The sequence below is a fragment of the Caloenas nicobarica genome, chromosome Z (assembly GCF_036013445.1).
Source record: "Caloenas nicobarica isolate bCalNic1 chromosome Z, bCalNic1.hap1, whole genome shotgun sequence".
Taxonomy (NCBI): domain Eukaryota; kingdom Metazoa; phylum Chordata; class Aves; order Columbiformes; family Columbidae; genus Caloenas; species Caloenas nicobarica.
Genome location: NC_088284.1, coordinates 71169717 through 71241805, shown reverse-complemented (window position 1 = coordinate 71241805; position 72089 = coordinate 71169717). Strand labels below are relative to the sequence as shown.

The following is a 72089-nucleotide window of genomic DNA, read 5'->3' as shown; positions in this document are numbered from 1 at the left end:
TTGCTTGTTTAAAACTATCCTAATTTATAATCAGATTAAACAATATGTATCCAACCAGAAGTGCTGTTTTTATTTATGAGAAACAGGTAACTGCCTAGTGCAGAAAGCTGAGAAAGTGGTTTCTCTTTTCAGCCACAAAACTGTAAGCACTGAACCTTAAGGTATGCACATGCATAACGTTAAAGACCAAGGTACTATCCTAAACTGATAAAGATGTGAAGTGCCACTTCTGGCTATAGATCTGTGTACTGCAATAGGATAGTGCTGGGCAATGAGAGGAGAAACCAGTAATGAGTGAACCTCATAAGGGCTCTTCAAGTAATACAGGTGGTCTTACATTGATTCAATCATAATCCTGTAAAAAACAGCCTTTCTTGGATTTTTTTTTCTGTTAGTATCTGGATGCATGGAAAAATGACAGGATGATTTGAGGGCTTTTTTTCCCTTATCCAATCCTTCCTAAAATCTGCCTGGAATTTATTCCGAATGACTCAAGTGTACAGGAACCAAATCATTCCAGTAGCAAGAATGGGATCAAGATTTCTTGACTGGGTGCTACACACAGTTAAAGCTTTAGCAAGATTTTCAAATGAAATTCTGTGCAACCCTCTTTATGAGACCCATATATGCAAATTCTGTTCCCAGATCCAATTTATAGCACTCACAGTTTTCATAAGTAGTTGAATTTAATTTCAAAATTTGGTATTGTCTGTTAACATTTAAATTTCTGTGCACAAACTTGAGTTCTAGCCAGCAACTAAACCTCACAGTTACAATTATAGTCAAGCCTTGTACACTGTATGTACTTACATTTGACATTCCTTCAATTGAATTTCTTGCTGACTGGAGATGAGTGAACTTTTTCTTACAGTCAACGGTGTCATAAAGTCCCAAAGAGAGGCTTGTGGAGTTCTGGTCTGTGTTCCCTATGCTAATTATGCATTCATGGCTCAACATGAACAGGCTTCAAAGGCATATGTGATGAATACGTAATAACAATTTTATTAAATTTACTAATGCTTGCCACAACCAGTTCTTACTAATGCAAGAGAGCGAGTGGGAGTTTTGTGTGCTATGTGCTCATTATTTAATAAGAAGGTTGTGCAGTACACAGAATCTGAATATTAATGAATTTCTAAATATAAAGTCACATTCATTTGAAACTCAACATAGACACAATAATGCCAACGATAAAACTGCAAAAAGTTGCAGAAAAGGATCAGCATGATGGGAAGTGAGGCTGGTATTGGCAAAGGGTGATTTGCCCTTGGTGATGGGAGTGTATCAAAGTACCAGCAGGAAACATAAAGCAAGAGTTTGGCTTGGACAAATGAATTCTATAGGAGGGAGTGTTTGGGGTGGAGGAGGGATAGTGATGGGAGCCATGGCAATGACATAGATTAACACTGCGGATGAAACTCATGTAATACTGAGAAGTGGTGCATAGCTGCTTCTCCCCTAAATCATATAGAGAGGGTGAGTGAGGTACAGTCACTGTGAATTGCTTTGCCACATGTTACAGTATCCTCAGAAGGGCTAAAGTATCCTTTTCTGTATGCACCAGTTAAGATGATGGATTCAGGGTGCAATGTAATGCTCTTCTCATCAAAAGTGAGTACCTTATTAAAAAAACCAACCAACCAACACACAAAACTAGCGATCTTTCAAAGTCTTTCCTGATTCTGAGCTGCCAAATTACAAGCTGTCGTGGTTTGATTGCGGGGTGACAATAAAACGTGGCAGATGTATTGTTAACCTACTCTCCCCCACTTTTCCCCTTCAGCCCCTCCCTCTCCCCGCCTCCCACTAAGGACAGGTGATTGGGAGGGAAAGAAGGACAGAGAGAAGAGAGCTGGAAAAAATTAAAAATGTTTTACTACTGCTACTAATAAAAATAGAGAAGATAATACAAAATATACAAAACCAATCTTGAAAGTCTGAGCAGCTGCTCCGGCAGATGTAGGGCCAGCACCTGAAGTCCTGGACTGGACCCTGCAGCCAACCGGAACTGGATTCAGCCTGTCACTGGGCCTCAGTTCGCAGGGACAACTCGCAAGGTCCTCTCCCAATGTCGGCCATACGGAAAAGGGGCGAGATCCTCGTGATCCCCCACTTTTATATGAAGTATGATGTGAATGGGATGGAATACTTTAGTTGGTCAATTTTCAGTTCACCTCCTGCTTGCACATCTCGCGGGATGCATCACTATCAATGACCTGCCTATCAATGTCTACCAAAACATGTACCTAACTTTCAGGAAAACTGCAGTTAGTAAGAAGACTTTAGCTGACAGGGAAATTCACTAAAAGAGAACTTGTTTTTAACAAAACCAGGACACAAGCATTTCCCCGAAGCCAAAGAAGTATAAAAATTTAAGGCGAGTCCTGGATAAAAGCAATATCAGTGGGCTTGAGTAGTTTCAGTAGGATCTTTCTGGAAGAGGAGTTTCACATGACCTGTCATGAGGAAAGCCAGGCACACATCTAGGAGAAACAAGAATTCTGTTAAGAGGTCAAAGGGACTATAAAGACTGTTAGCACCTTCATTTGATGTACAGTATGTTTATACCTAAAAATGTAGAAACAAGAGGAGTATTGCCTCATAATTTTCCTGTAAAGCTCATTTGAGGAGGACACAGCAACAATGAAACATATCAAACACAGAAAAAGATGTGAATTATGAAACAAAGCACCAACAAAGAACTTCCTGCATAATTCTATTTCAGTTCTGTATAAGACCTAGCTGAGTTTTGAGAGGTCCCCACCAGGATGCAAGCTGACAATAGAAGTGACAGGAATGAAATCCAATGTACTGCTCCCTTAACACGGATTTAAGCTGAAACAGGTAACTGTTGTAGTAGCACTTATTTAATTTAGCTGGCATAAAACTCCACCCAGCTTTCAAGAGATTTGTGATGCACATAGACCAAAGATGAATGCAGTTACTTGGCAACCTTGAGCACACTCATAGCAGCAACAGGATATATTCTTTACAGTCCCTGAAAAGTCAAGGCCTTGTTCTGGGGCACAGAACACCTTGCTTTGGTTGTTCTCACTCTAGTTGGTCTTTGTGTTCCAACCTGGTCTGGGCCTCTGTGCTGTAAAATTGTTTCTTTGACAGGCTTGTGTGGCACACTTTTGAGAATAACATCTTTATTCTTTACCTTCATGGAAATGCAGAGCCATAATTCCTTTTTCTTGGTCCAAAAGTGTCACTTCTCAGAAGTCCATCCCTACAGGGATTATTGAGCCAGTAATTCTCTCTTCAGTGCCTGCAGAAATTTTACAAGAGTTCTTTAGAAAGCATTACCCTTAACTGTCTGGCATAAGAAATACACAGATCCCAGATACCAAAGGTGGACTCTTACTTGGCTTTGTAGACCTCCTAGAGCTTCTGTTGCATCACCAGCTTAAGTATATGAGAGTGGCCTTGGAAAGGGCTGCCCAGAAGTTGCATTGGAGGTTAGCACTGGAGCCCTGGACACCCTCCCTGCAGTCCCCTCCTCAGCTGGCAATGGTATGTGCTGTGGAGAGGATGTCAGAGATGCCATTGAGTGATGAGGGCTGCAGGTGCCTGGGTGTTTGGGAGCTCTTCCTGACTGCCTGCCAGCAGCTGATGGCTCTGTGGCAGGCATTCTATTTTACTCTAAGCCATCTTCTGCTTGTGCTGAGAATTTGATAGGTTGGACAGGGCACCTACAGAGGCAACAGTCTGGTTTCCTACTGGTCCACCATATCAAGCATGATCTGAGTTGTCCGTATGCCAGAACCAGGCAGGGCCAGGGAAGAGAGGTGACAGCTCCAGGCATGGGCACTAAGATCTGCCACCAGCAACCCTCAAAGCAGGACCCAGTACCACCCAAAGCCTCACTTGAGTCTCTAGGCCTTATGCACACGCTCAGCAGGAGTCCAGGCATGAACCAGTCTGGGCCAGACTCTGCTGCTGCCTGTGGTTGAGTATGGAGTGTAGTCTGGTCATGGTTCGTTGCTCAGGTCTGTTGTGACGGGCCATGACAGTGGTGCTTGCCCTTGCAGCACTCTGGCTGCACCAGCACTTGTGCCTCTGCATGCTCCTCTGGGGCCTGTTGCAATGCCCCTTTCTACTCTCTTCCCTAATTTTTTGTCTTCTGCTCAGTATTGGTCTTTTACGCTTGTCACCAAAGGACTTGGTTGTGTTGTCCCAGAGCCCCATTAGGTCAATCTGGCCTCTTCTTCCTCTTGGTAAGGGATTTTGCTGTTAGAAATCACTCTGTAGCTGCCAAATGCAGTTATCCCAAGGCTTCCCTGTGCTTCAGGTGCTTCTGCCTGCTGTTCATGCACTCCCAGCCTCCCTGCTCATGGTCAAAGCCACACCTCAGGGAAAAAACAAAGCAGAGCAGGAGTGTCAGTACCTGGGCAGAAAGATACTGGCTGCCGCCTGAGGGAATGTCCATTTCCAAAGCAGAGAAAAGTTGTTTCCCTCTGTGGGGGTGGATGTGTCTCCTCTATGCAATGATGACCAGGAAAGGAAGGGGTGGACAGCAGGGAAAGGGCTGGCAGCATGGCGGGGACCAGTTAAAGGTCCATCAGCAGCTACTTAGGACCCAGGTCCTATCTCCCCAGGCAAGTGTGGGGACAAGGTAGTGGAACAAATCCTTACACTTGGTGGTCCTGGGACTGGATGGGGACACCAAAGGCTCAACTTACCAGTGAAACCTGTTTGGAAAGTGTGGGAAAATGGCAGTATGGAAGATGACACTGACTTGACAAATGCTGTCCTAGTTTGGGGACACTAGACTTATATATGCAGGAAATGCAACATCAGTAGATTTTTTGGTTTTGGTAATAATAATAGATATACTCACTGGAATGCTATGCATATTTCTGAAACAGAGGACTGGAATGACGGTCTCATGGAGGTACTCCAAAAGTCAAGCAGATAACAAAATCTGAACAGACTTTATTACAACCAGAGCTGTTGAACTTCCGTTCAACTACAAACTGGGTTTATCCACACTTATTCAGCACTCCAATAACATCATATAACACAGCTTTGGATACCAGTTATGAGTTCAATGACTACACAAATGACTTAAATCTCAAAGGGGATTAGATCCCAAAACTCTAGAGTGATGATTCAAACTGCGCATTTTCCCAGTCTGTGTCAAAGCAAGGACTCTCAAGGGTACCCAGATCACTTACCAGTTTGGTAGGATGTCTTAGTTGCTGGGGAATGTTCCTTAGATGGCCAGTATAAGGATGAGAATCTTCAACTCCAAACCCACTGCTCCAAGGAAGACCAATTCAAAGGGGGTTTCCCGCAGGCTCCATTTATACCCTTGTTGAATCTGAGATGTGGTTGCTTATGGTACTTGTCCAGAAACTTCTCTAAGCCAAGATGTCTCATTGGTCAAAGGCCTTGTCTGTCAACAGATGGGCATATGCATGACCATAGCTGTTCATCAGCCCGGAAGTTTCTTGTGGTCTGGGGAGGGGCAGAGAGTGTAGCTGCCACACACAGCTTCGAACTTTTGCCTTAAAAAATACAAGTGAAACGGTAGTGGGTTTTTATCTTTATTTATTTATTTTTTAAGGAAAGTATTTTATTTTTATGCCTCAACAGATGAAATTCATAAACTTGTTTCTGATAAGACAGTTGAAACATAGAAGTCAATTACAACAATGTTCTTTCGAGCTTTTATTTCTTCATTTAAGTAACTGACAGTTTGGAAGGACACAGACAATAGGGCTGTAGCAGAACAGTGTTACAATTAAAATCAATTTCTATGAAAACAATTACAATAGCTGTTGAAAATCCAGGAAGGGTTGATCTTTTTATCGGAACAGACTGGATTTTAAGAAAGTATTTCTAACGAAATAAGGTGGTTTATAACTTTCCCTTTTGAACAAGGAGAGAGAAAAATTCTTGTGTTAAGATAGGATCTGGAGGAAGCATTTTATCACACTGAGAAAACAATTTTCCCATCAACAAGTACAACTCTTACCCATCTTTCTGCCTTTTCCTTCTTACACCATAAAGCCCACCAGAGCAAAATGCTTGTGTTTTTTTTTTTTTTAATGCATACCCTCCTCCCGTTTGCAGTCGTTTGGGTTTCTCCTTCAGTATGTTAAGCCTTAAAGGACAAATTGATCTCTCACTTGTCTTTTTGTGTGCAGTTGTCTAAGATGGCATACACATCCAGCAAGTACTCCCTTCAGTCCTCATTGACTGGAATACACACCTTCTAGTATCTGGAGCTGATGGTAATCTTGAATGGCAAAATGGATGTACGCTGGTTAATCTTGTTCCCAAGGACCAGTCGCTATTTTTAATCATGCCAGATAGGCCTGGATCTCTGAAATAGTTCCCAACGACTGCTGGTTGTGTGGCAATAACTAACCATTAACTATCAAATGTGCTTCACTGACATTCACAGCAAATTCTTCTGGCTGCAGTGCTAAAGCAGAAGCTGAGAATGGGGAGGTTCCAAGTGTTTGGCTCATGTATAAACAAAACAGTCTTGATTAAAAGATGAAGATGAGTTTGGCCATGATTTAGTATTGCAGCAATTAGAGTAAACAGAGTGTCAGGACAAATTCCCTATGATAAACATTGGCAGCAGAAATTTGAGAAGTGGATAGTTGTTTTATCTGTTAAAGAGTTGCAGAAGCTGTGGGAATGCTAGCTTTCTTTCAATAAACTTTGATTAGAGAGTAGAGAAACCATGGGATTTATTTTTGGCAGTCTTGTAGAAGGACCAAATGGAAATGTTTTTTGTAGTAGTAGTTTGAGTGCTTGGTGTGACACTTGACAACCTGATAATTGATGTATGGCTTGCATTCATTTCAGCATCTCTCATCTATAATCAAAGGCAAAGAGACAAATCTTCATAGATTCTTTAGGAGATGAATCATGTTTTTCAAGCATTGCAAAACCACTAATTAAACAAGGCATTAAGAGATCCTTTCATGCAATATACCACTGAACTGCAAAAAAGACAGAGTCTAGTTGGTGTGCATCTTTCATGACAGTTTTCTTTCATATACTGCCACTGCTCTGCAAGAGCAACTATTCTACAGCTGTTGGAAATGCTGACTACAAGGTAGACCACTGCTGTCACCACATTGCCATCATCTTTTGGAGCACTTTGGGCAGTAGGGGTTACATTTCTTAAAAAAAAGGTTTTTTTTATCTAATAACAATGCCTATTACTGCACACCAAACTACATACAAAGTTATCATTCTTCATGCAGGGATGGCTGAACCATAACTCCTTTGCTTTATAATCATTAGGAAAATGGCAGAATCTTCCTTTTGAAAGGTAAATATTGTTATTGTATTCTCCAGAGAGTTAGAGGCCCAGGGGGTTTGATTACAGCTCAGGAATCCTGAGTTCCAGCCCTCTGCTTGTGTTACTAGCCAACAGCTATGCCTTCCTCAGGTCAGGAAATGCTGATTGATCTCCCTTAGCACAATGTGACAGCCTGCCAAAATCACAAAAGCCAACACAAAATTCCATAAGGTCCATTAAAATGCAAGCTTTTGTATAAGTCAGAGTGCTATATTTTGTCTAAGTCCATTGCATGGCATGCTTTTTCTATGTAAAAGCAAAGTATTATCTGCAGTGCATTAGAACTGATGCACTGCACAGACACACCAAAGGCTGATAGCTTTTTAAGACAAGATATTGTTTGGTTTCAGTCATAAGTATACTTTACATAATGGATGTAATCTATTAGTCTTTGTACATACAGCAAAGAGCTCTCGTAGTAAAAGTAACAGATTAAATTTATTATCATTGTCTTCCTATAATAAAATAGGTGTGCTCTCCATCACTTGTGCTTTTGAGTAATATAAATAACAAAGTTATTGGAAAATAGCTCAGAAAAATATAACTTCCACTTAGGGACTGATGAGGTAAATAAGATCTTCCAGCTGGTGATTACAGCTTTAGCTAGCTGAATGTATTCCCTAGGTATTAATTACTAAACCAGCTCCTGCAAACTCAAATAATTTCAAAGTTACTTAGACAAGGTGCTATGTTTCAGTGTCATGTAATCTTTTATGCAAGTTTTAATTTATTTTCTGCTCTACTATCCAATCCCGTATTTTACCAAGTTATTGTATTACATTTTCCCTCAGTTACTAAGGTTGAAACTTACTCTTCCAAGAATGGAGGCAAAATAAGGCTTTTCATGGGGAATCTGCTATATCTAGGAAAGAAGGAATTTAGACTAGATATCCCAGACTGCTGCTGAGTCTGTAGACAGCAAGGTTAGGTCCTTTGCAATAACTCTGTGTTTCATAATCCAGTAGTTTCAGATTTATCCATGCTTTCCCAGCATGAATTACCAGCCTCTCCCCCAGTCCATGTAGTACAGGAGATGAATAAAGCCCTTTTTATAGTGTGTCATCTACAGCTGTGTGTGGGAAGGTTTTATGATGCAGAAAATTCACCGTGAGCATTTCCCCATGTGAGGATAAGTCAGTCTCTGTGAATAGATTTTATTAATTGATAAATAGTGTAATATCCCGTTTCCCATTACCTTTGTCAAACATAAAAATACCAAACCTGGGCATTTCTTAAAATAAACTTTGGATGCCAAGATTTACTTATTTAAAAGTTACCATGATATCAAACATAGGGCTACTAACTGTGAGAAAAATCTTCTATAGTGGATCTGTAAAAGTATAAATAGTCTTATAAATTTACAAATGTGGCTATGCTCTAGAAAATTGTGGATGCTTTTTAAAAGCTGATGTATTGTTTGTTAAGAGTTATCCGTAGATATTACAAAATTTTTATGAAAAGAGTATCTGGAGCATACAAGTTCTTTTCTGTTTAGACCCTGGCCTTAAGTGGATTATTTTAATGAATTTGTCAGTGACTGCCTGATGTGATGGTGTTTTTTACTACTCTGTTATCATGGAGAAAACTAGTACTTCTACTGTAAGAAATGGAAATTACACATTAGATCCTATGTTATTGGAAGAGGTTCCACCTCTTGAAATAGTGCTAGGTAGTTCAGAAAAGTGAGTTAAATTGCGTAAAAGAAATCTAAAGTTTAGGGTAGAGGAACCTTTTGAAGAAGCATACTCAATGTTTTTTGCAAACTTAATGCAGTGGTAGGAGCAATGGCTCTCTTTTCATGTCATATTGAAGGCAGTACTGCAGTACACTGCAGACTGTCAGATTAACAGATTAAAAAAAATAAAAGAACATGAAAATAAAGCAAATTCTCAACACAATCTATAGTTAAGTTTAGCCCACGGTTTCATTGCATTTGATGTTCTGCTACAGAGGAAGGTACAGTGGTGCAAGTCAGCCAAAAACTTTTGGAGGTGTCAAATGCAAATGCAGAGAGATAAAACAGATTTCAGGAGGCACAGGAGAGCTCAGATTCAGCCCCTGTGTGTCTCTTCTCCCAGCAATCCAGCAGGATTTCAACCTTCTTCTTCCTTTCCTGAGGTAGCAATAACAACTTTATTTTCCCCTTCTAGCAAATAGGAGCCTGGTTTAGAGGATAATGGGTTCATGGTTGATAAATCTTTTTTCAGATGATCCCAGTAAGCATAAGCAAAATTATCTGTTGGTGAAAGTAACCAGCTGTGGAAGAATGGGAGTAGAAATACTCTAGGTTATGGCCAGTGTCCTTCTTCAAAGCTGATTTGGTAGGTTGGGGCAAGCCTGAGGGGTTTGGAACAGCTTTCAAGCTCAACAGAATCTACTTTCCACCACTTTTTTTTTTTTTTTTTTTTGGTGCAGTTACAGTGAAGTTTGAATACTGGTGATTTCCTTTGAAATCATGTTTCAGATGCAGATTCTCAGTCTTGGTTGCCTTCCAAGTGACACACAGCTGCTGAAATCTAGTTTCCTGCTGTGCTCTCCACAGTGCTGGTACGTGGCAAGCTTTTTTCTTCCACCATTAGGCTGATTGGTATCCCCATCGATTACCTATACACACTGTGCAAGTTAAAGTGAGGGAACAGGCTGAATGACACTTTTCATGTAGAATAAGTCTCAAAACTCATCTGTGTCTGAGGGCTCTGTACACTGAAGGAGGAGTGAAAGTGAATAGATGAAAAATACCTGCGAGAGTCCTCTCTTTCTGCCTGCAATGGTTTATATTCTCAGTTCAAGAGAGGTGGGTCTGAGCAGATTACCTGTTGTGAGGACTTGGCACTAAGGAACTCGGGTCTGGTGCTAAGAAAACAGTATTTTGATTTTGCTCATCTTATTTTCTTCCACTAAACCTTGAAAAAAAAGTGATTAGCTACAACAGGAGAAGCAACGTAAATTTTCTTCACTTTTCCCAGTAAATTTTACCACTCCATGGAATGATTTATTTGGGTTTCATTTTGGATAAGTATGATACATATCATGACATAAGCCCTAAAGTAACTTTAAATTGACATTCAGGACAACTGTCTTGACAAACAAAGCTTTTTTTTTTTTTTTTTTCATTATATTAGCGTACTTTGCTCAAACATGAAGTGAACTTATGGATAAACCCGACTTGTCATGTGCTTCATGGATCATAACAGCAAGGCTGTTTCATTTCCCATCCATATTCATGATCGTATATATTAAAATAAACTACAACACATTTTTTTCTGGTTAACCTTGTCACCTTTTAAAAACAATATACATTTAATACTTGAAGTAAGAAAAAGTCAGAACAAATATAACTCTTTTTTTGCACACACAAACATATACATATGAACTACATGTGCTTGCAAATAGATTTCAGTAAGTGTGATGATATTTCAATATATATGCATTATGGCATTCCTTCCCCAAACAATGAGAGACTTTCTATCATATGTACTTGCCCAGAAGCCAACTTCCTACTATATGGCTGTAAGCTCACCAGATCAGGGTCATTTACTTCCTACTTACACAGTGCCCAGTGTAATGAAGCCGAAGTGTCATTTGCTTTTAGGTATCAAAATGACATAAATTAATTCTTTAAGAAGTAATAATATTTTGTCTTCTGAAAGATCAAAATTATTAATGTGTGTGCAAGCCGACAACCATCTTCATAGCTGCCTTGAAATTTCAAGCCACTGCTCTTGACTTATGTGTGAGGAGATAATGACTTGCAAATACCAGACATAGAAATAGGCAGACTTCTTTAAGGTTACAGATTTTCTTTTTCTTTTCCATTTTTTTCCTTTTCTTCCCAGAATCTACATTTCATATTCCCCAGCTCAGTTAGCAGTGGTAAGTATTAAAAGAATCCAGAACAGAAGGTATGTCACAAGGTGAGAAAATAATTACAACATAAGTTCTGCTTATTTTCCAGTGTAGCCGACTTAGTAGAAAGCAAAAAACCTAGATGACTTTATCAAATTTCTAGTGTAACTAAGGAGTAACAGAATGGTATAAAGAGGATTTATCCTGATTTACATTGCCTGACTAGAGCAGAAAAACTGTTTTCAGTCTCTTGCTTCAAAACTTCTGCTTCATGACAATTTTGGTACCAGTTTGAATAAATAAAAATAATCAAATTATGAGGTGAAAGTCTGCTCTTTTGTGCTCTTTTATGAGTTATTTGAATATGAAGGATTAAGTACCCCTAAACTTAGGTTGAAATAACATAGAACATTTTCTTGAATGTGCCAGCTCTTTCCTTATTCTGCTGAGGCTATAAATACAGATTTTTATTTCCAGCTGGCCTTAAATCAAACCACCTGCATTTAGTAAAAAAAAAGACTCAGACATTCAACCTGCAGATTGCTTTTGGCATTCAGTAGCAAGAACCTCACAGAAGTTGGTTTATTTAATTTGCAGGAGGAAGTTAATTCAGCTTCATCGTGCTTTTTTATTTTTGGCTTGAAGACGGTTTAAGATCCTGCTTTGAGATCTAGATTCCAAAAGCCATGAGAAAATGCAGTGAAACTAAACCAAATCCAGAGATCTTCATTTGGCATCACCGTAATTTGCAACTGAGAAGGGAAGAGGGCAGAGCTGGGAGACAGACAAAGGGAGCATGTGTCACTGAACCAACTGGCTTTCATTCATATAAGCTGCCAGGGGAAACTGAGTTAGTAATTCTTATTACAAGTATAGGCACAGGGCATCCAAGTTGCTTACCTAACTTGGAAAATCTCATTCTTTTTTTCAGTGATTCTCCAGCAATCAGGCCCCTTTCCTTTTCCAAAGATATTCCTTTATTTCCTTCAGGCACTATTAACTTTTAAATTACTGTATGATAGGTTTTTTAGATTTTCTTTCTTAGTTCATTTAGCACAAAGAGAAATCTCCTAGGGTACTGAAATTAGGTCAAAAATCCTGTATCCAGTGTTTTCCCATATGTTATCCAATGGCAAAACTACAGATCAGCTGCAACAGACTGCAATTTCTAAGACACTGCTGCTACACTGCTTCTTTTATTTGAGAAAACCAGAGCTACCGTTCAGGGAGGAGGCACAGCTTGACCATGTGCTCCTTTCCCTGCTACTGCATGTCAAGCCAGATTGTGAGCTGAGAGGATGTGAAGGGACAGAGCTGTCATCATGCTAGCCCCAGGCAGACTAGAATCATTCAGGGGAAAATGCTAATTAGCAAACTGGCCAGAATAGTCTTCCCTTTCCTTGTTTCTTGCTGGATGTTTCACTGCTGCGGATGGAGGTAGAAGAGACTCTAGTTTATTTACACGAATGTTGCCCTCTTTGAGGAAAAACGAGTAAGGGTTGTCCATGTTATTACTGGCTAATGGACCCTTTTTTTTTCACAGGATGCAGTAGCAGATGAGGAAAAATAACTATATGACTGCAGTTTCTTGGCTGTCTTTTCTAGAAGATGCTGTTGTCCTTGGGCAGCCAGAACCTGCTTGTGCTACTGGATTTTCAGCCAATACTTTGACTTTTTATGGGTTAAATGTGGGCTTCTGGCATCCACACATCCTGAAAGTTTTTTGGGAAAATTCTAGTATCTAAACCAGACTTCTATGCATGGTGTAGGAAAGTCTATTTCTATGTATCTCAGATGTGATTCAGTTGCAAAATGGCCTACATTTCAAAGTTCCTCCACACCAGTGTTTTCCTGTATTGCAAGGTTAAGATAAAACTTTCTATTAAATATTAACACTGGCTTCTTACTGTGTCTCAGTAAAATTTGTGGTGTTGAGGGTGTAATGTGGCTTTCTTTCTTAATTTTCTTTATGGTGGTTTAATTGTTACCATCACAGGTAATGCAACACCATGATGCAAGTAATAAGGAAGATACCTACCATTCACATAAATAAAGGAAACCTTTAATGGCAGTATGAGAACGGCATAAACAGAATTAAAAAAAAAAGTTTAGTTAAAAAAAAATACCTAGTGACATCAGCTTGTGTCAACAGTTCTCTAGGGGCTCAGAGTCTCTTGGCTGATTTTGTTTGTATCTGTAGCTGTTGGCCCTGTTGGCACTGGGAACACATGTGAATGGTGAGGAAGCAGGGAACAGAGGGTAAAAGTATTCTCCCAGTCTGAATGTAACTGAGCTGATGGTGAGAATAAAGCCTTTCTGAAAAGAAGGCTGCCAAGTTAATAAGAAAGGAAGAAGGGGAAAACAACCAACCAAACAAAAACAACCGACCAACCAAAATGCAAATCAGAGAAAAACAAAACCAAAACCAAAATCCAACAAAAATCCCCCAAGAAACAAAAAGAGAACCAGCTCAAAACCTGAAAACAAAGCTGAGGTAGGGTGCTGCTTAGCTTTAGTCCATCCTTAAATCATTGCAAACTCTTTTCTTAATACATTGCTGCAGTCATGGGAAGTCTAAGCACTTGTACATCCATCCATTATGAAAGAGGAGTACTGCTCTATGGAACTGGACTTCAAAATGTATTTGTGGGAGGCTCAGCGCTGCTCTTATAGGAATTATTGACAAGGGTACTGTGGTACCTGCTTTCTCAAGTGGCTCTGCTGGTTTTACCATTTTCAGTTTTCTCCTTTTCCGCAGGACTATTGCTGCTCCTCAGAGTTTTGTTGCACTGACCACCAGGTAAGTTCAGACTTGGCCTTGAGCCAGTGGAGGGGGCAGCCAGTACACAAGTTGGAGGCAGGGGAAAACCATCATTCTCTCTTTTGGTGGCAGGTATGCATTGTCCACTGGTTTCTGAATATACAGTAAGAGAGCCATGTGGGTCAGATGCCTCCTCACAGCCCAGTCCTTTTTCTCCCCTGCAGTAAGATAAACTGTGGTATCTCCTTGACCTCTAGCAGAGAAGAAGAAGTGATTACTTTAAAAGACAGGGTAGGCATTCAGCCAATCTTTTCTTAAAAGTATTGACAAAAAGATGCTTGTCTCGGTCTGACCCTAACACTGTGTTCCTTATATACCCCAAACAGCCACAGTGAGCGTGTGTCCCATGAATATATACAAAGAAGACTATGTCTCTGAGTCAAGATGTCCTCACTCCTCACAAGAGATGCCATATGCCTTGCCAAGTCTATGGTGAAATAAGTAGGCTGCAAAAAAGTAGAACACTGCTAGAGGCAGGGAGCAAACACTGATTCTTAAAAACTGAATACTGACTGAACTCAAGGTGATACACACAACACTGACAGCTCTGCAAGGTGGTGCTCAGCAAGAGTAAGCAGTGATATTCATCACCAGCACACATTTCACATAGGTAACTAAGCACATTAATGCTCAGAAATCCTTGCAGTGCACTAACAATGCAATCACTTTTTGGAGTCATTCTAAGGGAATAGGAGAATTCAGCAACTCATAATTAATTCTAAAAGCACTTTTTTTTTTTTTTTTTTTTGTCATTTAATATGAAGTGGTCAGCTGCAACTGTCTAGAATTTAGGATAATTTTTGCTTCTAACATTGATTTTAACATTAAACATGAAATGACTGCAGGGGCAATAGATTACTCATTGAAAAAATGACAATTACAAGGGAAAGGCACATGCAAATGTCTTCAATAGGCAGTTCAGAAACACTTGTTTTATCCCCATTTGTTTCTGTAACTGCCCACATTAAGGTACAGTAGAGTTTTGGACTTCAGTGCTGTGGTTATTATATCAGCAAAAATAATTTCCCTGGTGCTAGAATTTATTCAGGGTTTATCCCATCTTATTAATATTCTACAAACTGTCATAAAACAAAGAGGATCACCCTCAAGCATCTCCATAAATCTCCAGCTCTCTAGCTCAGTGCATAAAAAAGGAAGCAAGAAAACCCAAATCTAAACTTAAAACCAACTGAAGTGAAGAAAATTCTAACAACCCTTGCATTCTCCTCAGCTTCGTGACTTAAAATGGAGCAATGATGCAACTAAAGATCAACCACAAAGAAAAGAGATTATCAAAACTGCTTAGCCTTGGGTCTTATAGCAATGTTAGGGATACACCTGGGCAGTGCAGCTGGATTTTACAACTTTTGCCACATTTCTGTTGACAGGAGCAAGAGATTTTTAACTTAGTAAACCTCTGCCAAAGAATGTGGATACTAATTTTAGAAGCCCCTGCATCCCATTAGAGGGGATTGAGAGTGGTTGCACAACTCTGTATCTTCCCATTGCTGAGAATTCCAAAATAAGAACAGTGGTATCAACGATAAAGAATAAAGTTTCAGTTCTGAGCCTTTTGACAATTTGTTCAGGGGCATAAAATAAACAAAAAGTTAATTGCACTGAACTAACATTCCTCTTCTGTTTTCTTTCCCATAAAACAACTTCCTAAAAACTGGAATAACTTGCCCCTCTTGCTCTAAGATAATGCCCCTGAAAGAAACATAACCACATTGTTATTAAAATGGCATCAAGATTAGCTAAGTAATCTGTTATTGGAAATAAGCTTTGTGTTTATGTGGTATCTACAAATATACAAGATGAGAATGATGGTGGCTAGAGGTTCATTATATCTGGCAGTTTGTTAGCCTTTTTGAGGCTATCGTGTTTTAAATATGATTTTAGTTTTATAATCCCCATATTACACATGGACAACCGTAGTTTACTTGGCATTGGAGAAGAGTTCATTCCTAGTAGCAGAGCTTTTGTGTGTTTTAATTCATTCATATAAATAGTAATATGACCATATTTACCAAGGAGCATGTAGAATGTATTATGTTCTTCCTTTTTGCCAGGACACATTAACATTTTCACAGTAGCTTTGAAATTAAAATCAGGGCTAATAAAACCAGCTCTCTCTATTCAAGACAGAACTCAAGTCCCCTGTGCCAGCAGTGTCTAGTGGGTTGCCTTCCCTGGGTGAGGTCCAGGGCTAAGTTACAGTAAACTGGTCCAGTGTGATATCACAGATATAAAAAATATTCCATTCTGTATCAAAACTAGGCACATGCCTTTTATTTATATGAAGAGAAGATCAACAGAGCTGAGCATTTTTGCTCTCAATTATTCATCTCTGGCCATCTATGTGTGGAGAAAAATATCTTATGTTATGTCTAATTGGTAACTACAGAAGTCTAATTTGGGTAGGATGGTGGTTAAAAGGAGGGTGACATCACACTTGGGTCAGTATTGGTGGATATCTAAAAGCACAACCTCTCATTTGTATTGCTTTAAAATGTACACAGTATAGATGTAGATTAAAAAAAACTACCAATTTTTTGTGGTGTTGAACCAACTAGAAGGGATGATGCAAGGTTTTACCAAATGAGATCTATAGATACAAATTTCACTGTAGAGTATGTTTTAGACAAATGTGTCTTTTTCTTTAAGTACGTAAATCCTACACTGTAGGTGTTGTTTGTTTTTTTTTTCTTTTTGTAGTGGTAGAAAATGTTGAACAATTGTCCATGAGCATGAGCCAGCGGTTCATTGCTGATATCCCCAGAATGCCAATATTTGCAATGCAAACAGTTAGTACAATTTACCAGTTCTATGAAAGGCCCTGACATATCTGCCTCAAGGTCTGGAGGCTCTGCTGTATAACCACAAATAGTCTTTCCATTTTCATGTAACCTTTTGATACAGTGACAGCTGCATTAAGCTGCTTCTGCCTAGCAAGTCCACATGCCAGGCTGGTTTAATTGGTTTTAATGCCACAGAAAAAGCACTGCTAGCAGAATACCATCAAATCATTTTCATATTGAACCTTCGTGGCCCAGCAACCTCCCCTTCAACCACAGCACCATTGTTTTTGCGAGGGACATATTCAAGGTCAATGCTGGTTTTGTGTTTGCCTTTCCCTCGGCTCCACACAAAAAGAAGGAGGAAACAAAATAAAACCACTCCAAGGAATGTGAAACAGCCCATAGCTGTGGACACCAATATCGTCTTAAGGTCCAGAGAGAAGGTGTTCGCATTAGTTCCATTGGAACTGGTGTCGTTGGAGTCTGTCATATACATAGGGGTCCTGTTGGCATAAAGGAAACGGTCTGAAGTAAATCCCTTTACCGTAAGAGAGGCTGAATAGGTGTCGTTCCCAGCTGCGTTACTTGCAATACAAACATAGATCCCAGTGTCCTGGTCTTGAGCAAATCGGATCTCCAGGGTTCCATCTCCCAGCACGGTGGCTCTTCCATTTGATTTAGTTGTGATCAGCCTCCGACGTGGAGTAACCCAGGAAATAGTGGGCTGTGGATCGCCATCAGCATTGCAAATCAGCTGCACCGTCTGCCCTTCCTCCACTACCAGGTATTGCAACTTCTTGTCTTGTATCTTGGGCTTCTTACAGGTGAAGTAAAAGGAAAGAGCTGTGCTGTGAAAGTCTTTGAATGACCTCTCTTTGACACTGTCTGGGCCAGCACACATTGGTGGCTGGCCTCCAAACTGCAAAGTGGGTTGTCTCTGTAAAATCCAAAGAAGACGGCAGTCACAGGCCAGAGGATTGTTGTTAATGCAGAGGACCTCAAGGCTTTTGGGGGAATGGAATACATTCTCTTCTAGGGTTTCTAGCAGGTTTTGGGACACATTAAGCACACGTAAAAATCGGAGCCCTTGGAAAGCATGTGATTCAATGGTACGTAGCTGGGCCCCCACCATGTGGAGTTCCTGCAGGCGCACTAAATCTGAAAGCATGCCTGCTTCAATGGTGCTGATAGGGTTGTACGAGAGGTTTAGATGTGTCAGGTAAACCAGATGTTTAAAAGCAGAATAAGGTACTGCAGACAGGTTGGTGTTGGTGATGGAGAGAGAAGTAAGGTTGAGACCATACAGACTGTTTGCAGGTAGCATGTCCAGAAGGGGCCAGGCATCTATCTCTAGGTCTTTCAGGCGAAACAGTCTTTTAAAGGCATAAGCAGGCAAAACATTAATATTGAGCTGTTTCAGATGCAGACTGATGAGGTTGTGGAGGTGAGAAAGAGCTTCTGTTGGTACAGCTGTGAGGTTGCATCTCTCCAGGGTAAGGTGCTCCAGGCTAAGCAGTCCACTAAAGGCCCTGTGTGATATATAAACCAAATCATTGTCCCCAACCTCCAGGGATTTTAGGTTATGCAGATCTTGGAACATGTAGTCCAGTAAAATGACAATCTTGTTTTCACTTATATCGAGCTTTGTTAAGTTTGACAACCCAGTGAACACCCCAAGGGGGACCAACTTCAGACGGTTTCCTTTCAGCCTCAGGGAGCGCAAGTTGAAGAGATTGTTAAAGGCTCCAGGCTCCACATTGGCAACTATATTGTCACTGAGGTCAATCTCCTCCAGCAAAGGATATGACGTGAATTCCTCAGGGTTGACGCTCTTCAGTCGGTTCTTGCTGAGGTCCAAGATTTTGGTCTCAATGGGAATGCCCTCTGGGATGGACATCAGACGTCTTCGGTGACAGCTGACGGACTTGTTCTGTGCTGAGCATTCACAGCGGGCCGGGCAGCCTATGGTGGGGCCCGTGAAGACCAGCAGTACAGCCAGACCCAGGAATGACTGCCAGCATGATACAGCTGTGTGATGCATGACTCCACTGATCCGGTCTAACCCTCCGTCACGGGCCTGTGGGGGTGAAGATGGGAAAAGAGTTAAGACTGCCACAAAAGGAGATCTCTGTGAATTTTTGCAGTACCATTGCAAAGCAGGCACGTGTGCTGTCATTTGAAACAAAACAATAAAACTTATTGTGAATGGCAACAGCAATAAATTCAGAATTTCCTTCACTATTATGGGGCTTGTAGATGCATCTATTTATGCAGTATTTCCCCTCCAGACATCAGAGGAGAAAAAACAGCTTTTCCTACCATGAACAGTAAAGGAGGTTAGGTATTATTCTTCTCCTGCTCTCAGTAGGTCTCCTTGAGACAGTGGTATAACTAATGCAGAGATAAATACCATACACTCTGCAAATAGGGCTAATTACATTTGTGATAAGTTTACAGCATTGGGCCTCTGTGAGGTGTTACAAAACTAGGCTTTTGCCCTTCGTATTCACATCAGTGTTTTAAGACAAACCTTAATGATGTATTATCTTCAAAAAAAGCAGCTCCTTGACAATAAAAACATTCCTTTAATATTTATTGTATACATTACAGCCATAAATAGACGGAGCTTTTTTGCACATACACATACCTAATGGCTCAGATGAGGAACGAAGAACTGGTGCATCTCTGATTAGAATTTGTATTAAGGAAAGATTGATTCTTTGGTTACACTACACAGAGAGATTTTATGAGAATTTTAGAACCAAAGACCTGAGAAGGGTTTACAGAATATATCTTTATACTTCCAAGACATGTAAACAAGCTCTGAGGTTTTTCTGAGAAAAACAAGATAATATGAGCTGTCTGTGTTTAAGCAGCACTATGTCCAAAGAAGCACAACAGATTCTGTGGAAATCACAGTTAGTAAGAGGTTTATTAATTTCTGTCTTCAGGTTAAAACTAAGGGTAGTAGAAGACAAGATAACCTTTGTTAAATTAACTACCCTTCTCCAAAGGCTGTACTTTACAGGTTTAGTCACCAAAGGCAAGAGACTTTTTCAAGGTTAGCTACTAAATGAAGACACCCAATAACTCAAAAGAAGAAGAAGAAGAAGAAGAAAAAAAAGAGTAATGTGGGTTCTCTTCAAAGGAAGGTGTGCCTGAGACACTTACAGAGTAAGGCGCACTGCAAGCAAGGACTACGGAAGTTCCTTAACTCCTGCGGTACAGTCAACTTGATGAGACCAAGTGGTTGTACTGGCAGTCAGTCTTCATAACAGAATCACAGAATGGTTAAGGTTGGAAGGGACCTCATCAATAAAACAAGGTGCCTCCGGCATATTGAGGCCTTTTCCAGACTGGTTAATTTGAGCTTCATTTTAGCTGTACTTGTAAAATTATTTACATAAGTCCTGCCTGTAACTTCCTCTCAGGTCTGGACAGATGACTATTGCCCAGTTGGTCCTACGTATACTGACAAAATTACCGAATGAGCATCCATTCACTGCCTGACCTTCTTTGGACTTTGAGAACCATCTGGCTAGTGCTTAAGAAGTTTTTAACTCAAATTTGTGTCAAGTTTTGTTCATGTGTGTGCAGTCATGTGTATTGTATTGTAAAAGAAAGGAGGAAGAGAAGGAGTCATAGATTTAAACAAATATAGCATAACTAAATTTATGATGCAGACAGTTGTTTTAGCGAATAAGATGTCTGAAGCACATAAAAATAATATTGAGTAAACCCCAGACTGATGAAGAAGAATCTCCCATCAGTAACTCTGTTGCAACAACATCATACTCCCCTGGCAAATGACTTGGAATATAACTCACCAAGTCATCCTGCCTGAGAGAAGAGGGCTGCCCTCTCAGACTGTGAATGATCAGAAGGGTGAGGAATCAACTTGCGAAAAAAAGAACAGATACTTGGATCTACTGATCTTATCATATCATGAACAATTTTCAACAGAAACTGGTTCGGATTGTAAGCGTTACCCTTATTGTAACTGGACTCAGTAATAAACAGCTGTTGTACTTTGACTGTTAAAATCATAATTTGGTGAGCAGTAAATTCTCTTGGAGCTGCATATAAATTGTGTTCTTTGACCATAAATGAATACTGCACATATTATTCCTCTTGTAACGCTGTGGAAGAATCTCACTCTTTACTGATGTGGCTTCTCTTTCCACTCTGACACTTCTATGCAGAGACTAATAATATGAGACAAATTGCATGCTGGTTTTGCGATGTACTCTGGAGATCTGGATGAAGACTATTCTTTATTATACTACCTATAAAAGCACATTTCAACTTTGTCCTAGAAGGACAACCTGCTGAGATTCGTTTCGTTTCCCCCTTAAGTTGTAGTCTTGCAAGTAACTATTGCTAGTTATGTCCAGCTGTGACAAAGGTTTTCAGAGATAAACTTCACTTCATTAGGCACTAAGTTAAAACTGAAAATCTATAGGGGTCTGTGAGTTAGGTGTTTGTAATGAATTCAGATCAAATGGGCTTTTGGGTTCTCTGATCATTGCTTTCAAAGCTCAGTCTGTGAGGTTAGCGCTTTCATACCGATACTTCTAGCATGCAGGGAATTCATTTCCTATCTTATTCACCCAATGTATGAAGCACAAAGTAAACAGGTTCAGTGGAAGACTATCATCTCTGGAGTGTTTATTTTAGATAACGAAAATATGAAATGCTTTTTGTAGCTATCCAATCCACCTGGTAACTAAAACTTCTGAGGAGTACAAAATATAAGATGGACAGTACAAAATATGATAAAACAACTTTTTTACTTTCGACTAGTGGTTGGAATAAAGAAATATAGTGTTAATAAAGCACTTCAAACATTAACAGTTGCCTTCTGCAAGGGCCTGTGCACATAGATGAAGATGGGTATGCATTTATCCATAAGGATGCGTGCACGTACCTGTGTGCACTTGCAGGCAAGCAAGATTCAGAACTGAGACATAGCTGGAGTACTTTACACATTAATAAGGAAAAATAATAAATTATATTAAATCACAAGTCAGAAAAACAAAGATTACTTGGTTCAATAATACAGGCTAGAATTAAACATAAATGAAATACATTATTTCAATTTACATTGACCCAGATGATACTACTATGCTTCCTGCTAACCTCATCTGTGACTACAACCTTAGCTTTGAATGGCTTTGTGCAAAAATGACTTTCTTTTCAATATGAAAAAAATGTAACCTTACCTCTTGTATAAATAATGAAAAAAAGGTAAAAAGGTCTAGCAAAGGAAATACGAGCAACTTCAAGATTTCTGTTTCTAGGACAAGGTGAATGTTAGGAGAAGCCTACAGTAAACTTTGACCAGTTATTGCATATGGCCATTTTGAATTTAATGAATGTGAAGCAGTGTTTTCAGGACATGCCTTTAGCAACGCCTCCCTTGGGCCCTCAGTCTGAGAACATTTTGAAAAGCTACATCTTCATCTCTAAAGTATGTTTTGTGTCAATGTGATTCACCACTGGTTATTATACATCCATTAAACAATGTTACTCTTTAAGAATCTGAAAGAAATTACACCATTAAAAATATTTTTCACTGCAAAACGATTTCTTGCAGTGAAAAGTGATTTTCCACAGTTCTTTAGACTTGTGGGATGTTAAGTAACTGGCAACCTCACTGGCACCATGATGAACTGTTACTATTCAAAAAGAGACCTTTCATTCCTGCTTGAACAACCAGCACTGCATACTTTATTCTTTGCCAGTACAGGAATTTCCTCTAAACATCTGCAGGATTGCCTCATTATCCTTTTCATCTCCCTGTGCAACTTTTCTTCACTGTGATACATACAAGGAAGTAACATCCATGCATACAAGTATACATATATACATACACATAAGCTAAAAGCATCTATGATTGGACTATGCATGCACTGTGAAGTTCTTTTCTAAAATTATAGCTTGGTAGCACAAAAATTCTAATGAAGTAATAAACAATTATGAACCAGCAGTATTTAAATGCTTGAGTGTGAATGAGAACATGTAAAATTGTTTTCCTGACCTTTCGGGGGTATTTATCACATTTTTATACACTCTGAAAAATGAAATATATCACAGAATTCCTGGTTAAAAAATAAAAATTAACTAACTACCTCTTGTCTTTCTCTGGCTCTGTTTAAGTCCAAAGCCAAGAGTCAAGTTACTGCTGGCTGATACGGTTTTTCAACACAGGACCTGAGTCAAAGTTCACCTATGCAATTAAGAAAGCTCATTAAAGTTATTAGTTAATAGTTCTGTGTGATCTCACCCAGAACAGCCATCTCTACTGCTTTGAAATGCAAATAATTTTTCACAAAATTCTGCAGCTTTTAATCTACTCATAAATACTTTACAAGGATGTGTATGTATCAGTACCCTGTAGCTTTTACATTGAAGAACTGTAATAAAAAATAAATAGAAAGCAACTTGATGCTCCCTCAAAATGCTGTGCAATTCTGAATATCATAGATAGGAACGTGTCAAGCCATGCAAATATGCTATATATTATATCACTGCTCCCATTTCCTTAGACTAATTTTGAAGCTTTTGTAGATGAAAGCCAGAGTGCATTTGACAAGGCTCCTTTTCTTGTCCAATCTGATGCTCCAGTGCTGTGTGGGACCAGGCTTTAGCCAGAAAAGATGAGAGTCAGAAGATCTGTTTCTGTCATTAGCTGCATGTTTGATGCTCTGCCTTGGTACTGTTGATCTTGTATTTCCATCCCTTTCTCTCAGCCTTTCAGACAACTTAAAATTCCAGTGCATCATGTCAGAAGTCACAGTTTTATCTGATGTTGAGGCTACTTAATAATTTCTCTTCTAAGATTCCGTTTTCAATAATATAACTGTATTAAATAAACTTTCTAGGATGAAATGTTGCATGAGAAGTTTCTGACTTGTTCTGATTATTCACCTAAATGTGACTAGCTAATCCTGAGAACTACATGAAGTCTCAATTTTAAAGGTGTGTGATGGGTTGATCCTGGCTGGATGCTGCGTGCCCACCAAAGCCACCCTATCACTCCGCTCCTCAACTGAACAGGGCAGAGAAAATATAATGAAAGGCTTGTAGGTCAACATAAAAACAGGGAGACATCACTCACCAATTTCCATCATGGGAAAAACAGACTCAACTTGGGGAAATTAATTTAATTTATTAGCAATCAAATCATAGTAGGATAATGAGAAAACAAAACCTAAATCTCAAAGCAACTTCCCTACACCCTACCCTTATTCCTGGGCTTAACTTTACTGCCAAGCTCTCTACCTCCTCACCCCACGTGGCACAGGGGGACAGGGAACAGGGTTGTGGTCAGTTTGTCATACGTTGTCTCTGCTGCTCCTTCCTCCTCAGGGGGAGGACTCCTCACACTCTTCCCCTGCCCCAGCATGGGGTCCCTCCAATGGGAGACAGTCCTCCATGAACTTCTCCAACTTGAGTCCTTCCAATGGGCTGCAGTTCTTCATGAGCTGCTCCAGTGTGGATCCCCCACAATTTCGTAAGTCCTGCCAGCAAACATGCTTCAGCATGGGCTCCCCTCCCCACAGGGCCACAGGTTCTGTCAGAAGCCTGCTCCAGCATGGGCTTCCCACAGCGTCACAGCCTCCTTCAGGCATCCACCTGCTCTGGTGTGGGATCCTCCATGGGCTGCAGGTGGATCTCTGCTCTATCGTGGACCTCCATGGGCTGCAGGGGACAGCCGGCCTCACCATGGTCTGCACCATGGCTTGTAGGGGAATCTCTGCTCCGGTGCGTGGAGCACCTCCTGCCCCTCCTTCAATGACCTTGGTGTCTGCAGAGCTGTTGCTCTCACATATTCTCACTCCTCTTTTCTGACTGCTGCAGTTGTTGTTGCACAGTTGTTGTTTTTTTTCCCCTCCTTAACTATGTTATCCCAGAGATGCTACCAACAGTTGTCTCGCATTGACTATGCTGGACACAGGGACAGCTTCTATGAGCTTCTCACACAAGCCACCCCTGCAACCTCACCACTACCAAAACCTTGACACACAAACCCAATACAAGATGTTTTAAACCATATCTGTCCTTTGCATTGTTCAAGGCACAAGGCATCAAGATGGACTTTTTATGAGACTGTGCTCATGGAAAGTAAATTTTTCTTCCTGTAGAAGATTGTTTCTTTCTGCTCTAGCTTGCTGAATTTTAGCATTCCTATATTTTGGAGCAGGGAACAGATACTGAGGAGTATGAAGAGCCCTGTCTTTGCCATTCCTGTATGCATCTGTCACACTTCAGCAAGCAGTAAGCAAAAATCTTTGCAAGAAAACACCTTTGCTTGTGTGCTCAGTTGACAGTTAATGAATATGAACAGCTAAAACTATTGCAGATTTTACCCGTGTGGTGCAAATTTATCCAGCTCAATGTGGTTTGGGAAAATTTTCACTCACAACCTTATCTCTCAACCACCTATTGCAATTATTTTGGAAGACCAGCTGATCTGGCTTTCCTGCACTCTCTTGTGATGCTGGACCAGAGCAGGTAAGGGCAGTTTTGTCCAGGGGATAAACATGAACAGGCTGGGAAGAAGAAAGAGAAAAATTGAGGCGGTTTTAGGGCCAGTCAAAAAGAAATATGAATATATTAGACATTTAGGAGCGTTATTACAGTGAGACACAATGGCATAAGGAGGATGAAAGAAATCACAACTGTGACATTTTCTGACTAGACTGTGCAATCTTGACATTCCCACCATATGGTCTTTCGACGTAAGAGCCAATGTGTAGCAAAGGCTTTACCTCACCAGGTCTTGCACTGTCAAATTATCTAAGCTTACTGTACTGATCCCAAGCTCTATCACTGGCCAAGTGCCAAGTGAAGCCTTCCTATACACTCTCCTAAGGAGGATTTTTCTTTAAATCAGTGCATCTCAGAAATTATTCCAGTGAACTATGGTGTACTAACTTTCCTGCCTCTTTAATCAAGCTTTTTTTGCTTATGCACAGATTTTGTTCTCCCTCCCTTCCTTGATCTCTTAAACATCTCAGCAGTTAAATAAACTGCAAAACATTAAGTAGCTGTCTATATGCATTCCAAAAATTCATAGATTGGAAGAAACCTTGAATAGCAGCAGCAGCAGCAACAACAGCCACCAGTCTGCCAGTTCACTGAATCGGAAACAAAATTTTGAATCAAAGTCCTGTGATCATTCTCTACTACTAAGTCATCAGGAAAGGTTTCATGGGCTAACACCAACTCAGAAACTACAGTCAAGTTGAATTTGTTTTCAGAATAAATAGTACTTGTTTCTAACAGTACTCTAGTTATACTCCTAAGACTGAGACCCAGACCAGCATCCCATTATAACAGACATGATGCAGAAATGGAAAAAAACCCCAAAATAACAACCAGAGGAACATTTTGAATGGCTTACCCACTAGTATTATTGTGAGACTAGTTAAAATCTCCGTACCTGTTATAAAATTAGACAAGTGGGTATAGTTTTTACCTCAAATGCTTAGATTATTGTTTGAATCAAAGTGAAAGAAGCAAGTGTGCCAAAAACCAGAAGGTAAGAAAATCACAACAATAAATTCATGTGATTATACAAATTGCCTATACAAGTCTTAGAAATCCAGATCATCTGAAATTAAGCAAAGAAATGAAATCACCAGTACACCTCCTGTTTCTAACCCAATGTTTTTAAGATCAATTTATCAATTTCTTGCAGTTATCACAGAGAAAGTGAATCTTGGGAAGAAATTTGAAGGAAAAGATAATAAACCTTAAGGACTATCTCACAGGAGACATTCCATGCATAACTAACAGGAAAAGAAAGTGGAGACATTTACAATAATTGTAGACAAAATGACACTTCTACTGCCGTTGGTAAGTTGAAGGGGAAGAGGTTTATGAAAAGCTTGTATGAACAATTACGTGAAAGGCTGTAAAAGAGGCTTGAAAGTAAAGTACAATTCAGAATTTTTTGCATAAGTTAATGATATAAGTCAACCATTCAGGGAAAGTAACACTACCATCATACCTGCATAATCAACTACTTCATATAAATTGCAAATATTTACATAGAATTTTTAATTGAATAAATTAGTGAACTACTGTGAATAGCATATCTTGTCTGCCATCTATTCCTTCTGAATGCAGAAGCAATTTTTTAAAATGTGATATTCTGCAAAATTTCTTCTGTCATGTTATTCCCTCATCTCTAGCAAATAGTATCCCTGTTTCACTGGTGAAAAGTTGTGTTACTAAGAGGTAAATATTCAGTGGCAAAGACAAGAATAGCACAATTAGCCTGACTGTAGGTGTGTTGATGCACCTAGATGTGACAATGCAATAAAAGAGAAAGATACAGAATAATGTCTCTGACAACAGTGCAGCTTCTTGGTATTTTGTACTACATTTTGTTGGGGCTGCTTAGTACTGGAAGAGCATCCAGCTGTTATAGCTAAACTCCATACCTGGACTTGGGGTTAAGTATCTCTGCCCGGTAGTCCGCTGAGTGGTGTGTCAATTGAAAAATTATGCGTGTTGTAGTATGAGAGTCCACATTATTATTAAGTTGCTTTAACCCTAACTGATACTAAGTATAAGTCTATCAAGCTCTGTTTCACTGATGATTGTTGCAAGATTTGAATGTTCCAGATACTGAGAACAACTTATCACAGGTGAAGAAAATCAAAGTTATTGTAATACAGGACGGAGAACCATATGACAACAAGGAAAGAGCTAAAGTTGTTACTCTTGGGGAATGAAGCAATCATAAGAGTAAAAATCTCTGGCAAGTTAGGATTCATTGTCTCAAAGAGGACTTTGTTGTGTTTCATAGTATGTCTAGGTAGGTGAACCTTAGAAGGCTCTGCTGTTATGAAAAGGACACTGAACAAGAGGATGTGAAAGTCTTAACTACTATACTTGCTTGTTGTATCTGCACTAAGTCTGAATAAATTGTCTCAAAACTAAATCAGTAGGAAGGCAAACTATGTTGATGAAAGAGAAGGAAGGGAAGCTTTTGTCAACAGAAGTTCTACATTAAAAGATTATATTTCTTCATCTTGAAAGAAACAGACTTTCTTCTAAAACTGTCTAGGCATGGCAGTAAAAATGACACCCCTGTTGCCTGGACAGTCTCTCCTATGCTGAAAAACAGGGATGGAATTCCCTCTGGAATTTTAAATCTAACATACAGTTGTTCTTCAGCTTCAGTGAGTGAAGATCTCAGTGATGGAAAGCTACTGGGGAAAAATAAAAAAGGGAAGCTGCTTTAAATCTGGGCCAGTAGCAGACTTTTGAGGGCTAGTACATTAAAACATAATTGAATTTCACTTCAATAGTCCACTTAAGAAGCCACAAGCAGCCTATATTGGATCTAAAGTCTAGAGATCTCTGTGGCTGTCAGTAAAAATCAACTGTTCTTGTAATGTGCTGACTTCCACCTTTTGTAAACAGAGACGCTCTCAGTGGTAAATTTAACAATATTTTTTGCAAGATTCTCCTCATTAGCAGAATTTCATTTTTGTTAGATTTAACACCAAAAGATATTCTTTGTTATCTTATCCACACACACAATACTGAAGCTAGGTGACAGTGACATTATTGGCTCTTAGGAGAGACACAGATTAATGTGCCATCTGTATAATGAAGGTAGGTAAGAACTTTTTTCCCTTGCAGCTCTAGGTAAATACAGAACAGAACAAAGGGCAGACCAAAACTCCATGGTACTCCACAGGGTATGGGTCTTGTAGAGCTAGTTTTTATTGTCAGACACAATCCTATTAATCCAGTCACCAGGGAGGGTTTCGAACAATTTCAATCTCCTGACTTGGGTCCCTGCAAATTTTTTTTATGGCAGCAGCACAGAACCTGGTGAGTAATCATGCGATGTAGAGGCTAAAGCAAGCGCACACAGAATGTGTCCAGGAAAGGTAAGAGATCAATCAGTTAGTACTACAAGTGTTGTTGTTGCTTCATAACACAACTCAAAGCCTGTTTAGCCAAAAGCCTCTGAATACTCAAGAGCCTGTATTTTTAAGAAACCTTATTAGCTAAGTACATCTGGAAAGCCAAATATATTTTACAAGGGTAATAATCCATCTTGACTGGAGGTAGATACAGTTTAAAGTTTATAGCTCCATCTGTTTGAAAATAGCTAAAAATGGAATTAAATGCAAAATCTGAAGAAATTGAAATCCACATATTTTCTTTTGTGTTAAGACAAGAATCTCAAAATTATGTGAATACAGCACACATGGTGGTGGGGAGACAAGGTATACTTAGTGAAGCTGTAATGTATAAGTAGAATTTATCTGGCTCATATAAGGAAAAATGAAACCCATCAACTTTGTCTTTTTTCCACCTTGATAAGCTTGTTTGCAGCTGTTCTAGGTCCATCTTGCACTGAAACCCTATCAGTCAAAACAAGGAGCATCTTCACTGGGAACAATCTTCATACTGTCACGTGCAAGGCCTTCAGAGCATGGCATGGAAGCAAGCTGCTTAGCTATCTGATGCTGCTCTTGGTAGACTGCAGGAGTAATCAGAGTCTGTAAAGGCACTATAGGAGCTACAGCATTACATTTGGTCCATTTAAAATAAGCATAAAAGAGTAAACACATTTCTTAGTCCTTGTCAGAGGGCCTTTGTTGATACAACACTGTCAAATTCAGAGTGCCTATCCTAGCAGAAAATTGTGGCCAGCACTTGGGGGTGGCACGAAGGAAAGAAGGGTTATATTTCAGCACATTGGTGAGCACTAATATGTTAAGCAGGAAGAAATATCTGATAGGCCCAACCATAGCCACTTAATTGCTCAGATAAGGAAGTTACCCTAGGGACAGCTGCACAAAGATACTGCACTTTGAATTAAAATAGAGTTGATCATAATGTATACACTTGAGAGAAAAAGAAAACAGTGAACTGCCTTGGGGATTTCCTGTTTGCTAAAGACACTCTTAAAATATATTTAGATTCAAAATCAGCCTGCAGAAGGGTCAAGGTAGGACATTCAGAAATAAGACCTGACATGTTGACAGGTGAACAAGACACAACCATTAATCTCTCCTTTAGTCACACCCATACTTCATAAATGTTACTCCAGATAGCTACTGGTGTCAGCATGAGCTGAACTAAGCCACTGTGTTGAGAGAAAGAGGGAGAGAAAGAGACAGGATGTGGAATAAACAGAATAGTTGAAAAATTGTAGAAAGAATTTTTCAGCTGTGTCAGAGTCGTAATAAAGCCCTTGATTGGAGCCTGGCCCATTGCAGAGCTCCTGGTGTCATAGCATGCTGTAGGTAGCTCCCAAATGATGCAGTTAGAAAGAAGCTAACTCTTGTCTGCTTCACAGCCAAACTACTCTTTTTACATTGGAAACCCATTCTTCTGGGCATCTACTGTCACGTATTTGCTTGAAATCCATACCCACTTTTGCTAGGGTATCACTAGCAACTTTCCAAGAGCTTTCCAAATCCTGGCAATGGAGACCGTTGCCTCATAACTTTTTTAACTTGGTATTTATACATTCCATTGGAAGTTAGAATGATTTTCTGAAAATCGGCACTTCATTTGGTTATTGTCAGACCTGATGAAGGCACTTTTTATACAAGATAAAACCTCTGCTGCTTGAATTAGTCTATATTTGGTAAATATTTCCTTTAATTATTAGTAAAAGACAATATTTCACAATATCCCAGGACATTTGTTTTCTTGGTTAATTACGAAAAAAAGTATTAAAAAGCACAGCTCCTTCCTTCCTTCCTTCCTTCCTTCCTTCCTTCCTTCCTTCCTTCCTTCCTTCCTTCCTTCCTTCCTCCCTTCCTCCCTTCCTCCCTTCCTCCCTTCCTCCCTTCCTCCCTCCCTTCCTCCCTTCCTCCCTTCCTCCCTTCCTTCCTCCCTTCCTCCCTTCCTCCCTTCCTTCCTTCCTCCCTTCCTTCCTTCCTTCCTTCCTTCCTTCCTTCCTTCCTTCCTTCCTTCCTTCCTTCCTTCCTTCCTTCCTTCCTTCCTTCCTTCCTTCCTCCCTTCCTTCCTTCCTCCCTTCCTTCCTCCCTTCCTCCCTTCCTTCCTCCCTCCCTTCCTCCCTCCCTTCCTTCCTTCCTCCCTTCCTTCCTTCCTCCCTTCCTCCCTTCCTTCCTCCCTTCCTTCCTCTCTCCCTTCCTCCCTCCCTTCCTTCCTTCCTCCCTTCCTTCCTTCCTCCCTTCCTTCCTTCCTTCCTTCCTTCCTTCCTTCCTTCCTTCCTTCCTTCCTTCCTTCCTTCCTTCCTTCCTCCCTGCCTTCCTTCCTTCCTGCCTTCCTGCCTTCCTGCCTTCCTGCCTGCCTTCCTGCCTTCCTGCCTTCCTTCCTGCCTGCCTTCCTTCCTGCCTTCCTTCCTGCCTTCCTTCCTTCCTTTCCTTCCTTCCTTTCCTTCCTTTCCTTCCTGACATCTCATGCTCACAATAGGTGGTGCAGTTTTTCCTGATCTACATGTGTTTTCTAGTGACTGACAGCTGGCAAGAAGACACTTGGATCCTAACAGCAATGAGCTGGTGCAGAGCTACAAATACTGTACTGCTGCATTGTCCAGTTTCTTTTGCACCCATTATGATCTCATCTACTGACTTTCTGTCTCTTGGGAGACCCACAACAGTTCTTCAAAGCACTGCTATACTTCCCTCTGCAAGTTGAGTAGTAAACCTAAACTACATTCACATTACACTTGCAGTAGTTTTCTTCCTTGTTTAGATCTACAGGCTTAGCTCAAAGACAGAGATTTAGCTTACAATATGGTTTCTATCTCACTGCATAGCTGTACAGTAAAACTCTGCAAAAATCAGAAGTTTTTTTCTCTTGAAAAATACTTTAACTTATACTGAAAAATTATATTCCAATAATTATTTTTTCACCTTAAGACATTTTCTACAACAGTTGTACTTAATTAAAAACACAATATTCTATCAAGAAACAGTTTCAATGGATAATTTTCAACCAGCTCTACGTTCATGCCTACTAGCATGCAAAAAAATGCACATATGCTTAGAAGTCTTTAAAGGAGAGCACTGTTTATGCCATCTGTAATAATACTTTCTGAGAATAGCATACTTGTCCTAAATAAAATTAATGCTAAAATATCTTTCTGTTGCCAGAGCACTTTCAGATGGCCTAATTAAAAAACAAACAAACAACAAAATAAAAAACGAATGCTTCAGTCTGCATTAATACATCTATTCATAATCATGTGTCAGTTTTATTCCTAATTAAAAGCTCATTAATATCAAAGACAATTTTAAGAAATCCAGATGAGACCATGTCATTTGGGATCTTAAGACTGAAGGCACCCATGCAATCAACTGAGATTCACTTATTCAAAGGCTACTGTAGGTGCTGTGTGAAATAAAATTTTATACTACAGGAAGAACTGATATACGTCTTGATGAAGGCTGTATGTAATATTTCATTCTTTCAGTTAGTTTCTAGCTCTGAAATGCCGCTTAGGCCAAACAGTAGCTGGAAAAAATGAAGAGGAGAAGTGAAGGAGGGTAATGGGTTCATTCTCAAAGCACTGCATATTTTAAATACCACTGGACATGGGAGCAGGGAGGGGGATGCAAACAAAGAGGGTGTATGAACTGGAGGGATATCATCAGACCTGTGTACAGGAGATCTTCCTTGCATCTCCTCCAGTGGAAGATATCTTGCACATCTGTGCATTTCTGAGCAGCCAACTCCAAAAATGCAAAATCTGTGTAATGACTGAGGAAAAATAAAACAGGCATTCATTTGGTTTGTATCCTGAGGAGAAGAATATGTCCTCTGAATCTGGAGGTGAATGGATATCCGCAAAGCAAAGGATGCTGGCAATTTCTCTTCTGAAATACGGGACATGACTTTCTCCAAACTCCTTGACAGTTAGTGATAATTTATTTTATGTCAAAAATTCACTGCAGTCTTAAGCTTTAACACTCATCCCAATGACAAACATTGTTAGAATGATCTAGAATTCAAGAATGATCATAAGAACATTCTTTATTTGTATGTGTATGTATAAGGATGATATCAGTTACCCGGCAATTGAAATTTTCTTTTCAAGCAGTTCCCCAACTAGGGCTAATTACTGTGATTATGCTTTCGGTTGGATGAAAGTCATAAGGATCTCCGAGTCCACTCCTGATCCTCACAGAACAACCTAAAACTAAACCATATGACTAAGAGTGTTGTCCAAATACTCCTTGAACTCTGACAGGGTAGGTGCCATGATGATTTCCCTGGCAGCCTGTTCCAGTGACTGACCAGTCTCTCGGTGAAGAACCTTTTCCTAATGTCCAATCTGAACTTCCTCTGATGCAGCTTCATTCCATTCCTTGTGTCCTATTGCTGTTCACCAGAGAGAGATCAGCAACTCCCCCCTCACTGCGCCCCTGAGGAAGTTGTAGACTGTGATGAGGTCACCCCTCAGCCTTCTCCAAGCTGAATAGAGCAAGTGACCTCAGCTGCTCCTCATAAGTCTTGCCCTCAAAGCCTTTCATCATCTTGGTCACCCTCCTCTGAGCTCACTCTAGTAGCTTAAAGCCCTTCTTATATTGAGGTGCCTAAAACTGCACACAGAACTCAAGGTGGGGCTGCAACAGCATAGTGCAGAGTGGGACAATCACCTCCCTCAACTGCCTGGCGATGCTGTGCTTGATGCACTGCAGGACATGCTTGGCCCTTTGGGTTGCCAGGGCATAGTGTTGACTCATGTTCAACCTGACATCAATCCAAACCCCCAGTTCTCTTTCCATGGGACTGCTGTCCAGCCTCTTGCCACCCTATTTGTACATTTAACCAGGATTATCCTATCCCAGGTGCAGAATCTGGCACTTGCTTTTGTTAAATTTCATACACTTGGTCTTTGGCCAGCTCTCTAGTCTATCAAGATCTCTCTGTACGGTCTGTCTACCCTAGAGGAAACCCATAGCTCCTGCTAATTTAGTATCATCAGCAAACTTAATGTATGTTTGATTCCTTAATCCAGATCATTTATAGAAACATTAAAGAGCACTAGTCCTAAAACTGAGCCCTGGGGAGCCCCACTGGTGACTGGCTGCCAGCCTGATATAACCCCATTTACTAGAACTCTTTGAGCCCAACCCATCAGCCAATTGATCACCCAACGTATCACAAACTTGTCCAGCTGTGAGCTGGGCATTTTGTCCAGAAGGATGCCATGCAAGACAGTGTCAAAAGCTTTGCTAAAATCCAAAACCCCCACCTCTACTGGTTTCTTCATTCAAAGGCACTAAGACCTAGCTCTGTAAATGTAGTATGGGAGTTAAAAATAATAATAACAAAAATCTCCCCTGGAATTTTTTTTAAATTTACTTTGTTTTGAGAAATAATTAACTAGGAAATGAGCTACAGACCAGAGCCACACATACGGTAAGAAACTGTCTGTTTCAACTGAGAGGCCTAGATAGAAAAAATATATTTATGTATCTAAAAGTGTCTTTGGGTAGCTTTAGATATTTTGTGGCCCTCTTCTTAGCTGATCAAAATTAATCTCAATGAGCTTGCGAAGGTAATCAGACAAGATTTTATCCTTGAAATGCACACACTAAGATGGAGATTTCCATTGCTCAAACAAACTGAATTTTATTGATCAGTAGTGTAGAGAAACTTTTCTGCACATTGCCATAAATCTCACTGGAATTACCACTGTTTGACTTTCCATATGGTATGAAATTGCCAGTGTGCAACTATTCATGGCCAGGAGCTGGTAAGAGGGATGACTGAAAGAGAAAGACAATAAAACCTGTAAAAACAACAGTTTTCACTTGTGCAGAACTACTGCAAAATGATTATCTGTGTCAGTATTTTTCGCATATACCATATTAGTATTTATGACCTCTAACTGTTCACATATACTTTTTAAGGAGAAGCCATAAGCCTCAGAATAATATTTTGACTGTGCCCAAACTCAGAGTCCTCAAAAAATTTCGTAGATTCATGACTTGCTATTGGTATTCAGGGCCTCACACAACAACGTCATTCAAGATATTATACTCAGTATGTTTCTTACAGTTGCATCTCAGCCAAACTCAGCTTTTGTATTTAAGAATGCTGAAGAATGATACCCCAAGAGGAACAACTGGGATGCACAGATTCCTCCATTACATAATTTTTTTTGTTGAGTGGCCAGATTTGAATTCAACATCTTTTACACAATTCACAGCCCAGCAATCCTCTGTAAAGCAATAATCCTTTTTCTTCTGTATGCCAGAAATACAAAACCAGCTCTCTTTCTTCCACATGATAATTTTTTTCAAAGCTTTCCATGCTTTTCCATTTGATGTCCTGATTCTGCATCCAACTGTATCAAAAACATTGCAATAATGTGGCTCAGTAACTTCACTAGCTTCTTAAACAAAAACAGGGGAGGAAAAAAATATAGCAATGACCACTTCTGTGCTTGTTACTGACACAGCTGCTATGGGAATAAGAAGAGTCAGAAATAAACACCTGATAGACTCTCAAGATGGTCTCTCTCTCTGAATACTCTGCTCTGGGAAAGGAAAAGACCATGTACTGTGCAAAATTCAGATGATTCACACCTTAGGTTTTCTTTTCTGTTTGTTTGTTTGGTGTGTATTTTTTTTTACTTTGGAAAGGGAAAGGAGCAATGACTATATGTTGCCTTATTGCATGTAATTATAGGTGCACAAAACTAAGTTATAAATTATAAAGGAAATCAATACCACACCCTGGCAGAGTAGACAAAACTGTGAAAGGTGTTCAGTGTTTCAACAATATTGTTTTTACTGGCTAAGTAAAAATAGAAATTATTTGCTGTTTTCCTCCTTTCCTAAGGTTTCTTGCTTATAAGCATGTATATACCATAACTGAATGAGGGCAAGAATAATATAGCAATTACCCAAAACTCCACTTTCAGTCTCTTTCAAAACAGACAGAACACAAACTGTTGAATTGCTGCGGTTGGTAAAGTAACACTTCATTAGCAAATATTAAAAGGATAACCAATCCAGTTCCATCAGGATAAAGTCTAGGTATTCCTCTACCTGTCTACAACTGCTTTAACTCTGTACAACACTTTTTGGAAAACAGCTAATGTAAAACATACAGAAATGCTCATAGGTTATTCTTTTTCTTGTATATTTAATGTACCCAGGATATAAATAAGCACTGTGTCAACCTATCCAGGTTTTTCACCAAGCAATGATATTAGACATTACATTCAGAACCTTCTTTTTTCGTGACATTATGCTTTACATCCCATGATAGAAGAACTGGATACTTCAGCTTAAGGCTCAGGACACGGAGGATTTGCTGAAAGGACATCTCTCACCTCCTACGGACACCTGTGATCGGATCTGCTATTTCATGCAAAACACCTCTTTTTCCTCTTAAGATATTAGTATCTGACCTAATATTCATCATAAAATTATGGTTTTACTACGATTGCTTTGAATGTTGAACCCAGATTTATAGCGCTGTCAAATCAAGCTTCCATGGCTAACAACAGTAAACGTCTATTTACTAAATGACCCTCTGTCAGCATGTGAGAACACATCTCTAGTATCTTGTGTTACTTAAAAAAGAGCTGGTCAAAGATGGCTCCAAAAGACTTTCAGCAGAGTGCTGGGAACTGTCGTCTCCTCTGGTGCAAATGTGTACCTTTCTGTGCCTCCCCTTTCTTGGAGAGGGCTCCGACCGTGGGAGTTTGGGCTGGAATATGTGAAGTTGTGGATCACTTCAGCACTGCAAAAGGTGAACTTGTGGCTTGCACTGACAGCCCTTGAGACCCCTGTGCCTCTTGCACGTGGACACCCAAAACCTGGGTGCGGTTCTCATGCAATCATGGACGTAAGACTCCTGTCTGGTGTGCTAATATCTGTGCAGGCGTGTTGTCAGACGGCAATCCCACCACTGAATACAGTCACAGCTTGCTAAGGTGATGTTGCAGCTTTTGAAGACAGTTGAGTGTTCGGTCTCACAGAGCAGCTTCACTTCCAGCTATATCTTCTATTAGGTAAGATGAAAAGGATCTTGTTCTCACTGCAGGCAAAGCAGTTTGCCAATGGTATCACTGTAATCAGAAATGCTGTGAACCAAATTCCAATTAATTTCCTCAAGCAAGTAATTTTGCCAATGGTTGTGCACTTGTGTACAAAGTATAGGGTCAGACACATACTAATTAATACTAAGATTTTACTCACTATCAGGCTTTCCCTAAGCCTGGAAGCTTTTCTGCAGCATTGATGCAGCTGGAACAGTCTCCTGCAGCTGGATGGGACTTCCTTAGTTAATTAAGGAAGACAGAGAAATAATCTCTTTTTTAATATTACCAGCAGTGGGTATCTCAGATCAGAACACTGGATTTTCCTTTCTTCCTTCTTTATTATATAAACTGAGTTCAAATAAAGAGCTCTTTCACTTCCGCACAGGTTCCTGTACCCTCAAAGGCAGCAATATCACATGATACTTAAAAGCAGATGAACTACTGAATCTGACAAGATGACTCATACACATGAAGTCAGTCAGGTTAGGATAACTGTTCGCTCAACAAATTATGCTTCTTTTTCAATTTCTGTCTCTCTAACCTTTCTATAACTGTCTGGGGTTTTGATTTTTTCCTCCATGATAGAAAATGTTTATTTTTTTAATAGAGTCATTTAAATCTAATCCTTTCTGCTACAAACCAAACCAAACCAAACCAAACCAAACCAAACCAAACCAACAAACCAGAAAATGTGCCATTCCTTCTTCAATCAATCAGTATAAAACAAATAATACACTTAGGAGGTAGAAATAGAAAAAATAATGCACTTCTCTAAGTGCCTAGATAGACTTAGCACAATAATAATGCCAGTTCTCATAATCTTTGAGCCTCTAGATTTCAAGCTAAGCTTCTGGATCCCAGTTAGAGAAATGAAGCCCACTTCTACAGATGTAATTTCAGTATGTTGAGTTTTAGGAACTGTGATCTCTAAAATATAGCAGCAAAGACACACCAAAGAAGTTTAAAAAGAAAAAAAAAAGAGAAACAATACAATATTATTTTTATAAATTTTTAGGATTACTTCATGCTAAATTTGTGATTTGCAAGGACAATCTGATCACTGATGGCTGAATATCTGGCATTGCTTATGCAGTGGCACTGTGGGACAAGCTGGTAACTGGTAATGGTGGAGAGTAAACAGCAGAGAATGATGGTGCTATCTGTGCTTGTATAAAATAAAAGCTTCTTCTGTAGAAAACTGATAGATGAGTATGGCACAGGCTAAATCTCAGTACTGTGATTTAGAACTCTCCTGCCCAAGCTTCATTTTCATTGTTTGGGAGCTCTGACAACCACTTTGGTAAGGAAAACTGCACACTTCAATTATCTTCCGAAGTCTGACAGAGAAGAACACAGTTAATAACGGGCATTATATCTATTTTTTGAATCAGTGATTCAGAATGCCTTATTCTGCATTCTGCTTGCAGGTTTGATGAATTGATTGTTCACAAAAAGACTTAAGAAAACTACTGTATAAAACCAGGAATTCGTGGGCAGTTGGCCACTCTGTGGGATGTTTAATTAAAAATAAAATGAAATAAAAATTAATATAATACTCTGATTGGAAAAGGGTAAATTAACTCCAAAGTTTAGGTTACACAGATTATATAGCATTGAAAATTACAAAAAAGAAAAGGCTATATGTCAGCTGTGAAGACTTTGGCTAGCGTAGCTGAGCAAATAGCCACCTGTTGTGCTCCAGCCATGCTTGCTTCTGGATTACTAGGAAATTCATATCTGAATGGACATGTCTGTAATAACTTCTGGATCAAAACCATAAACTGGAATTTTGACCAATAATGCTGAAGACCTTTTTCAGTTTTGATATTGCTTGAATTTGGGGAACAAAAGCTCCATGTTTGTTTCATTAACAACAGTCACACATTTTAGGAGAAAGGGTTCTCAGCTATTACTATGGGAAGAAATTTTCAACCAGTATTTTTCAACAGGGTCACAGGCTAAGATCCTTCACTGCGAAGATAAGTGTCCCATTTTATGGGCAGCTTAGCTGGTAGAAGTGAGAGAAAATTCGTAAGGACTAGTAATTTATTTTGGCATTTGTAAGGACAATAATATTCTTGAAAAATCCTTGACAAAAGAAGGTGTTCAGACTGGCAGCTGCTGCTGTTCATGTTTCTCTCTGATTCCCAGACTAAGGATGTGTATCCCTAACATCCCTTGATATTATCCAGGCAGATCCCTGCAGTGACACAGGATTTGCAGTAGGACCAACTACAGGACCAAGTCTCTGGTCTCTAGACTGTCCTTTAGTTTTGTCCTACTCTATGGACAAGGGGAAGGAGCATGATGTTAAATGGCTGATAGCACAAAATACCAGCTACCACAGCTGGGTAGATTGCATTTTTTCCTTTTGGGGTCCATTAAGTGAATAATTCTTACTAAGCCTTAATGAAAGCCCAAGCCATTTGAAAGGAAGTTGAATCATTTTCATATACATTATTTTAATGCATATATGTTTGCAACTTTTAAGTAACCCATAGATAGTTTGGAAACTAAAATAACCAATTTGTTAAACATCCTTTTAATTTACATCTAAGGAGGGGCAGATGGGCAGATTAAGCATTTACAGTTAGAGACCACCATACTTAAGTGACCTTTAAGACTAGTCTTCCCAAAAGCAACATAGACGTGGAATAATATACACTTATAGGTGCACTATCAAGTGAAGTTGAGTTTTGTGGCTGAAAAGGTGACAGCTTGAAGGCTGAGCCTTTGCAACAGATCACTTGTAGTCTTTCACTTTGCATCACTTCTGAAATACAATACATAAACTTACAAAGCCTACAAGATTCTTGGACCCTTTTTATTTCAAAGTCGTCCTATGTAAAATCAGTCAGAGTGGGAAGGCCACTTTAATACTTTAAGAAACGAGGATTTTTAGATGACTACTGTGCCATTTGAGACAGAACCATGAGAACACCACGTACAAATGAGTACATGTGAGTTTCTTCTGTGAAGTTTTGACTCAAATTCTGTGGCTTAAAACTTATTGATTACAAAAATGAACTTTATCTATTTACAAAGATAGGAACATAGTTTGTTCTTCCATACCAGTATCCCAATTTTAAAAAGGGTCACTTGGGTGCCAGTTCTGTTCACCATTAAGAAATGTAATGCCTGAAAATCTGAACTGCAAGTTGATTAAGACAGTCAATACCTGTCTTGCTGTTTTAGTGAAAGTAAATTATGCTGGTAAATTTTCATTGGTTCTGTTGATTGATATATATATACTGTCAATAAAGAGGTTGGTGGGGGTTTTTTTTGTTTGTTTGTTGTTTGGTTTTGGTTTTTTGTTTGTTTTTGTTGGTTTTTTTTCTTTTTAAACACTGCTCTGTCTAATTTTGCTTGAACTGATTTTTATTGATACTTACATTGATATGTTTTCCTTTAAGAAATGTTTAGTCTGGCTAATTTATTTTCTGCATGGCAACTACATTCAAATACCAAAGTGTAACCACTGACTGTAAACATCTCATGAACAAGAATTTATAAGATGAAGATACCATCAGGCAGATGTTTAGAGAGTGCAATTTGCAGTTTGATCAACATTTTACTAAATTCTGCACTACCAACTGCACAGAAGAGGATTTCAGGTAGTTGCAAAGACTGCTGCTATCTGCTTGTCACTCAAATAAGTGTACTGTGGGGACTCAGTGACCAGCTCTTGTCACTAGAAGGGAAAAGAAACAGCCCAAGCCTTATGGCTTACGCACAAATATAAAGATGAGAAAATAAGCTCCAAATGCTGTTTATTCCCCTCTGCCTTCTCTGGAACTGAAAGAATACGTTCTGGTTGAGAATTTCTCCTTCTTTTCTAAAACATCCTGCCATATGGAGGAAAGAAAAGAGAATGAATCATTGACTTCACATGGAGTAGGATGAAGGGGAAAAAAGCACAGGAGAGATAGAAATGGCAATCTGAATGTAGACCCCAAATGCCCCCAAGCAGTTCCAAACAGCAGTTTGGCTAATGGCTGTAATTTGGAATGGTTGTGCATCCTTAAAAAAGCACATGGGAGGTGGGTGGAGAGTAGATTAAGTGTATCAGTCTCTGATCCACTTCCCACTGCCTGGCTAGCACGCATGTCCTCTGCATCCCTTCGCACAATCTGGTGGTGCTGGTGGGAGGACATTCTGGTTGAGAGTTTCTGCCATATGGAACAGCTTTCCCGAACCTGTCCCCTTCACTGAGTCACCATTTCAAGCAAGAGCTCAGTGCTCTTCCTCCCTTTTAATGACTCTCCCTGTATTATTAACTTTTAAACAATGCAAATGTTTTATTTAACTATGGAAATCAACCACAATACCATCTGACCAAATGAGCCTAGACAGTAAATTTATGCTTAGTTACATTTCAGACATGCTCAAACTCTATCTGATTGAGTGGCTTTATCACTCACAACACTGATGAAAGACCTGATGATATTTATGGAACAAGCCCAGCATGACATGACAGCATAAACACAACAGACTCTGATTGGTAAAAATTGCCTCTATCATTTCTCAAAAGGATAACCCAAAGAGAGCCTTGAAATTTTACTAAGGTCTTGAGGGAAAAAAAAAAAAAAAGTTTATTTTTATTCTGGCCTTTCCTTTCTAGAAAAGCCATCTGCAAGTTAAAAATATTGTGACTAATATTAATATGAAAAGTGTAGTTTCTGAATAAATAACAAGCCTCACACAAATCCTATAATATAAATAATTGAAACTTATATAATTGCTCTAGAAATGGGAAAAAACCCACCACCCAATCTCTTGTGAGATTTACATTTCAAATTCACAGAGTCTCAAAACTGGGTAAGCGGGTTAAGGCTGAGGTTGTAATTTCAATAATGCACAGACCTAGGCAGTAAGGGGCAAAACCCAAGCAAGTTATAGTTCAAACAAGGCTTCCATTGCTAAAGAGCACCTTACAAATCAGGTGTTTACTTGAATTTACTTGAGGAGTTTTAGGTATGTCCTTCCTTGCAGCAAAGAAAATCTTTGCAATTTTAGTTCATAAAATTCTTAGACAGTGTCCTGCCAGGCCATCTGTTGTTAGCTGGTTGTTCAGGCAAAGTATTTTTCATGTGTTCAGGAACTGGTTTTAGATGGGTATAAGTATGTATCACACTTGCTGGTCTGAGGTATGGTCAATAAAATTGACTAAGCATCTGTAACAGAGACCCAAAAATCTGATCTAGCATGCTGCTACTTTAATTTGCCAAGGTGATACACTGCTTTTTTTACTTATGTATGATCCATAGTTTTTCCAGTGGAAGTGATAACTTTGTTCCCTTGTCTCAAATTTTAAATTACACTTGCACAATGTGATGTGTGAAGTGCCTATAGCAGTCACCTTCTGGAAGTACAAAGACTTTAACAGAGGCAATTTTAATTAAGATAGCACTAGAGGTCAGCACTTCACACCGCCATTTTGTTGGCCTTCTCAGCACTCCACTCCCTTGCTAGCTAATATTGGTATATATTTAATAAACTTTTTCTTCTCTCATATTCTACTTGAAACATACTGTTAATGTACCAACAGGAATATCCATTCTCTGCCATAAATTCCAGAAGCAATGCAAAAAAATCTCAAATATATTTGAGTAACTCTGTTATATGACAAATCATCTGGAAATATACACCTATATCTGCATGAAATTACATGTGCCATTTGAGGAAATGCTGAATACATCATTCTCAGCTCTGATTTAGACCCTATTTCTCAAACCAGCTGCTATACTACTTGAAATATCTTTATCATTGACTTAGCAAGACACTGGTGAATAAGTATTTCCATACATCTATGCAGGCTGGTTCTCATGTGACTTCAGTCTCTTTACACCACTGGTGACATTGAAAATTTTTAACGCAAATGGAAAAAAATGAGCATAAAGCAAGCAAGTAAGTGAATCCTGCAGGCTGGGGAGACTAAAGAAATCTCAGAACAACTATGATATTCTACTTTGTTTACTCCAATTCAAGTGTAGCAAATCAAATTTTTAATGCAAAGCAGCTGTTCATTATTTGGCAATGATATCTAGAACAACTTTTGATTCTCATAGAGCACAGCAAGAACAGAATGAAGCCACATTAGCAATGACAACTTCAACAAAAGGTAGGTAATACTTCTGTAAGAATTAGGAATACTGCAAAGAAGAATTGAATACATTCCTTTTTCTAAAACTTTTTATTATCTTAATAAATACATAAAGCCCTAAAGCAAAATTCAGACCAAAAAATAGAGAATTTTATGAACTGTGTATTATTGTACGGTAGTGGTTCAGGACCACACTGAACTTTCTTCATATTTAAGATAAAGATAGAAGCAAAGTGCTGCTAACAGAATATGTAATGAAAGAAGCATATTCATTGTAATTTGGAAAATGCAGAGTTTTAAAAGGTTGCTGGATGCAGACAGAGCAAGAAATAAACGTACAAAACTTCTAACAATCTCTTTCCCAAGTGCGGTCTCTCAGGCCTCCTTTCAGAGCCCCTTGTGGCAGAAACAAAGAACAAAGAGCCATTATTCAGGAGTCAGGAGACCATCTTTGTACAATATTACAATACTAGCACTTTGGAGTAGTGTTTTTTGAACTCCAGTCATTGGTTTAACTGATGGTATGTGGAGTCCTTCATCATCCTACACACAGTAAAACTGAGTTGACAATACAACCACAAAAGGTAATAAAGGCTGAGGTTTAATCAGAAGATCATAAATGTCAATGGCAAATTTTCAACCGACTTGGGGAAGTTTTGGATCAAACCTGGGTCCTTCACATGGAACAGTGGACAGGTGTTTAAGAAGATGTATAACAAAATACTGTAACACTGAAAAAGTGTAAAAGAAAATTATGTGGTTTTGAGGACCAGCAAAAGTCAGCAACCTTGAAACCTGTCCAGGACAGGTCTGTTCAGTGTTCAGCTGTTTGAAAGCAGAGGATGCTTATAATTTATTCAATCTAGCATTAATATACATATGCTGAAAGAAGAGGATTCAGAGGGTCTGTGTTATGCAATATGATGAAGCCAGAGGAGGGAAAATCACAGCTAACCACTCTGTTACCATCTGTGGAAACAGATTTTGTTACAAGGCTTGCCATCAACTATTGTCTATGTCATCTCTAGCTTTGCTAATCAATGAAATTATGGGACATTAACTTCTGTTGACTACTTCATTTCAGGAAAGGTACTTTGTGTGGTAAAGGGGTGGTGTCAGACTTTAATAACATGTGAATTACTGTGTATCATTATTGAATGTGACACAGCAGCAAACTCCTAAAACATCAGTGCAGGCCATGGTATCTCCTGTGAAAGACTATTTGTTTGAAAATAACCTACACAGGATCTTGACAGGTCTTAGATAAGTCCTGTTCCAGACACATGGGATCAGCCCGTTTCTGCTTTTTGATTTAAAAGCCTATGAGCTGGTTTTCTCTGCTATGTAATGCATTCACTTGAAAGCTCTTGACTGTAGGGACCAACATCCCTGCAATTGGACCTAAACTCTCCACCACCAGGTTTGGGCCATCTATCCCATTTTTTCTTGATTATCTTGGTGCTGTTCTGGCAAGTCTCGAGGTGCCTTCACCAAAATGGCTTTGTGACACTGCTCTGTGCTGGGGGACACAGAGGCTTCTGGTTTATGCAGAGGTGATAAGCGTGGGGTGCAGCTCCAGCCCGGGGCAGCACCTCGGCACAGCAAGCCATGTTTAGTGATTAGTGAACCGTGCTAACCTTCTGACATCTTCTTTTTTCCTCAGTTTATTCAGGACGCAGCCAGGACCCTGGCTAACTGCAACTCACTCAGGTTTATCACTGTGACAGTTCTGGTGTTGCTGCCACCAAAAATGAGATATAATATTGGGCCAGATGGATCCCTGCCTGACGTGGTATGGCTGCTTTCATCTGCTGCAGCAGAAAGTGACCTTGTACACTGGGCATCTACGGGTTTAAATTTCACCTAGAAGTTGACCTGTGGCTTTACAGGAAAAGCATTTTACATGTAAAGATTTCTCAAGTGTCATTTAAGTGTCTCACATTCATATGCATTATTGATTTAGTGAGAATTATTTAGTCCCAGAAGATAGAAAAATGTGGACCTGCATAATACCTATATGACAAAAGAAAATAACTATTTGCATTACATTTAAAATGGTTAACTTTAAACAACCAGAACCACATGCATAAACAGCATTTCTCTGCATTAATACTAATAAAATAATGAAATTGACATGTGGAATTCATGATTTTAAGTGACCTCCTGCTTGTTTGTTTCTGGAAACCCTGATATAGCAGTCATGCTATAGTCAACAACCCTCTTTCTTTTCCTGAAAGCTTGTCACAATACTTACAGCACATATGTTTTTTTCCCTGCTTCACAGATTCGAGAAAAAAGAACAGAGAAGGGCTGGGTGCAAAATGCTTTGAGACATAAGACTGAAGCAGAGAGGCACCAAGAGCCTTTCCTCAGAAACCTTGTGAGTTTATCAGCAAATGGCAGAAGCAATTCCAGCCTAATTTACCAAAGCCACTAGGTGTCCCTGCCAATTTACGGCAGCGGCAGCAATCCCAGGTCTGCTGCAAGACACAAACACACTTCATAAACCTGTCCGAAGAAAATACAGCACTACCAAATCAGGCAACTGTTCTTCCCAGCGTCATGTGCCTAGCTGTGCATCATTTCATCGTACTGTCCATAACTTGTGCCTCGCAGTCATTCAGGAATGCGATTCCTGCAGGCAAGGTCAGTACTTGTCAACTGAATGGTTTCCTGTCCATTAAATAAACCAGGTCTGTCCTTGGCAAATGTTTTTTGAGACTGCAGGCTTTCTGAGAACACACGGTTCTCAGTCAAAAGGCAGGAAGTCTTCTGTTGTGTCCATCACATCGGGTGCATCAAACTGAATAATGTAGCATTTATTGAAAAGGGCACTGATGCTAATCTTTTCGTGCTGACTGACTAAGACAAATATATTAAGGGAGCATTTTTTTGCTTCTCCATTCTTTCCATTCTCTTCTTTTAAAGCAATTGAGCCAAGTATTATTTGATTTAAAAGCTCATTTTTGGAAAGGGTCAGATTTTGTAGTATTTCAGATGCAGATTTAGGAATCCTTTAAGCAGCTGTGAAAGATTGCAGCATATTACTTTTAAAGAGCTCATATTCACATTCAGTTAAATAAGATTTTTATTATTGGCATTACTGGGAGCAGTCCTCACCCAGTGTTGTGCGTTTTCCTTGTTCTAGAGACTTCTCTGTGCAACCATTGAGTGGTCTATCTTTCTTCTGGTACTGAAAGATAAGTAATGATCTTTGCTTTCTGATTGTAGTGTTGCCAGTTTCAAACAGTAGCAGATAACTCTCTATTGGGCCTATTTTTGCACTAGGTAAGATTTTTTTTTTTTTTTACCAGCGAAAAAAACCCACAAAAACCAAAAACCCCCACCCCAAACAGCAAAGAACACCTCTTCTTTCCCACCAAAACTTTGGCATTTTTACTGATGCACAAAATGCCCAGGCATGATGGTCTCTCACTGGAATTACAATCTGGTTATATCCCACTTCTGTGAGCTGGGATTTCTACAAGCTGGATTGCTTCCCTCTGTGATGCATCACTGTCTCTTCCTGAAAAGAGAGGGTTTCTTTTATAAGAATAATAAATTGCATTACATTGTGATAGAAATAGTTCTGCCAGAAAGATGAAGCTACAGAAAAGCATTGTAATGTAACACAACAGAACTGAAGATCTCCCCACCCACACAAGAAAGAAACATGGCAAGTTTTGTGCAAAGCTTTCTTCGTACAGGGCATTTGAAAGTACATGTATGTTATTTACAAAAAAAATCATGTTGATGAGATAGTTTTTTCAAAAATAGTTCAACAGGAGGGGTTTTCTTCCCCACCCCCCTTTTATATGGCTGTTTGGTTTTAGAGTTCTGGGTCATTGATGCCTGGCCTAAGAACATATTCTGTTAATTTTTCCTCATGAGTGATGATTTTTACTTATAGACTGCACTTTATTCCCTGGGAAAATCTTCCCATTTTCACTACTGTACTCCCATTTTTCCCATTTAATTTGCTGTGGATATTCTGAAGAAATTCAGCATGAATTTTTCAAGAGTCAATGTCCTACTTGTCTAAAACATTAGAGTCCTTTAAATCTGGAAGGCAGTACAGTTTAATTCCATGGCTATAAAAGCAAAAAACACAATAGATTTTTACTCCCTACTCTTGGTTGCCCTCTTGGTGCTCTTTAATGCAAGCACAATAGTGAAACGCAATGGAGATAAGTGCTTAATGAATGCTGTCAGGTTTTCAATACTGACTTTACGCAACAGATCATTCTTAGGCAAAACAGGAATACTGAAACATTTAAGAAATCACTATTATTTAAGAAAATTTTCAACCATTGTCAGAGAAAAGAAAGGAACAATGGAAATCACTTTCTTTCAGGCTCATCTTGACCTTGATTTCTTTATGTTGCCAGAGCAAGGAAGCAGAGAGGATGCATTACTCATACAAAGGAACTATCTTCTTTCTATAATGTAGAGAGATGCTACTTATCAACCCTGACCAAAGAAAACTTATAATTATCACCACAGTTTAAAAATGTAAACTGTTACCCAAAGACTTCTACCATTCCCACATCAATAGACTTAAAAAGTCCATATACCACAAATCTACCTCCATTCTTGCAAAGCTTTTCTTGCTTTTAATGCCCTTTTCTCTTTGGGATGGACCAGAAATCAACATTATGCAAAACTGTATTGCCTGATTTGGTTGATGGTGGTTAACTTAGAGCCATGACCTGTTGGATTGTTCTGCTCCTGATGGATATTCATAAAACAGCATGCTGTTGTGACATCATCCTTTGTTTAAATCACTACATCCAATGCATTATGATACAAACAACCTGGCACAACCTCCCCTACCCTGGCCGAAGTAGTCCTCTCAGTTTATTGTCATCATTCACATATTGCTAAACCTGAGACAATTACGAAGAATATTCTAACTGCATTACTATCAAATGCAAGTAAAATTCAGGCCATAACATTTAATAAGAATAATATAAGACAATAAAGAATAGGATGAAATCTTAGCAGCTGTGTGAGATCAAGGGATAGAACAAGGCATCCTGTGCTGTCAGCGTACCATGCAGCCCAAACTCAACACACTAAAAAGCAATCTCTCTGGGAGTCAACTGTAACATTGCAAAGAAAACTGTTAGTCTCCATGCAGAGGAACTGGTTTACAAACATCAGGTTCAGAAGCATAATTCCGAGAGCCTTTTTTTCCCCCTTTCCTTTTCCTTTCCTTTGCTTTGCTGCTCCAGTCAACATGCACACGGTAAGACATGATTGACAACCTCTCAGTGGTGCTTTTTCAAAGGTCAGGTAGATTTCCATGGCCTTCACTGGAGCAGAGCTGTGGGGAGGGACCAAGCTACAGGGAAGGACAGATCACTGTTTGCAGGAGGCAATCCTCTTGCAAGGATGAATCTGTATGCTAAGAAGCAATAGGATGCAACAGGAGAACAAAATAGCAAAGGGAAGAAAAAAGAGGGAGGGGGAATAAAATGAAAGCAAAAAAATAGTAACACAGGAGAGGCTACGACTGAAAAATAGGGGAGCTGGGGGAAAAGGAAAGCTAGAGAAAAAAGAACGTCTGTTCTTCTAAAATGTAAAAAGATCAGAGGAGAAGGAAAGAGATGAAAGATGAAAGATACTGCATTTTTCCAGGTTCAACGCTTTATTTATTGCTCTGTTGGGCAAACTATTTCTATCCTATACAACCCAATAATAATCCATCCATAAAATAGGACTTACCACCCTAGCTAAATTAAACAAAAAAAAGGAAGAAAAGTACTGCTTAACAGCAGAGTGTTTCTGGCAAAATCTGTAATTCAAAGAGAAGGAAAAATATGCTAATCCTTTTCATTAACAGCAAATTTTGCAGATTGGGAAAGTGATGAAGTCTCATAGCAAGGTCACTGGCATGTGCAGAAAAGTTTCAAGGCTCAGACTGAGATTCAGGAAATAGAGGCACATACCTTGCCTCTGCCACTGATTCTCTACTTGGGTCAGTATCAGTCTCAGTTCTTGGTCTTGGGTCATTCTCAGTTCTTCAACACTGCCTTCCTCTCACCACTTTCCTCACTTGTGTAACTGATCTCTAAGCCCTTTGGGAACTGACAGCTTCTTGCCGTGAGAGCCTTTTACCTCTCAGTTAAGTGTTAGCTGCTGTCTTTTCACAATCCCGTAACTCACATAAAAATTACGCTTGTCTTTTTCTCTGCTCAGCACGTTGTGCCATGCAGCTGGTGATGGACTGTGGACTGGTTCAGCATGTGTACAGTGCAGTCTGCACTGGTATCACCCACCACACATATACACATGGTATTATGCTGTCAGCCTATGCTCTATGTGAGGACCAGCTTCATCTAGGGAGTGATCCAGAGCTGCTGGAGCCAGCTGAGAGTGAGGGAAGAGATGCTTGACTGCAGAGGTGTACAGGACATAAGGAGACACAGTTCCCTCTTGTGCTGCAAGCTTCCCCATTGCTGAGCTCCCATGTGCGGGGCCATGGCTGCTGGTTAGGGCTGGTTGACTTTAAGTAGGAGTTAACTAAGGAATGGAGAAAGAAAGATCCCCTTCTCATCCATGGCCACTTTAATTTCCAGTAAACCTTCAATTTCCTGTACTTACATAACAACAATTTCTTTGATATTAGTAATAGTGAAATGCAAGTGTTGCTGTCATTTACAAACCACAACCTAAATTTTATGATTGTTTCCATACTGGAAGCTTGTTTTGTTCCACCAAAGTCAGTGCTGCTCTTGCTTTTTCTGCACACAATACTATAAGAGCAACTTTATTAACATAAACCACATGTACTCAGATGTTTCTTATCTTTGTGCCTTTGATCCTGTGAGGTGGTGAAAGCTGCACTTTCTGTCAGACACATTCTTACAGGAAAAATGAGGAATGCAATATTTATTTTTTGTTTCCAGTGAAAATACTTCTTATTGTTTCTTCCCATGTTGTCATCAGCATACCAGAGTCAGAATGGGAAAGGGTTCAAAGGAAGAAGAAACAAGTCCATGGAAGAGGTTTATCAATCTCAGACACCACAGTCAACCACATACAATATTTTGTCGTCTTCCACTTTCTATTAAAACCACTATGACTGATAGACTGGATTCAGCTCCTAATGTATCTTTACTGTGGACCACAAACTTGGTGGCTTCAGAGTCACACCAAGAAGCCTGCTTCTGTTGATAAGCAATTATCACTGGGATGAAAAGAGAGAAGATAAAGTCTTGGTCTATAAGACAGAAAGACAGTATCATTCACCTCAGTGTTATCAGTATTTCAGAGTAGTTACTTCTGAGGAGCAAACACATGGGAAGTTAGAGTGCTTGAACATATTTATCTAGCATAATAAGGAGTCTGAATGCAAATTAAATACAGCCACAAAAAAGGAATCCATTATCACATTTTCATGAGCTTTAATAACAAAATTCCTCTGGAATTTCTGAAAGCAGAGTCAAGCTCTTGATTTTAAAATGGAGCTGGAGCAGAAATATTCTGAGCACAAGAAACAGAAGGATGGAGACAGAAAAAAGGATGTAAAAAATAATCCATGTGCATGAAAAAAGTACTCACAAAAGTTTATAGAGTTGCATTCAGAGATTTGGATTATATGAAGCCATGTCAAACAACTCAACTTGGAAAACTCAGCAAGATTTTCAAGATGAAGGTTAAATGTATAGTTAATACAGGGGAAGTTGTTGCACAGATATTACTGTATATTCACTTTCTTCCTGTTTAAAATACTTCACTTTCCTGTGTGTATCTCAATAATTTCTCCACTGAGAGGTCATAATATCTCTACATATGATATATGACCACATTGTATCTCAAACCTTTGGTCTCTTCAGAATGAAAATACTTAAGCCTAATTATAAACAGCAGACTTTGCCAGCAAATAAATGGGGCAAAAAACTCAAATCAAACAGACAATGTTTTCCTATAAGTAACTTCAGGGATGGGGAAATTCTAGAAAGTTGTTCTGCTATGGTATCGCACTCCTTCTTCTGAGTGAAAACACTAAATGTAATCACAATTTAGGCACCAACAGTCACATCTAGCTGTCTGGTGTGACAGGTGGATCCAATGCTCTGCTAAAAGGAGTAGTATGCAAAATCCACATCTACTGGTTCGCATGTACAGCTGTGGTATAGACATGTGTAGGACTTCACTCTCGCTGTCTTTTTCCTTGAGAGAGCGCTTTCAGTAAAAATATTATATTTAGTTCAGAAAACTGATTTTACCTTTGAGTGCAGTTAATGATTTGGAATAATCTAGCTAAACACTTTTTCTTGAGATGTACTGCCAGACAATCTGCATCTCAGACAGCAGTTTCTTATAAGCAAGGTCAGCAGAACTGAACAACCACAGGCATGTGTAAGGATATATGAGCAAGGTAGACAGTATCCCAGCATCCTGTCTTGCCATGGCCGTCACATATCATAGGCTTAGCTTTAATCATGTGCCATTTAATATAAATCTCTTTGGTGTCGCTTTCATTATTTCAGTTTATTTATTTTTGCACTGCCAAGAATCATAGAAATAAGTCCAGAGAAGGTGTTATACATGCTATATAAAGCAATACCCAATTTATCAGCTAGAGGCTCTCATCTGTTTAACAATTATCCAAATTTTTGTCTTGAGCTTTGCAAAATTCAGCATCTTCAGTTTGGTTAAGTGTCTTGAATCTAATTTTAGGTGACCACAAGACCAATCTTTTGTGCTAGTAGAATCTTTCCTTGCCATCTTCAGATTAGAGAAGATCATGAATCTGTAATTACCTAGCAGGTAACTGCCATACTATGAAGATGGCTTTTTCTGTGGACCTCTGCTTTTGCAATGGACTCAAGACCTCAAAATGAAATATGAGGAATGTGCTTTCCTGCAATGTTTGGAATCTCAGCAGTAGAGACACAGTCAATCTAGGTACCAAGGTTATCTTGCTAGCCCTGTTAGGATCAACATACAGAACCGAGACAAAAGTGCCAAACTCAAACAGATCTTCCCAGAAGATGGAAGAAGGAGGTATCAGCCATGGTTCCCTGCCATGCAGATGTCTCTTAGCAGATTCAATGCACCATGGTGCTTACTCAACTTTCTGTTATGATCTTACTTATCTTTTTTATCAATTTTTACTAGGCCTGACAAGAGCTTACTGTATTAATAATTCAATGCTTTCTTCTGCTCCCTTCTTTTATACTCTCACATGTCCTTTGTACTACTCTGCAAATAAGAGATGCTGCTGGTATTCTGCTTAGAGCCCAGACTGCAGATGCCAGGCTGCAAGTATCTGCAGACACTGATTATGGATACAAAGGAATGTATCCCCAGCTCATACGAAATGATGGAAAGCTATTGCACTCTACAGATCTGTGTTGTTTATGCTAGCTAGGAAATCTGCTCCTATGTCATTTACTATCACAACAAAACACATTAAACCATTATGTCCTGTTTTCTAAAATAAATAATTTTACCTTGCAGATTTAAATGTCCAAGGAAAATAACCATCTTATTACCATGTTTTAGCTTCATACAACAAAGTCTCATTCAATTTACAGCTGGTATCTTAGTGTCTTTGTAACCAATATATCCATGTCAGCAATCAGATCCATGAATATTTTTGCGTTTAATAGGTATAATTTCCATGAATCACTAATGGAACCAGTAGGAGGACATAATGTGTATGCAAAAAAAATGAGGTGGTGCCCTTCAGAATCCTGGAGGGATTTCATCAGCACAAACCCGCCTGTTTCTGTACTCTACAAAGCCAGGGGTTTTCTCCCAATTAGAATTTTCACAGCAATCTGTAACGCAGCTCTAGGAGGCCACACTGGATTTTTGTTTCCTTTTTTTGTGAGCACTATTAAAAAAAAAAATCAACAGTTTTAACAAAGCTGAAACTTAAGGTGTCTGGAAAAAAAGCTTTTTCTTAGCCTAAGAAACATTAAGCAATTTGGCTAATACAGCTATTTCCTCCCTCGCCCCATGCAATTTAATGCAGAGCGATTGATTGGGAGGAAATGCTCAGGTCCTACACTGGCTCTAGAGGACTGAGTAATTTGAAAGGGAATTAGTTCACTAATGCTCTCAGAGCTTACCAGTAGTTCATCACAAAGAAAAAGGGGTAGAAATAATTCAGTCTTTGTAGAGCTTCGGTTCAGTCATAAACTGGAAGCAAGATTCAGTACTTTGATTTTACTCGAGATCTACATTGACTTTAATTGGCTTTGGATCAAGGACTACATTAAGCCTTTTTACAATTAGGTTTGTAGACCACATTCTGTCTGTGAGGCCTAATCATATACACTTAAAGGGAGAGTGATTTGTTGTGGCTGAGAACCCTACCTAGTGTTAACTGCAGATAATGAGCAACATTTTATCTTCAGTTAATACTCATAAGGCAAGAACCAGCAGCAAACTCTTGCTAATATCTGGCACTGCCAGAGAACTGCTATATATCTTATTTGCAAATCTTCAGCAATCCATTTGAGGAAGAAGTGTCTTTATGGATACTCATTTTTCCTGACTGGCAGCACCTCTGTTATGGGAAGAACATTTATTAGTGTGTAAAAGTTCCCTGTGACACATGGCACATACAGAAGAAAGTGAGATTTTATCATTGTCATTCTTATTAAAAAGGCAATGCTACATGTTCACTGATCAACTGCAATGTGATATGTACAGGGGATTAGCACATCCAAGACAAAGAACTTTCACGTCAGCTGTGGCTGTATCATTCTGGATTGTGTCCAGCATCTGGCCTAGAGCTGGCTTGCATGAGAATCTCACTGCTGGCTTCTTAGACTGTACATTTTTGCAGCAACTTCAATAAAACAATATGTGGAAGCAAGCAAGAAAGTGTTTTCCCCATAGTATTTAATTGAGCTTTGTATGTTGCTTCGAGGCATCTTTCTTGCCACATTACGAAGAGCTCCACACAATGTCCATCTTTACTATGGCACAGCTAATGGTTGGCTTCCTTTCCTGGTGCTTGATACAATGACTAGGCTCACATGTCAGCTGAGGTACATACATGCTCCTCACAAACATCATTCCTTCCATTGTGAGCTTTCTTGTGCTAAGCATGTAGGTGTTAGTCAAAATACTTCTCAAATATACTCCCTTTTGACTGCAGCATTACTATTTTCAGTTAGGTAGATTACAGACAGCTTCTGGGACCTTGTCTGCTCAGATTGCTTGAGTATACCAAGTGTCAGTGAAACATGGGCATTTTCTTTATAATGCAGTAGGTAAGAAAAAGCTGAAATCATCTTTTGATGCAACAGGAAAGACACTACCTGTGTGTAACTTAACACAGCATAGACTGGTGAGCAGGCACCGACTGCACAGCACACACAAAGAATAAGGAATCAACTGGAGGAAAGAAGAAACTGAAAAATAAGATTGAGGGAATTGATTTATTTTTTCAAAAAGAGTACTCAGCACTGGTAAAATAAGCGCTCAAAATGCCCCTCTAATGTGTTCTCAGAAAAGAAAGAAGCCCTTTGCCACCAACATTTATATTTAAAATTGTATTATAACCACCTCAGACATAGGTATTAGACTTCAAATAAAGCCAACGTGAAGCATGCCGGTTGTGACTTCTCAGGCAGTTGTGCTGTGTAAGCAGAAAGCTGCCGTATCCTGTAATTGCTTTGCAAGGCATCAGATCAGAGGAATTAGCAGTGGAATTCCACAGCAGGCTCAGCTCAGTAGCCATTTACAGGTATGTCTGTATCACAGCAAAGCAACAGCAACAAGGACCTTTTTCCACTGATATCCCTGTTACTCTTGCACCGTTGTTCTTTTTGTGATAGCGGCACAGAAGAAAAACAAGATGTCTGACATAATTGTAATTGCATTATCATGTTAAAGCTCATTTCACCACAGCTTTCTGAACGTGATCTTCCATTCTGGAAGGCATACTAAAGCAATAAAGCTGAACAGGATTCTTATAGGCTCTCTAGGCCAATCCATCACAGAAAACAATGACAAAAATGAATCTGGTGCCTGAATTTAGTCATAAATGAAATATTTATTCAAGTCATTAAATAATATATTGTAAACACACCACTTTCAAAAGCAAATTACTTACAAGAAAAGTGCTTTTAAGAGATTCAGATTGCAAGGTTACCTGACAACTTCATACAAATATGTGTTCCTGATTTGCAGGTATTTTAAAGACGACTCATTAAATTAGGAATTCAGTTCAAGCACATGTATCAGACTGCATTTAATGAATGGGATGGGGATGTAAGGGGAGAAATTGGGGTGCCCATAAGACAGCAATTCTGCACAAACAGAATTGTAAACCGTGAGAGGTGAGTAGAGGAGACAGGACTCACCATGCAATTCATATTAGAGGACTTATTTGTCCTTGTTCTAAAGAAAATAAATCTACAGTATACGAGTGCAAATTATTACTTTATTGAAGTAACAAAGGAGGACAAGTATGAGCTTCTGTTAACTGCTGTACACAGATAAAAAGCTTACGAATGTCTGGCTCCAGTGCCTGGAAGGTCCATGTGGTGGGTTGACCCTGGCAAGTTGCTCAGTGCTCACCAAGCTGCTCTGTCACTCTTCTCCTCAACTGGACAGCAGGGACAAAAACATGACAAAAGGCTTGTATGTTGAGATAAGGACAGAGAGATCACTCAGCCGCTACCACCATGGGCAAAACGAAATGCTCGGAGGAATGGAACACCTCTCCTATGAGGACAGGCTGAGAGAGTTGGCATTGTTCTGCCTGGAGAAGAGAAGGGCCTAGAGAGACCTTGTGGTGGCCTTTCAACTTCTCACAAAAGCCACCCCTAGTAACCCTGCTGCTACCAAAAACTTGCCACGCAAACCCAAACCAGCTGGTTTTCCAAGAAAAGCTGACATGATAAAAAAGAATAGATAAAAGAAAAACTGTGATAAGAAATTCCGAGGTCTCTGAATTTTACTCAAACGTGGAAAACAGACAGAAAGAAAGAAGACTTCAGATGGTCAGATTTGTTGTAATAATATTAGCTTGCAGATTTTGGAAGACACATTGCTGATTTCTAACACCTTTTTTTTTGCAATATGACTTTTTTTCAAATCATATATACAAACTGGAAGAGCACAGTGGATGTGGACAGGACAGAATAAAACCGGGAAGAAAAGATAACAAAGGGCAAAGTGAAGAGTGCAAGATTAACTAACACCAATTTAGACAAAATTAGAATAACCTATCATTTCCATCCAAACACATGTAGAACTAAACTTTCCAAAAGGAAATAGTTCTAAAGGTAATGTACTTGATTTTTTAAAATATGAATAGTTAAAAAAATATCTTGCAAATTTTATCTGCCTGACTTCTGCTGCAGGAATGTGTTACTTGAAAAGTGGATGGCTGTAGTTAACTGGTTCTCTGAGCACTGCTGAGGAGGAGGGGACAAAGGTTCATGGACTAGGTCACAGGAAAAAAAACCTTTGTTCTGAGTGAAAGAAAATATACTATGCAGTATGACTGGGTCTGTCTGGGACAGGTCCTGAAACACTACATGATATGTGTAAAAAAAAGTAAGGCTAAAAGGGATTTATTCCCTCCTAAGAAGTAGACCTTGAGATGCAGTCAGGAAATGTGTGAAAGCTTACAGAAGAAAGCAGAAAATACTAGTAGGTAAAGCTGGAACTACCATTGTGAAGGTCTTGTAATAGGTTTTTTTTTCTTATTTTCTGTTCTTAATCCTCAGATAACTGCTTTAGTGAGTGAGGTGCCAGTAGACGCATACACATTTGGAGGAAGGATGTCATTGTAAAGCACAAAATCTACTCTTTGTTTGTTTGTTTGAGAGTGTATCCAGAAAAATGTGGCTTTTCATATAGATTTTCTGGAGATGATACTTTGTTAGAACAGTATGTGGATGATCATCCTGACTCAAATTCTTTAATCTATCCTATTTCTTTCTGCTGTTGTGACCTTTTGTGATTCTTCCAGCAGGAGGAAGTAAGAAGTAATAAAAAACAAGTGAGGGCATGATTTTTGAATCCTCAGTGCTCCTTTTAAGGTACTATTCCATCAAGACTCATTGTCCCAGCTGTAGTTAAAATAATTGCAGAGCAATTACAGTTTAATGAGGAAGAATGGTGCCATCTACTCAGAATGAGTAAGAGAGAGAAAGTAGTATTCCCTGGGACTGATAAAGCCACCTTATATGCGTGTTACTATTCTACAAAACCAACAAGAAATCTAATATATTTGGCAGCTAAAAGAACCAGCCTGTGCTAAACATTTTCCAGAGGTGATGTCACTTTGATCACAAAGGGAAAAGTGAAACAAGGAGGGTTGTCTGACTGTTTTTTTAAGTGCTGAATGTCCTTTTGAAAATGGGATTATGGTTCATAAGCTATCTGGTATACTTGCACACTTCCAGCTACAATGCAGTACTGAGTTACTTAGTCTGTCTCTTGTAAGGGTAAAAGCCAAGTTAAAACTAAAGGGAGACTTCTCAGTGCTATAATATATTGCAGCGCCTAGTGCAAATTTACCTTAGTCAGATAAAGATTTTCATTGATTTTCAGTACTCATTATTCAATACAGCTACAAACTGGATCACCCTAGATGTAAAATGATGTCTTGCTATTCAGCTTGCAAATCATGGACTTTGCATAAAGGAAGATTTTCATGGAATATTTGGGAAATCTTGTTTCTGCATGGACTCAATGACATTTTACAACAGTTTTGCTCTATGATTAGAATTTAGTTGAATTTCTAAATATAGTAATCACACCATTAAACCTATGAATTTCTGGAGGAAGCTCAGTCTGTAGGAATGATAAATAAATAAACCTTTTGAAGTTCTGGTGATGCTACTGTCGTGCATCGTATGCATAAAACCTAGCCTTTCCTCCTATCTCCTCCCTCCTGCTCTCCTGAAGATTTTTTAATCAGTTATAATTTCGATCATGATTTCTAACCTCTTTAATATAAATTGGCATTGCATTCCTTTGTGGTTGCATTTTAACACACCTCCTGGACATCCTGCAGAGCAGAAGTTAAACATAACAAAGATAAACACCTAGGGTGGTAGATGTCTAAACTACTTGGTGCCACAGGCAACTGTGGTGCATCCTCAGCATTCCTCTTTGTTCTTTTTAGAAATGGATCACGCAGACACCCAAATAATTAAATAATTTTCTTACTGAGGGTTACAGCAACTCGTAAAGATCAAGACATTACACGATCAGCAGGCTGCTCTCATTTGTTCTGCTGCTTAACATCACTACTGTGAGAACATCATTGTTTATTATGGCTCACAGGCAGTAATCGTTTTACATAACACGAGGATTTTTTTCACTCAATTGCTTTCATGCTTTAGGCTGATGAGAATAATGATCATGCAACAATTACTTGCACCTCTTCAAATGATGCTCAACAATTCAGGTCATTGAATACATTGTATATAAATTTTTGTGGGGATACACTTTTTCCTTTTATACCTTTTAAGGGATAAGAAGAAAAATCTGGATCATTGCTTTCTTTTCCCCTGTGCTGAGAACCCTTATTAAAATCAAAAGACTAACAGTATCCAGTCGCAGGACACTTCTTGCTTATCATACAAATGAATTCAGAAGTTAAAGATGTAGATGAAGGATTAGATAAACAACTCTGACCTACCAACATGGATACAAATGAAAGAGTTAAATCCACTGGGCACTGATTTGATTTGAGGGTTTACTTACAAATAATTCAAGCTGTATCCATTTCAACTATTGGCAGCTGAAAATACTGCAACAATCTTTGCTAAAAGCAAATAGCTCTAATAAGCAGTGTAAACTTCAACGCACACACCTTTTGATCTGCCAGTAGTAGCTAACCATAAATACAGATCTCATCCCAAAAGGTTTGCATCTGATGTCCAGTTCAGCATGAAAAATAATGCTAGATGACCTTATAATTGATACCACGAGCAATTTTTTTGCTCAACCAAAGGAGGCAAAGCATGCATGAAGTTGAAAATTACTTAATTGAAATCATTGTGATTTGAGAGTATAAGGGTCAAATGCTTGACTTCAGCACAAATTATCTTAATAAACAGGAAAATTTAGACAAAAAGACTTCTGTTCTGGAGAAGAGCATTTTGGGCTGGGTTCTCTACAGAAATCCATTGAGTCAATTCACTCCAAGAACTCAAAATTATAAGATAGGTGAGAATCATAAAGACAGATGTCTGGGAGAAGGCAGCAAAGGATTTCATGGAGTACTCAAAGATACGTCATAGTTTTAAGTATATTTCGTTCATTTTGCTCCTTTTCCTACCTTCCATCTCATAGATGCAAAGAAAGAAGAAGGGTTGTCATCAGTAGAAAATTTGGTAAAGCACATATGATTGCAAGGCAAAGAGATTCAGAAATCAAGAGTTCTAGGCAAGAGGACATCATGGAAGCACATAGAGAAATAACATTAAAATTTATTAAGTCAAAATTGACTTTGCTGCTAAGCAGGAACAGATGAAAGACCATGAAATTGTAAGCATAAGTACAAATGAGACAATATATGAAATTGAAAACATGACCAAGAGCTTTGCGAAATTAAAAAGTATATTAGTCTAATGTGGGAACTACTCTCTATAGTGGCAATATTTTGAACACATTGGAGAATAACATTGGAGAAATTCAGCAGAAGAGTGGTGTGCTAGTCAGCTTGTGGTGCGAGAAAAGTCCTTTAGAGAGGGAAGAAGTGTAAGGAAATGATGGTTTTTAAGGGAGAGAAAAGAAAGAAAGGCCAAGGCTGCCTTGAATGTATGGGAACAGCTGAGGACAGAAATGACAAAGACACAGGTATCCAATTAGGTATTTTGTGTAGTGATGGTATTAGAACATTGATGACCAAGATAACTTGCTTATCAGGAAGAAATACATAGTGACAGGAAATTACAATGAAGTGGCAACAGTACGATATAAATTATTTGCTTAAACTGTGGCAAGGCTGAATATAAGAGCAATCTCTTTGTGCAACTGTGAACAAATGGACATTTTGTATATAAAGTGCTTTTGCATATACTCAGATAGTTACTGACTAGCCCAGTGCTGCTCAAGCTGGTCTCTATTTCTGATGCTTCCTCACTTTCCGCTGCCACAGCTATCACGGCTAGGGCCTGTGTGAGCTCCTGTGCCAGGTAATTATAAATGAATGATACTATGAAGAGTTGAAAACTTGTTTTTTGCAACTCCTGATTCATGTCTCAGTTCACTTTTTCCAGAGTCTCAAAGCTGAATAGGTCAATTTATATCTTTCTAGTTTACTATACTTCTCTCAGTGAGCCTGGCCCTAACAGTGATTGTATTCACGGCACCTGTCAATTGAAGATGTTATAGTTATTCAGATTTCAGGTAGCTCAGTCATTGTGTATACTCAGTCAGTTTTTTTGTCACCTTTTCTGCCACATCTGCTTAGGTTTGTTGAGCAACAGAAATAAATCCAGTCTTCTGCAAAACTAGGCCATTACTGTTGTATAGGAATGATAATCAATCATCACAGAAAATCCATAAGAAGATTATATTAGGGGTTCTATTTTGAAACTATTTGGAATCATTGGTGAGCATGATTATAAGTTTGAGTGTCAATGGGTGAGAATCAAGGGGAAGGGCAAAAAGGTGGACATCCTGGTGGGGGCCTGTTACAGACCACCCCACCAGGATGAAAGGGCAGATGAAATATTTTGCAGGCAGCTGGGACAAGTTTCCTGATCGTTAGCTCATGTTCTTATGGGGGACTTCAACCTACCAGTTGTCTGCTGGAAATAAAACACAGCAGAGAGGAAGCAGCCTAGGAGGCTCTTGCAGTGCATGGAAGACAACTTCCTAACAGCTGGTTAGTGAGCCTACCAGGGAAGGAGCCCCACTGGATCTGCTGTTTGTAAATAGAGAAGGACTCATGGGCAATGTGTCGGTTGGAGGTCGCGTTGGGCATAGTGATCATGAATGACTGAGTTTTCTATTCTTGGAGAAGTTAGAAAGGTGTTCAGCAGAACTGCACTTTGGAATTCCAAAGGGCAGAGTTTGATCTGTTTAGAAGGCTGGTTGGCAGAGTCCCTTGGAGACAGTCCTGAAGGACAAAGGAGTCCAGGAAGGCTGGTGTCCCTTCAAGAAGATGATCTTAGTGGCACAGGAGCAGGCTGTCCCTGTGTGCTGGAAGGTGAGCCAATGGGGAAGAAGGCTGGCCTGGCTGAATAGAGAGCTGTGGTTGAAACTTAGGAATAAAAAGAGAATTTATAACCTTTGGAAGGAGGGGCAGGCTACTCAAGAGGAATACAAGAATTCTGTGAAGTTATGCAGGGAGAAAATTTGAAGGGCCAAAGCCTAACTAGAGCTAATTCTGGCCACCGCTGTGAAAGGCAACAAGAAATCTTTCCATAAATATATCAGCAACAAGAGGAGGGCTAAGGAGAATTGCCATCCCCTGATGGATGCAGAGGGAAACATAGTGACAGAAGATGAGGGAAAGGCTGATGTACTAAATGCCTTCTTTGCCCCAATCTTTAATAGTCAGAACAGTTGTGCTCCAGGTACCCAGCCCCCTGAGCCAGAAGACAGGGCTGGGGAGCAGAATGAAGCCCCAATAATCCAAGGGGAAATGGTTAGCGACCTGCTACACCAGTTGGACACCCACAAGTCTGTGGGGCCAGAAGGGATACACCCGAGGGTGCTGAGGGAGCTGGTGGAGGTGATCGCTAAGCCACTTTCCATTATCTATCAGCAATCCTGGCTATCCAGGGAGGTCCCAGTTGACTGGAAGCTGGCTAATGTGACGCCCATCAACAAGAAGGGCTGAAAGAAGGATCCAGGGAACTACAGACCTGTCAGTCTAACCTCAGTGCCAGGATAGGTCATAGAGCAGATCATCCTGTGTGACATCACACAGCATATACAAGAAAACCATGTGATCAGGCCCAGTCAACATGGGTTTGTGAAAGGCAGGTCCTGTTTGACCAACCTGATCTCCTTCTATGACAAGGTGATCCACCTAGTAGATGAGGGAAAGGCTGTGGATGTTGTCTACTTAGACTTCAGTAAGGCCTTTGACACCATATCCTGTAGCATTCCCCTGGAGAAGCTGGCAGCTCATGGCCTGGATGGGTGTACTCTGTGATGGCTAAGGAACTGGCTGGAGGGCTGGGCCCAAAAAGTTGTGGTGAACGGAGCCAAAACCAATTGGCGGCTGGTCACAAGTGGTGCTCTCCAGGGCTCAGTATTGGGGCCAGTTGTGTTTAATCTCTTTATCAATGATCTGGGGATTGAATGCACTCTTAGTAAGTTTGCATACAACACCAAATTGGGTGACAGTGTTGACCTGCTGGAGGGTAGGAAGGCCATACAGAGGGATCTGGACCAGCTGGATTGTTGGGCTGAGGCCAATTGTATGAGGTTTAACAACGCCAAGTGCCGGGTCCTGCACTTGGGTCACAACAACCCCAGGCAGTGCTACAGGCTTGGGGAAGAGTGGCTGGAAACTGCCTGGTGGAAAAGGATCTGGGGGTGTTGATTGACAGCCGGCTGAACATGAGGCAGCAGTGTGCCCAGGTGGCCAAAAAGGCCAACAGCAGCCTGGCTTGTATCAGGAATAGTGTGGCCAGCAGGACTAGAAAGTGATCGTGCCACTGTACTCAGCGCTGGTGAGGCCCCACCTTGGATCCTGTGTTCAGTTTTGTGCCCCTTATCATAAGAGGGACATTGCGGTACTAGAGAGAGTGCAGAAGAGGGTGACAAAGCTGGTGAGGGGTCTGGAGCACAAGTCTGATGAGGAGCGGTTGAGGGAAGTGCAGCTGTTTGCCTGGAGAAAAGGAGGCTGAGGGGAGACCTTATCGCTGCCTACAACTGCCTGAAAGGAGGTTGTGGCATGGAAGGCGTTGATCTCTCGTCCCAAGTAGCAAGTGAGAGGACAAGAGGAAATGGCCTCAAGTTGTGCCATAGGAGGTTTAGAGTGGGTATTAGGAAAAAATTCTTCACAGAAATGGTTGTCAGACATTGGAACAGGCTGCCCAGGGAAGTGGTGGAGTCACCATCCTTGGAGGGGTTTAAAAGGCATATAGATGAGGTTCTTAGGGACATGGTTTAGTGCTAGAGTTAGGTTAACAGCTGGACTCTATGACTTGAGGGTCTCTTCCAACCAAAATGATTCTATGATGGACATTTTAAATTTCTATAGTAAAGTTTTAGGCAACTGCTTTGGTAAGATTCACATCCTGCTTAGAGTAAAATTATTTGAGAAAGGTGAGGTTCTCACAGTCTTGTGGAAACATGCTTCCTTATGTTCTCCTTTCCCCATCAATTACTGAGAAAAATGAAGCCCAGCAGTCTTCTATAACCAAATAAGCACCTACATATGTATTCAAATAATCCTTGTTTTCAGAGGATAGTGTTTCATTAAGCAGTATAGCTTCATTTTCACAGAGGCCAAGACCAAGCAAAACTCTAACCCATTTAGTGGTTATTTCTGCACTTTTACCATTTCCTTCTTTCTATGTTAGTCTGAAAAGTATAGAGAAAATTCAAATGAACTCTGTCATCTGGCCTGATCATATATTTGGAAAAAAAATTTCTCTTCTGAAGTCTTACACTAAGGTTACATTCAATAATATATATGCATATATGCAGGGACAAGAGTCGGACTCGATGAGCATTGTTGGTCCCTTTCAGCTCAGGACATTCTACGATTCTATGACATATACACTACTTTCAGAGCCTAAGGAGAATCACAACTACAATTTTGCTACAGCAATCTAAGCATGCCATTGCCATCCCATGCATCTCTTAGCTAAAAGGTAGCTGCTTCCAGGTTTTGGGTTGCAGCTGGATGTCCCACAGGCAAGTGGCTAAAGTGCTCAAAAAAGCAGAATGTAGGAAAAGCTAGCAGGTAACAACTGATAGTTTAAAAAAATCTCAATAAATTTCTCAAGTTATTTCTTACGTAATTGGCCAATTTTTGCTTTTTGGTACTATCTGAGAGATTGAAGTGGTTCTCTGGAAATTGCCAAGCAGCTACAAAAAGGCAAATGACACATTCAGAGAAGACATGTGTGTGCTTTTATGAAAGGGCACAGGCAAGATTTCATGATGTCATAGGGCATATTAAGAAATTGTGGTAATTTTTTAATATATATATATAGTATTTATATATATATATTTAAAAGTATCTTTCTATACAGTACAAGGCATTTCTTTCCCTTTCTATTACAATGTCTTCCAACTAACCTCCTACTTTAATAGGCACGAGTTTTATCGCATTTTATACATGTTGAACTTGCGTGTGTATGTTAGCTGTTTCTTATTCACTCTTGCCCTAAAAGAAAAGCATAATGTGTGTGATGGCTTGCCATGAGGGGAAAAATCAGCATTTCCTTAAAATCTGCAAATGACATACCTGAGGCATTAAAGGTATAGCCTTTATATTCTTTATTTTTTGCAGTTACATAGTTTAAAATTCAACCTTAAATTTAATATATAACAAAAACATTTCTACCTGATAATTGCAGAACTGCAGAAAAAAGTTATTGAGGGTGTGTAAGGATACATTTCACAGTGAAGACGAATGGATAATGGATAAGACAGACAATGACAAATTAGAAGTAGAAAAAGTGCTGGGTTTCCCAAATTCTGTGAATCACAGATTACTAATTTTTTTTTCCCCTTCATTTCTCAATTTCACTGGCCATTTTACAGCACTTCACTGAATCGCATAATTAAAAGTGCAGCTTGTTAGAAAGAATTGTAGAATGTCAGAATGCTAGGGCTATACATATGTCTTCTTTGACCAAGCAGAGCTATGACTTCTCATTGCTGTGGAAGGTATCAAAATTTGGATAATGTCTAACGTGACTGTTTGACATTTCCATACGAATACTAGTTTGTATGCATGTGCTCAGAAGGTACCAAACTGAAGAAAATATCAGCATTCACTTGCATAAAATTAAATAAGATTTACCACAAAACTACTCTTTATGTTCTCTTACTGTGCCTCTTTCTCTCATATAGTGTGTTTACACTGCATTTTCATCTCCAGGAAAAACTAGTCAGTTACACCCACAGTGTTTGATAAACAGAAAAGATGAGCTAGTCAGGCAGATAGAAAGGTTGTCTCTGAGATGGGCAAAAATACATTTGCTTGGGAATGAATGGATGGCTCTGTCCCTTGACCTGCCTCTGCTAAGAAAGGGACACTTGGAAGTTGAGGCCTGGAGAAGAAACATGTATTGCTGCCTTCTACAATCTTGTCCTTGCTTCTACTATTATACTCACTAGAATGCATGTATTCCTCAGGAATTATTACTACATTTGTATTATTCTCCTCCTGTACTCTACCTACAACTCTCACAGTCTCCACCGCCACAGTGACAGTGTCCTGTGACACCACAACATAGTCTTCACATTTACCATTTCTGCAGGAAAGAATATCTCTTATCCTTCCTCTCTCTCATTCTCCTAAGAGGTATCAGTAATCACATGGCGAACTACTTTGAATAAAATTGTGAAGATGGTTCGAATTAAAGAAATATCATTGGCATAGGCAGAATGAATTTTCCAACCACAGCTAGCAATGCCCATGAGTGAAACCAGGTACTGACGGGCAAAGATATGTACTGCAGTAGTATGCACATGAATAAAGACTTCTGTGTTTAATAGAAACACTTCCTGAACTCAATAGAATAACATAGGAAAAGTCATTGCTTCCCAATGTGTGGTAAGAATCATAGTATTAAGAGTATACTCTAAGGGGACCTTGTAAAATATACCAGAGAACATAAAAGGAAGAGTGGGATATGATTAGCTTTTTACTCAATAGCGTCCACTGGAGGAGGGAAAAAAAAAAGAAAAAAGAAAAAGGAAAAAAAAGGAAGAAAAGAAGGGGAAAAAAAAAAATTGTGCTAGAAAAAATGCACTGGGAAATCAGTGTTGGTTATTGTTTCATCTCCTTTTGAAGTCATGTTATTCTTCTGAGCTTCAGAGACTTGCATGACTAGTAAAACCTGCCTTCAAAAATCTCATTTTTATATAAGAAAATAGACAAGTTCTAATTTCTAATGACACACAACTTTGGGGGCTGCAGTTCTTAGAACTTATTTTTCATGGACATTTCTACTAAGAAGAATGGGAAGGGGGCACCATTTTCTGTTTGTTTTTATGCTTTTCCACCTCTTGATCATTTTTAATTTACCTAAAAATTGTGGAAAGAAAAAAACAGATCAAAGAGATGAACCTAGTTGATATGATGCTGGAGGAGTCCAGGAGCAATTTGCTGCTCATCAGGAAAGATCTCCACGAAGATCAAATAATAACACTGGAAATCCAAAGGGCAGCATGGTATATCAGCATTGAATTTTGAGCTAAAAAGTCAGCTTTACTGAACTAACATAGCTTCAGCAGATGGGATCTAATCTCATCAAAACAAATCCACCCTCCCTCTTTGCAGTCTGCAAAATCCCTTTGAGGAGCCATATGCTGCTGCTGCTCTTCCAGGAGGTGATTTCCAGTGGCTAAAAGCAGCTCTGGGTCAGGCTCCATTCACACAGCTGCTCCCACGACAGAATGGAGTTCATAACCTGACCTCTCTTTATTATTCGACTCTTTATTAAAGGTAAAATTACATGCCCATCAAGATTATTTTTATTTTTACTGTCTGCTTATTGACCCTATTACACCGCTTCTTTTGTTATTTACCATCAATGTTCTCTTTTTCTGGGAATCAATACCGAGACAAGGTTACTGTTACAACTGAGTGAAATTCAGTATCAATCAACTACGATAGATAATTGTGGCCAATTAGGTCCAGGGTGACTACAAGCAGGACTCACTTTTGATTAATGTGAGTTCAGAATGAACTGAAATGTGAAGAAATACCCTCACTGATGAGGCTGGGTAGTGCAATGCCAACAGATGCTACTGGTTATGTAGTAACCTGAGGACAACTCGGATCATACCTATCTCTTCTCAGTCATGCTATGCAGCTGTTCACAAAGCACCCTTGCACATCATATGCATGGAGACCAGCAGGTGCTGGTGACCCAATTAAAGGTGTTTTTGGTCTCAGTTCTTTGGCATGTCAGGACTAAATTATCTGCGACTGAACTGAATACAGTTGAAAGGAGCAGAGGCCACTGAGGCCACTTGGAGAAGAGCCCTGGGGAAGGGGCTGTGTATCCCATAATTATACCACAGATGCAGCTCTACCCACTAGATGCAGGTGGTTAGCAGACAGCCCAAACTTCTTTTCTACTTGATGTCTGTGTCTCTATCTCCCCTTCACTGGTGGTTTTTTTTTTTTAGTCCTTATATAGGTGCTCTGTAAGGCTCGCCCAGGGGAGACTTTTTCACAGCTGTCGTGGAAGTCTGTTTTCATATAGGCCCCTCCCAAGTTACAGAATCAGCTAGGGACTGCAGTTTTGCTTTAAAAGGTTTAAAATTTTCAAGTCTTCGAAAGTGAGCAGAAGCTCATCTTAGCTGCAGTCCCAATCTGATTTTTGAATGTTTGTTGTGGGCAGCCTGATATCTTTTGTAAGATGGGAGCAATAGCAACGTTATCAATTCTCTGATATTTGCATGTCTGAGTATTGGATACATAGACATCCTTTTGCCTCAAGTAGGAAGTCTTCCACTTATATCAATACACCTAGGAAACTGATATTCTGAATTCAAACAGCACAGACTTTCAGCATAACAGAGAATATATCCAGCAACAAAGCTTCACATACAGTTTTCAATAGTTCCTTCTATTTGGACACAAACAGACCCAGCCATAACCTTGACTCTTCAACCCTACCCTGGCTGAGCTGAGATGGTAGGAGGAAATCCCCAACTTAATATTGAAAGCACGTCTTGTGAATAACTAAATCATCAAACTATTTCCAGAAACCTATGTAGCTGTTCAAACTTGTAGGTAACTAATTTAGACTCACTGCTGGTCCTTTATGTCTCTCATGAAAAATCAGCTGTGTTCTTAAGCTGCAATTACTCGTGTTATCCTTCTCTCCAAGGCATTGTGGCTTACATACTAGAAACAGTGAAATGTCTTTTACCCACTTTAAAATTTCAAGATTATGGTCATTAAAATCAAGCACTAATGTTTTGTTAGTTCAGCCTCTCTGACATGTAGTCCCTTATGTCTCATGTGCTAAAAGTTCAGAAAAATTCAGCATGCCACGAATACATTTTTCCTTAAAAACATCAGGACAGAAACAAACACTCCTGTTCTGAGCCTCCTGTCATGTTTCATCCAATAATAGTTTTCCCATTCATGCTTTTGTGATGCCAGGTTGCTTCAGAAATAATTTGTTTCAAACTCCAAGATCCTGTTACTAGTAAGGGACATTTCTTGGTAGGACAAATTACTTCCTCTATAATTCTTTAAAGTTAATTTGATTCCTAAGCTAATATATACGACCTCCAATAAAAATATAGACTTATACAAGTCTACTTTGCATTCAATTTTGTGTAACAATCAAACCCAACACAAAACATTTTGAAGGAGAAAGAGTTACACTCATTTCAAAACCTCATCTCATATAAGGAAGAATTCAACATTGCAAAGAAAAACACTAAAAAATTGGGAAATAGCAGATGCAAAGTTTCCAGAGTACCTCCTTTTTAGGTATTTGTGTTATGACAGCCTTTAAATACATAATACTTTTTCCCACAAAGAATACTGACCATTCAGTAAATGAGCAGAAAATTCTTCCTTTAAGAGCATCTGTTCTATGTTTTATTTCAAATTTAACTCTTTAGGGAATATGAATCTCTATAGTCCTTTTTTACCAACATACCCAAGTTTTGCTTACAACACAAGCATTTTTTTCCCCAATAAATCTTTTTAATGGGTCTCACTGACACAGGGCCCAAATTTTAAATGAATAATTTATAAAGTGTTTTTCCTGTTCAGTCAGTCTGTGTCTCCCTATCATAAATCCCTGATTAGATTTAGGACTTGTCTGCACTTCTATATCAGGTTTTGTTTTCCGTTTCTACTCCGTCCTTTCTGCTTGTGCCCCAGCAACCCCAGAGAGCCTAAGGTTCATGCTGCCTATATCACCTTGTCCAGTCTCGTGCTATTGGTTTTACTTGTCTCAAAGGAGTCTTCTCATAATAAGAGAGTAACTGCTGGAGTGGAGACAGCCATGGGATGGTGATGGGAGGCACTGTAAGACAGATAGAGCTGAACTTTGCAAAGTTTTGTCCATAGGGTTGTTGCCTGATGAGAATGGTCCCTGGCATGTGCACATTTTAAAGCACAGCTGGGTGTTTTCTCACTATCAGCTGACGAAGGGAGAAAGCAATAATTAAGGGTATTGGTGATCCAGTGCTCCAATTTGCTGGCTGGACCTATTTTATTTAACAATATAGACAGAATATGGCACACAAGCTTATAAATACTCTGTGTTCTTGGCTCTGCCCATAACTGAGCATTACTTCCATGATAGTCCCTGTAAATATTGTAACTTCCTACTGATATGAATTTCGCTTAGTATTTTTTTCACAATTATCTGTCAACTTATCTAAAAACACATGGTGGGTTTTTTTAGTTTTTATTTTTTAGTATTTTTAAAAAATTTTGTCTCTAGAATACTCTTATGGGGTTTTTTTATGCTACAGAGAGGCTATGTAAGGACATAGCATAAATAATTAGAAGTCAGTTGCCCTGGTCTGCTGTTGTGAATTAATTCAAAATTCGTGTTTTAAAGCTATATCAGCTGTTAAAAATTACTATTTCTAACAGATCTCAGATGAGAGAAAAGATGTGGAAGAACTGAGATGCTTCAGACCAGAGCAAATGCAAAATTATTTCTTATATACCTGTAGATTTTAAAGCAGATCTGCTTCCCAGTTCTGTGCCTGGTATGAGACTGAATCTCTGAGCTCTGACTGCTCAAGCATCCTTGTAAAACTTATCCGAGTTTCTTAACTCTTATTTTTCAGGATGAATTACTGTTATCAAATCAACCAGTTAACCTGGTTCATTTGTCATTTCCAAGAATTTTAAGATGTCAGATCTTTTCATCATGATATTTTTTTAAACCAGCAAACAAGTTCAGCCTCTGCACCTTCTCACACCAGCACTGTACCATTAATTCTTCTGGCCATTTATATGACTAATTTGAAGTGACTTGCCATTATCTCTTCTCTGAGAGAGCTCTGAAAGAAAAGGAAGTGCTTCCTTTTCTCAAGGACACCTGGTTATTGGACTCTGGCTCTTACTCTGGATTGTAATCTTTCTACAGCTCTTCGTTCTCTTGAATTGCAATAATTGATTCTGAAAAGACTTGCCTTTTTTTTTAACCTCAAACCCTGCTGTAACAGTAATAACATAAAGATTTGGAATTAAAACTTTATTTACACTTTGGCAATCATTCTAGGCAAAAAAAGGGTACCATCAGTACAGCCAAGGACAGTACGTGGTCCAGAATCCCTGTTCTCAAAAAACAGTCTTTTTGCAATTATGTTTTTTGAGAAATGCAGACAGTTGCCACAGCTTTCAATGAGATGCATATTTCTCAGCAGTTGAAATTCAGATCATTTCGGAGAATCACAGATGACATCTTTATTGACATAATGGGTACCAAAGACAGTAAGTAGTGGGAAATTTTGCTTGGAGGCAGGTGGGCTTGCCTAAGGGACTGAGCAAGACTAGTATAAAATAGGAGGTTTATGTTGAGTCCTTTCATAGTATTATAGTCGTCCCAGAGGAGGTGAACTAAAATCAGAGGAGGAAATAAAAAGTAGCCATGAAAATGGGAAAATGGGGGAGTCTCCTTTCTATAAGCTTGCTTTTCCATCTGCCTAGCAGATGCATGAGTGCAGTGACACCAGGGGTAAAATGAGACTCCACCAACATACTTCAGACTCCTCAAGCTCAGCTGGCAGACTGCTCCTCCAGTTTTCTATAGCATGTAGAACATATTTCCTAAGCTGCAGCAAAATCCCAATAAATGAAAAGAGACTCTGAAATTTTTGCAGGTCCGTGCACATTTCAATCGTGTCCATGGACATTTCAACTGTAAAAGGCAAATGAACTTTTTTTAAAAAAAATAGGTGTGGGGGGAAAAGAGCAAATTTAATCATTAATTTTTAAAAGCTGTAAAAGAACAGAGCACTTTGAATGATAACAAGTGCACTTTGTAAGTGCTGGAAGGAATTACATGAGCCATGCTTTGCCTTTTGAGACTATGAGCAGGGCTAACAAAGGGCAGGCTCATTTGTCAGGAAACAACAGCAAATCGATTGTATGAGATCACTCAAACCACTGCTCCCCTGCTAAGTGTAGGAAGCTAAGCGCCGCTTGCTGGCACGATCCGTAAGGCTCAGTTCCTCAAGCCTGGGAAATTCCTTCCCCAAACACACAACCAGGATGCATCGTCTGCTTCCCTCCTCATTAGAGTCTTCTCACACAACAGACCCAATTTGAACCACACTGTGGGAGAAGGCACAGCTTGCACAACATTTTCGTTTTCATAAAAGGCTTCAAGGGTGATGCTGGCCATCATTCCTCCCATTCCTGCTCTCCAAGGACACAAACTATGATTGCAATGAACATGAAACTCTTGCAAGAAGGAAGTCCATACAACTTGGCTATGAAATGGAAAGGCTACATCAAGATGACTGCAAACATGTATGGTAGTTACACTCAGATGAATCTGGATCCTTGAGGTAATAAAATGGGGCATTGTTGACAATGAGAAAATGCACTAATCTGGCCTTGAAATAAGACAAGTCTATTCACTGGCAGGTCTTAGTCTGTCCTACTGACCCTGACAATACTGCCTAGACAATAATGCCATGTTTGACTTAGAGATGGAAGGAGCATCCATTCACAAATTTGAAACAAAACAAATCCAAACCACACCAAAACCCTGCAGCACTCAAGTAATTCACATAGGGGGACAGTTTCAAAGAAAATCACTGGTGTACTTGCTTGTGTTCACTTCCCATTCCCATTCCCATTCCTGTTGCTATTCCTGTTCCCATTCCTGTTCTCATTCCCATTCCTGATATAGTTGGCCAGCTTTGTGAATTGCAATTGAGCAAAGAAAAATCTGCTAGTTCTGCAATACAGAAATTGTATAAGTGGAAACGGCTTGTATGGTACTGCAAACATTGAGGTCAGATAGGCTTGTGATTCAAGACATGGACAGATTCAGCACTTTCTACTACGCTGCAAAGGAGAT

The 72089-nt window shown here is 39.4% G+C and overlaps 1 protein-coding gene across 1 annotated transcript; it reads right to left on the bottom strand.

The window, feature by feature from the left end:
• Window positions 1-17018: 17018 nt before the first annotated feature.
• LINGO2 (leucine rich repeat and Ig domain containing 2) lies at window positions 17019-53123 on the bottom strand. Its single transcript, XM_065657158.1, has 2 exons — window positions 53010-53123; window positions 17019-18875 (listed from the first exon to the last, which is right to left on the bottom strand). Exon 2 carries the CDS (start codon window positions 18837-18839, stop codon window positions 17019-17021), a length of 1821 nt encoding a protein of 606 aa, XP_065513230.1. The 5' UTR covers window positions 18840-18875; window positions 53010-53123.
• Between the last annotated feature and the right edge of the window lie 18966 nt (window positions 53124-72089).

Coding starts and splice junctions, on each gene's coding strand:
- LINGO2 (XM_065657158.1), bottom strand. CDS start 18,839: ATGCATCACACAGCTGTATCATGCTGGCAGTCATTCCTGGGTCTGGCT.